This window comes from Lupinus angustifolius, chromosome LG17 (assembly GCF_001865875.1).
Source record: "Lupinus angustifolius cultivar Tanjil chromosome LG17, LupAngTanjil_v1.0, whole genome shotgun sequence".
Taxonomy (NCBI): domain Eukaryota; kingdom Viridiplantae; phylum Streptophyta; class Magnoliopsida; order Fabales; family Fabaceae; genus Lupinus; species Lupinus angustifolius.
In genome coordinates, this window is record NC_032025.1 from 17951334 (window position 1) to 18023422 (window position 72089).

The 72089-nt window shown below is 32.4% G+C and overlaps 6 protein-coding genes and 1 non-coding gene across 7 annotated transcripts in view; 5 read left to right on the forward strand and 2 right to left on the reverse strand.

Annotated features, from left to right (window-relative positions):
• The window catches only part of LOC109331948, a 4001-nt gene extending 746 nt beyond the window's left edge, over nt 1–3255 (forward strand). Inside the window, exons 2-4 of the mRNA XM_019566763.1 lie at nt 655–984; nt 1331–1622; nt 3043–3255. Coding sequence (XP_019422308.1) covers nt 655–984; nt 1331–1622; nt 3043–3077 — 657 coding nt within the window. The 3' untranslated portion in view covers nt 3078–3255. The remainder of the gene's footprint in view (nt 1–654; nt 985–1330; nt 1623–3042) is intronic.
• On the forward strand, nt 13092–20328 carry LOC109330619 (protein NRT1/ PTR FAMILY 2.13-like). Its single transcript, XM_019564870.1, has 4 exons — nt 13092–13323; nt 13879–14096; nt 17970–18544; nt 19322–20328. Exons 1-4 carry the CDS (start codon nt 13152–13154, stop codon nt 20193–20195), a joined length of 1839 nt encoding a protein of 612 aa, XP_019420415.1. The 5' UTR covers nt 13092–13151; the 3' UTR covers nt 20196–20328.
• Nucleotides 22604–22676, forward strand: TRNAA-AGC. Its single transcript has one exon. It is a non-coding gene; the product is annotated as a tRNA-Ala (tRNA).
• LOC109331833 lies at nt 22826–29057 on the forward strand. The gene is made up of 12 exons (XM_019566576.1): nt 22826–22996; nt 23144–23449; nt 23766–23843; nt 23956–24521; nt 25411–26052; nt 26205–26359; nt 26766–26983; nt 27081–27214; nt 27352–27653; nt 28075–28178; nt 28491–28758; nt 28923–29057. Exons 2-11 carry the CDS (start codon nt 23161–23163, stop codon nt 28559–28561), a joined length of 2559 nt encoding a protein of 852 aa, XP_019422121.1. The 5' UTR covers nt 22826–22996; nt 23144–23160; the 3' UTR covers nt 28562–28758; nt 28923–29057.
• On the forward strand, nt 37948–43578 carry LOC109331388 (probable serine/threonine-protein kinase PIX7). The gene is made up of 6 exons (XM_019565836.1): nt 37948–38504; nt 39284–39621; nt 39712–39847; nt 41838–41974; nt 42054–42177; nt 42790–43578. Exons 1-6 carry the CDS (start codon nt 38303–38305, stop codon nt 43308–43310), a joined length of 1458 nt encoding a protein of 485 aa, XP_019421381.1. The 5' UTR covers nt 37948–38302; the 3' UTR covers nt 43311–43578.
• LOC109331391 (mitochondrial outer membrane protein porin of 36 kDa-like) lies at nt 44500–47166 on the reverse strand. The gene is made up of 6 exons (XM_019565838.1): nt 47026–47166; nt 46872–46939; nt 46104–46214; nt 45458–45544; nt 45122–45330; nt 44500–45029 (listed from the first exon to the last, which is right to left on the reverse strand). Exons 1-6 carry the CDS (start codon nt 47072–47074, stop codon nt 44723–44725), a joined length of 831 nt encoding a protein of 276 aa, XP_019421383.1. The 5' UTR covers nt 47075–47166; the 3' UTR covers nt 44500–44722.
• LOC109331389 (pectate lyase-like) lies at nt 57284–60291 on the reverse strand. Its single transcript, XM_019565837.1, has 4 exons — nt 60000–60291; nt 58807–59458; nt 58115–58357; nt 57284–57707 (listed from the first exon to the last, which is right to left on the reverse strand). Exons 1-4 carry the CDS (start codon nt 60224–60226, stop codon nt 57483–57485), a joined length of 1347 nt encoding a protein of 448 aa, XP_019421382.1. The 5' UTR covers nt 60227–60291; the 3' UTR covers nt 57284–57482.

The window sequence follows — 72089 nt, forward strand, 5'->3', positions numbered from 1 at the left end:
ATTTGGGAATTGACTAAGTCAAAAGAAGTATAGTTGAGATCAAATCCATTTGCAAGAGTGTAACAACGTGTCTCTAACCTTAACTAAGTGATTTTAGATTGCGTAAAGTATGCGATTTAATTTTTTTTTATACATTTTAGTGCAAAACAGGATATATTTTTGTTATAAAACTAGTAATAAATTTTACTGTGAATTGTTTTCTTTTTGGTATGAGTTTCTTTTTCAATATGCTCCATCACATTATTATTTAAAATTTTAAATATACTTTCATTTTATCAAATTATGGTTATTGAAAAAGTATTACCAAACATTTGTCATTATCTTTGAAGTGATATTTACATAAAAGAATGAGCGATTTTGTTGAAAATACGCGCTATTTAAACCTTGCAAAAAACTGATTAGTTTTAATAGATTTTGGTGTAAAATACAATCTATTTGTGTTTGATTAAAATTAACAATCAATTTTATTTTATTTTTGACAAAATTGATTATTTTGAGATTCTGATTATTGAAAAAATCTTCTTCAAACATATGTCCATTTCTTATAAGTGACTACTTTTATGAATGAGTCTAAAGCTAAGAAACATGATTACTGTAGATTATGAAAGAGTTTGAGTGTTCTCCTCTATCTATTTCATCCTTTATTTCCTTCAGGTGCTTCAAACTCTACCAAGTAGGCTTGATTCTTCGTTGGAGTGGGAACCGGTTAGGGACGGTGCACAGGTGAGGCTAAAGACTCGATATGGGAACTTTTTGAGAGGTAATGGAGGCTTGCCACCTTGGAGGAACTCGGTGACACATGATGTTCCGCATAGGACTTCACAAGATTGGGTCCTGTGGGATGTTGATGTTGTAGAGATTCATGTTGATGTTTCTGCTGATGTAAAGAAGCCTGCTGCTCTTCCTCATTCCGATTCATTGGACTCTGAACCTTATACCCCTTCGGCTGTTTCCATCAATTCTAATACTTTTTCCAGACAAGAGGTATGGATTTGTGGTATAGATTTAATGTCACATCTCATGAGTTGGTAGAATCAGAGTGTAAGTGTGCAGAAAAGAGTAAGAGCTGTTGTAATCAAATGATGTGATCTGTGTATAAGTATTTATATGCAACATTGTGGATGTTAGTTTATGCCATCAAAAGTGACATTAAGTTGGTTCTTAGATGATGAAACTGATGGTGTTTAATTGCCAGTTAAAGACTAATTTAATAAGTGACCTCATATTACATGTATATGTTTTTCAGAGGATAAAACTTGTCATTTACTTGCTTGCTTATGGTGAAATTTTGTATTGTTTTGTGATGGTTTATATCTGATCGAGTTTGCAGTCGACAAATTCAAGTGTATGCACGCCTCCAAAGATGGAGGGGAGAACGATATACTACCATGTAGCTGAGGATAATGGGGAAGTTGATGATGAGAATGTACAGGGTTATTCTTTGATTTTCAAAGGGAATGGGGTCGAGGAATTGACTCGTAAGTTTGAGGAAGAGACAGGGATAAAGGATGTTATTGTGTGTACTCGTAGTCCTTTGAATGGAAAGCTTTATCCTCTTCGCTTGCAGCTTCCTCCAAACAATGTGATGATGCAGGTTGTCTTGGTTCTTCCCTCATCAAAAGGTGAGTTTTCTCACTTCTTGAAAACTCTTATTGCGGGTGCTGAATTTAGTAATTTACTTGCATCACATGCTGATTCTACACAATATGTTGAAGTAAACTGTTAGCAGGTGGTAAATAACAGATTTTGTTGGGGAATGTATAAAAATAAAACCCCTTGTGTTAATGTAAGGAATGAAGAATAGCAATTTTTGACATTCTTAGATTTTTTGCACTTGCTGTGTCATGAGTAGGTTATATCAGCTTCTAGTCTGGGGTAAAGTTTTGAAAATTTGTTCAATTAAAACCTGAATATGTGGCAACTATTTTGTCTAAGGTGCAGAGTTAGTTGTGTTTGTCCCTCTCTATAGTCTATATATGTGTGAGACATTGATTAAGGAAATATGGTATTAAGATTAAGCTACAGCTCTAGCTCAGTTGTTCATTTCCTCTTTTTTTTGTACTATCAAAGGTATCCCCTCACCCTTTTTGGGTAAGGAACTAATCTCTTTTGGGGTTCATGGCTGTCCCTCCCAATAAGTGTCGCTTCCAGGAATCGAACCCTTGACCTTTTGGTCATCCTGGGGATCTAGCGGAGCCTTACACCACTAGACCAACACCTTGTTAATATTTCCTCTCCTTTGTTCCTTCCTACTAATTTTTGTTGCCATAAAAGATAGTGAATCCTAAATATAGATTCTAGATGATCTTTTATATCAAGCTGTTATTCAGTTTCTATTTGTCGCATTGCTTTCTCCATAAAAGAATCACTTCATATACCATTTATATTTGGATATAAAATTAGACCAATTCAGATATGTTATTCAAATGCCATAATTATTAGGCAACATCGAACATAAAACTTGAAAGGAAAAACTATGTACTACTGTATTACATCTTTAACTTCTCAAGCAAACTTAAAGCACATCCAACCACGTTCTTCAACTTGGGTTCTTAAAATAAGTACCCTGTTCATGGTTCTTCACGGTTGCATTACCCCTGTTCATGGTTCTTAACGGTTGCATTACCCCTGTTCATGGTTCTTCATGGTTGCATTACCCCTGTTTATGGTTCGTCACCGTTCCTCAGGCATGAGTTTAGACAGAAGTTTCTTAGTTCTTAAAATTTTTTGCCGAGAAAAAGTGTGTAAGATATAAGAATGAGGTAGGTTGTGGGGTCTAATTAGGAAACTTTTGGGAGTTGCTAAATGTTAGTTGTCTCCCTTGAATTAGGGAAGAGTGAAAATTTGTAAAAAAAAATTGTGTGGGACACATTTAAGAAATCACAGTGTGGTACTTTATAAAGAAATTGTAGGGTGGTTCATGGTTGTGGGTGAAGAAATCTTTGCAATCTTGTGATAGTGCTTTAATAATTTTATTTCACTAGGTTAGAGTTTTCTTCAATGTTGTCTTGTTCTAACATTTGGTTCTTCTTCATGTTTCAGTGGCCAATGACTTCGAGGAAGAAGGTTTACTATGAGAAGCTAGATTATTGAAATGCATGGTCTATGTATATAGTGATCAGAGCTTATTCAAAATCTATATATGTGAAGGCATTCAACAATATTTTGCTAAACTTCACCTTGCTTCTGGTCCATTGCATTTGTGGAGATTATTGGAAGATTGTTTTGATAATTAAAAGATTATATATTTGATTAGGATTAAATATATGACTATAAGTTATATGATATATTTATCATTCTGAATCTATTCCTTAAAGTTAAGGATTTGTGTTATATGTTATTGTGTTATAAATAGAAAATGTTGAGTCCATGATCTTACTCTTCTGAATTGGTACATCAGGCTTCAACATACTCTTCAGGAGGCAATGCTTACACTGACTTCTTAAATAAGTGTAAGAAAAAAACTAATGTATTTTGAGTAATTTATGTTAAGGTTCCATCTCAAAACCAATTGGCAATGAGAGGAGTAGCCCAACAGGTATTTAAACCATTATCGAGACAATGAGGTAGACGATGTGAGACTTACTTTCCAACAATTTACTTGTAGGTCGGGGTAGGATCCAATATGTCGAAGGTGCACGAAGGAAGCTTTAGATGCTACGTGGCTTGTTGTGGAGCGACAAATTGGTCAACTGTTGACTATGATTGCACCGTAAGAGGAACGATAGCCGCACGAGATTAATATGCAGGATTGGGACTAAGATCCGGTTCTACGGGATCATATGAACACAAGAAGATAAAATTAGTTTCATAACACTTCAAAATTATTTTTTAGAAGAGATTATATTTTAGGAATTATTTTTGAAGAATAAATCTCATATTGGGATAAAAATATTTAATTTACTTCAAAAATTACGAGAGTAACCCTTTTTGGGGAATAATTCATTTGTGACTATAAAATCCCATAAATTTTCATAATACCAATAAACGGATAAAAATAACTTTTTGACTCTATAAAATCATTATAATTATCAGAATGCTCTCTTTATTATTATTTTTGTTTGTAAATTTTTTATTCTTATTATTTTTGTTTTTATTATGAAATTGGGTAGGAAAAATTTGGGCGTTCGCATAAATATATTAACTATTAATGATTGTTCATCAATTATCGATGATAAACAAGCAAAATCTTAGCACATTATTGTTTAAAGCCCTCATACACACCTTCTTCACCTTATGCATGCGACTTATGTTATTTTACACGTTTTTTTCCCAAGAACAGTGCATGCTCTTGCTTTCTTGGCTTGCGTATTTTGAATTATATTTAAATTATTTGATTACCCAAGACTATGTTACAGATAGTTGGTAGTTAGTGATAGTTAATTAGTTTTATAATTGTTTCTATTCATTTCTTTGGTTACAAGCTTTCTTTTATTTAGTATAAAAAGGTCATTGTTGGCTTCAAAGGTATTACTTTCAAAATCACAATATGGTACGAGAGTTGTAGAATTGGGAGCTCAGTTGTGCAATCTCTTTCTTCTTCAAATTACTCTCTCACCACAAAAGTTATTAATAAAGCTTCTCAGCATTTCTTATTGTTTGAGAATTCCAATCAACATTGTTTTTTTCAATATTGTTCTTTTCTTCCTCTTAAAAGTTATTTATTTTTCTCTCCAAGAATCTTTAATATGTGAGACAACGATTCAGAAATTCAAGTAATCTTGTCCCTCAAAAGTGAGTCTCAAAATCCTTCCAATTTATATTATTTGCACACTTGAGAAAATCCATGAGCCATCTTTGTGTCTTTCTCTTTGGATGAGAGAAATTATCTTTCATAAAATAGATCTATGAATAGGGCCCTTTTATCTAAAAACAAATATATGTTTGTTGAAGGATCCATTGACATTCCAAACCCAAATGATATTAGTTATGATATATAGGAAAAGTGCAACATTATGATAGTTTCTTGGATTACAATATCATTTTCCACACAAATTGTATAGAGTATCGTATACATTATAATGCTTAAGATTTGTGGCAGGATGATTCTCCAATGGATATTACTTTAGTATTTTTGATCTCTTACAAGAAATTCGCCAACTAAGGTGAGGTGATAAAGATATCACAAGTTACTTCACTATTTTGAAAACTTTATGGGAGTAATTATTGTCTATTAGCCTCCTGAAAATATGAAACTCAATGCAAATGTGGTTTGATTCAAACCATGAGGAACTACAAAGAATCAAAATATGTAATTAGTTTCTTGAAGGGTTTAAGTGATCAATATCAAACAACAGGGTCTCGCATCTTGTTAATGGAACCATTGCCTTCAACAAACAAGGTTTTCTCCCTTATGGCACAAGATGAGAGGCAATTCAATGGATGTAACTTCACAAAATTGAACGTTTTGTTCAATACCAAAGAACAAAGTCAAACAACTAGATTCACACCAATTAGAGGAAATATCAATAATAAAGGAAGAGGAAGATTCATTGCCATAGGTGGTTTTGGAACTTCAAGGAACAATTCAACAAAGATTTGCATATATTGTGGAAGGGAAAGAAACATCATTGAGACGTGCTACTTTAAGCATGAATTCCCCCACATGATGGCAAATCTAAATCTGATGTTGAAACTATGAATAACATTAATGTATAAGGATGTTAGTGCAGCAGAAGCGATCATTGCACATCGTTGACTACAAGCAATCAAATAAATGCATAGAATAAATAGAAGAGAAGAAACAAAAGAATTTGTTAACGGGGTTCAACCAATTTTGCCTACATCCCTGGGAGTGCTGAGCGGCTACTAAGATATTACTAGAGAATAAGGATTACAAACCCTAGCACATCTATGGGCCCACTTGCCCATGAGATGTTTCTATTTGGTGCACATTATAACAATAGACTTGAGTCCAATATATAACATTGGTTACTCTACTCTATTCAATACTAGACAATGTGAGACTAATACAATAACATATTTCAAGCATTCCCAACAATCTCCACCTTGTTGAAATAGACGAATATCTCGCTCCTTAGGAAACCTACACAAGAATCTTCACCTTAGCGAATATATGACTCCACATTGTTTAATGTCTAATTCTCTTTAACTGTTCCCATACAACATAGACCTTATGAGTATCCTTGACAATGTTACCAAGAGCATAGCTCTCCAAACTTGTAGTGTAGTTTCACGTACCGCCATCAAATGGAACACGCCGCCTAACCACCTATTGCTAGGAAGTCTTTCGATATGTTGGAACATCTACACAAAAGTTAGCAACAATCGTCATCTTCAATACTCAGTCAAACTGAACCTTGGAGCTTCCTTGGAAAGCCTCAACCGCTACCACCATTGTCTACTCTGATAATCCTAGTTCAAAAGAACTATCATACTCCACCATAAGCACTATACCCACAACACACCTTGCATCAATTCTAACTAATGTCCGTGTCACATCCTTGCATCCAAGTCAATTCTCATGTCACACCCCTACATCTCTACCAATGCTCGTGTTACAACTTGCATCAAAGTCAATGCCCATTTAACACCCTACATCAAAGCCAGTCAATGTCTCTGTGCTTTTGTGGATCTACTAACAATTAACATCCTTCACTATGACATCCCAGACACGCCATTAGGATATTTGACTTCTTCTCTGAAATGAGAACATTCTCTCAACATCTAGAGAGATATTGTCAGCACCTATCTCTGGGGCAAACTCAACACATGAGTCCTTATCTCCACCTTGATCCTAATCCAGTACATGAATTTCTGGGATTCTGGATCAACACATACATCATTCCCACCATAGTCACGCCATATGTCCTTCTCTTTCAACTCATTTGATTTATCCTCATGCAGTACCTTTGACAGACCTTGTCCAACCATCATGCCTTCACCCTCTTTAGCCATTATCTGATGTATGGGTTAATAGCCATCTACCAATTGGCTCTGATACCAATTGTTGGTGCAGCGGAAGCGATCGTTGCGCAGTGTTGGCCACAAGAAATCAAATAAATGCATAAAATAAATAGAAGCCTACGTCCCCAGGAGCGTTGAGCGGCTACCAAGATATTATTAGAGAATAAAGATTACAAACCTAGCACACCTGTCCATGAGGTGTTTCTATTTGGTGCTTATATCTGGTACACATTATAATAAGGGACTTGAGTCCAATATATGACATTGGTTACTCTATTCAATACTAAACAATATGGGATTAATACAATAACATATTTCAAGCATTCCCAACAAAGGATCTATCGCATATCTACAATACATTAATTCGAGAAGAAGTGACAACCACAAGCAAGCTAGTTATCAATTAAGTCCTGAGCAGTATGCACAACTCACTTACTTCAACATGTTGAGATTCAATCAACCAAACACAACACCAATCAAATGAGTATTACATCAAATAGTGACCCTACTAAGGTAATTAGTGCTGACAATGAGCCTCCTCATGCCAATGTGTCACGTAAAACATCCCTTTTAGATTTTGGACACTTGAGCCATTGACTATGTAAGTCCAAACCTTTCTAACTTTGCCAATTATGGATCCATTAAACCCATCACCATAAGACTTCCAAAATGGATCAACTAATATTGCAAGATATTCAGGCGCTATCATTCTTTCGATAAACTGATCCTTTATAATAATGCCTTATTTGTGCCAAATTTTTGATACGATTTCCTTTGTCTATAGTGAATTAGAGGAGAAAATATACATGATACAACAAGAAGGTTTCAGTGCAGTTGGATAGAGTCAATTAGTTTGCAAGTTGTAGAAGTCTCGATATGAGTTGAAGGCTTGAAGCATTCTCCTAGATAGTGGCTCAAGTGGTTTGACACTTATTTGTTGAAGTTTGGTTACACGCGACGTGAGTATGATTGATGTGTTTATGTGAGAAACCTTATTCATAGCTCTTTTACTTTTCTACTACTTTATTTTGATGATATCTTGATTGTTGCTAGTCATTTGAGTGATATCAATGAGTTGAAAGTTATGATAGGCAAGGAATTTGACATGAAAGATTTAGGGGCTTCTAGAAAGATTCATAGGTACAGAGGAGCTAGAAAACTATGGCTCTCCCAGTAATGTTATGTAGAAAATATCTTAGACATATTTGATGTGGGCAATGTTAAAGTAGTGAGCACCCTATTGTCAAATCACTTCAAATATTTTCCTAGATCAATGTCCAAAGACAAATGAAGAGAATAAGTATATGTCAAAGGTTTCATATGCCAATACAATAGGTTGCTTGATGTATGCCATGATTTGCACTAGACCAGACTTGGCACAAGCAGTTAGCTAAGTGTATAAGTACATGTCGAACTGAGGAAACAACATTGGAAAGCAATTAAATGGATTTTTAGATATTTGAAGGGGACTACAGGCCTCGATATCATATTTGGCAGCCAACAAAGTAAGTCTTCACTTATTGGTTATGTTGATTCGGACTATGCACAAGACTTGGATGATAGAAGATCCACAACAGAGTTTGTCTTCACCCTTGCAGGTGAGACAAATATGTGAAGATCATCGGTTCAGTTTGTTGTTGCTATGTCCACAACTGAAGCGGAATAATTGCAACTTGTGAAGCTTCTAAGGAAGTAGTATGGCTTATGGAATTGGTAAATGAATTAGACAATGAGCAAGGTGGAGTTGCATTGTGATAGTCAAAGTGCTATCATGTTGGCAAAGAACAAAATGTATCATATTAGGATCAAGCATATTGATATGAGATTTTACAAGATCAGAGAGTTGGTCGCTTGTGAGACGATACTATTGCAAAGGTTCACACATAAGAAAATGCAGCTTATATGTTAACCAAGTCGGTTATCATAGACAAGTTCAGATGTTATCTTAGCTTGCTAAACATTCACTAATACTGGAATATGGAGCGCCCCAACTCAATTGTGGAAGATGGAGATTGATGATATTACCAAGTAGAGATTGTTGTGCAATGACTCATATTTTAATGGATCACACATTTTCTCCTAATAACAACAATACAAGTTATGGGCTTCGACTGACATAAAGGGATTGGGATAGAGTGTTATATAATTTTGTGTTATGTAAACCTAATGTATGAGAAGAATAATAGTCACAAACACAAACCTTTATTCTCTAATACATATTGGTAGTCTCTTAATACTCCCAGAGATGTATGCATAATTGGATGAACCTTGTTACTAAATTCTGTGTTATTTTCTCTTATCCCTATTCTCTTTTACTAATTGATTGTTCGTTTGTTCTCAACAAATTTAAACACGCTTACCTTTTACATAACAAATAATCATTGTAAATTTAATTTTCATGATTAAAACATGTGTAAAATATGATAGTTAGATATAGTTAAGTCTCTTGTATTTTTTTATGTAGTAAGGTAATTAATTTCTTTTAGTCAATTTATTCAACTTCAATATTAGTCAATGAAGATACACATTCTTTTCATACTCATTGATTTAAAATATAGTATGAAAGCAATATAATTATCCATTCATCTTCTTCTATCTCCATCAACCTTTCTTCTTCTACTTGTTTGAAGACCACACAAAAGGATGACAATACACTAGGCAAGAATTCATCAATTAACACTGTGTTAGGAGAATCAAAGGGACCTCTTTTGCCTCAAGGGACTCCTTTGGTTTTTGATGTATATCATGGATATCATCCTCAAGTTCCACTGTAATCAACTTCTTCCCTTCAATTTCAAGTGTAGCAAGAATCTCACATGACGTTATGTTATCACAAGTTTGATATTATCTCTTTCTCTCGATTCTTCTTGATATTTTTTTACGTAAATATTACTCATATTTTTTACATTTTTCTCTTGTTATTTTTAAGCAAATATTGCTCATAAGTCATAATTCATCATATTTTTTATTGTTATTCCTGAACAAGTATTGTCCATATTTCATCGTATTCGATTTTTCTCTCATTCTCTAGCCATGAAATCAATGTAGTATTCTTTAGCAATAATATCATTTGATCTTCTTTCCACTGTGTTGGTTCTTCATGAACAACATCATTATTTTTAATTCATTTTATTCTAAGAATTCATTTTTTTCTTCTATTAATTCTCTTAGCACACACAACCTTACTAATTTCATGTGCTATATTTTGAAGATTTCTTCAATCTCTTTAAATTTCTTCAAGAGACCTCTTTTACCTAAATTAGTTTAAACTCACTTACCTTTTACATAACAAGTAATCATTGTAAACTCAATTTCCATGATTAAAACATATGTAAAATAGACTAATTAGTTAGGAGTTAGATAGAGTTAAATCTTTTGTATTTTCTACACAATAGATTGGTTAATTTCTTTGTAATTCATTCATACAAATTCAATATCATTATAACTCAATTCATTTAATCAATGAATCTTTTGCTTCTTGATTTGTAATAGAATACACATAAAAAGGTAGTATAACAAGGGAGTGTCTAACACCTCATTTTTAGAACTAAGACTTGACAATTCGTTAAAGAAATTGTAGTAAATTTGAAGATAAAATAAATATACGAAATATTCAAATAACTTACTTGGAAAATAAAAGGTCCACTAAGAAGCCTCAACATCCAAAACTATATCTAGATAAGTGCTCACTGCTCTACTTACAAAATGAAAAGGACAGCACACAATTATGATAGAGAAAAATATGTATATGATTACCATGTAAAAAGAATTATACTATTATTGTATCATCTATTATTCATTTTCAATCATCATTTATTTCACAAATTTTTTTATTAAAATGAAAGGTACATAAATGCACTAATATATATTTTTACACTATCAATATATAGATATTACACTCATTGTGATGTATTTTCATGGGGGCTCATGCATGAATTGGTAGGACTGAACATATTACACGTCCCAACTCTATTTCTACTTTTGGATGTATTTAGTGTTTACTGGTAACAGACTATATATAGTGCCTGAAAAATCAGACTAGGCTATTCAATCATTCTTTGTTTCTATGCATATAAATAAGAATTAATTTTAGACGGTGGGGCAATACATATTTATATAACATTACAAAATAGTTTTTATAAAAAAAAGTATATATTAATTACTAATTTAAATAGTAGAGTTAACTATTGAATCATTCTCTCTTTCAACGCATATACATAGAGATAATTTTAGGCGGTGGGACAATACATTTTTTTAAAAATAAAGTAATTTTTTTCATAAAAATATTGGTTACTAACCAACTCTTACAAAACAATTACATCAGTACTCAAAATAAAACAAAACACCTCAACGGACTCCTAATAACAACACTAGTTTGGAGAAAAATATGAAAGAGAAAATTGAAAGAAAGATTAGGAGCAAAAAGAAAAGGATAATAAATAGTTGAATTTTAGAATTGTTTGGTAGTAGAAAATAAGAAAGAAAAGAGAAAAATATAAATTCTTCTTATATATACAATTATATTATTTTAAATAATTATATATTAACTTTTTTTTCTAAGTTTTAATTATAAAAATTATACTTGGTTTTAAAATATGTAAATAAGTTAATACTTACTTAAACTTTTTGAAAGTAAAATAGTTTAAACATGCAAAACCACATAGTTTAAATCATGTATTTTGGATATGTATGTAAATAGTGTGGAGTTTTGGGGGTAACTCGGTTATTTTTGAAAATTTTATTCAAGCAATTTACTTTCTTCTCCTATTTGAAGAGAAGAAATTTGAAGTATGACCCACCATATTTATTTCTTTCTAGTCTATTTCATTCAACAAAATTTGTAAATTACCCACACTTTCTCACTTCTCTCATTCTCACCTCAACCAGATAAGGCATAAGAGTTTATTAGGATGAGATTATTTTAAGGGAAGTAAATCCTATATCCCAAAATAATGTGTATCATTTATTTGTAATTTGGTGTAATTTATCAAAAAAATATTTAATTATTAAATTTTTAAGTTTCACATGAATGATAGAATGTTTCATTAAAGAAAATGAAATTTTAGTGGGGGCAATTGGCCACACTATGTTAGCTGTGGGTCATCACTACATTTGATGAATTTGTACCCATCTAAAAAATATTTGGTTAATGTTAAACTCAAATTATTAACTACCAAATCTATTTATTATGTTATTAATGCATTATTACTATAAAATTTGTTATACAATAATTACTTCATATAATTTTTAATGTGTTAACTATTTTAGAGATGACAAAAAGAGTTGTTCACAAACACATGCAAAATTTAATGGAGAAAATTGTATGCACTGAGTCCATTTTAAGACAAACTAACAAATATGCAAATGACATTTGGATATTGGTATATAATAAACAAATTCATATAACAAATTCATATAACAAAAATAAATTAAATAAAGTAGTTGAAAATAAATTTTTTTAAAATGATATTTTATAGTAAATTGAACAAATTATATTACATCATAATTTTTAGGCATAAAATCACATTAAAATATAATTTGTTTAAATGTTTTTCTTTTTTTCTTACATTTAGTCCTTGGTCACTCACATTGCTTAATAGAAATGTATAGGTTTGCCAGCCAAACAGACTAAATTTATACAACATTACAAAAAATTACAGGCTATATATAGAAGGGTATTGCGTGTTTTATCATCACTAAGTATCATTATATCAATTCATCTAATATCTTTTATAAACAAATTTCACAAGAAAATTGATTAAAAAATAATTAATTGTTTGAATTTAATAAAAGATATACAAATAATTATAATTTTTTATGTATGAGAAATTATTTCTATTTTTAAGATCAAAATTATTAATATTATATGTAATGGAAACTAGGAAACTCATAATGAATTGTATTCATCTTGGTTTGATCAAATGCTGGAAACAAATATTATGAATAAGTGTTTTTCACCATTCATGTACCAATCTAATTAAAAATTGATATTTAATTAAAATAGAAACTAATTTTCTTATATAAGTTTATAAAAAATTGGTTTGAGACATAAAAATATGAATTTTTTAGAATATATGATTTTTATTCTTAAAGATGAATAGAGATCACTTATAACAGTTTTAGTATCATGTACAAAGAATGCATACATAATGGAGAACACTTTAGTTTAGATAGCTACAAGGGTGGTCATACTATTCACCCACAAGGTAAGTGATTTTGACAAAATGTTGGTTTCAGAGGACAAACAGAGAACTAAGCAATCTGGCTCTGGATTTGATTCTCCATCTTCTTCTTCTTCTTGTTGGTGGCAAAGAAGTTCCATTTCTGTAAAGGAACCACACCATGAAAGACTTAAGATAAAGCCTGGAGGATGGAAGGCCATGCCTTATATTTTAGGTATACTTCTCTTTTCTCTCACTCTCTTATCTCATTAGATTGCCATCAAAAAATGCATACTATAAGACAAGGTTTAGACAAGGTTCATTTGTGAGTTGAGTATCGGAGGAGGAGGGGGAGGAAATGAATGGGAAGGTTTCAGAGCCACGAAATATACTTGTGAAATGATTGTGAAACCTTTTATTTCTCTTCCTAAACTTAAACACGCCCTAAAAGAATATGAAGTGAGATCGCAGTGATATTTGTGTAATCTCAAGAAATCAAATTACATCATAACTAATTAACACATATTTCTCTTTTCTCTCACTCTTTTCTCATTAGATTGACAACAAACAATGGATACTATATGACAAAGGGTTCGTTTGTGAGTTGAGTATGAGAGAGGAAGATATGGAATGAGAAGACTTCAGAGCCATGAAATATATTTATAAAATGACTTTGAAACCTTTCAATTCTCTTCTTTTCCTTCCAAAACTTAACTCGTAAATTTTGGTGATCTAAAGACATCAAATTGCCTCATGACTAATTAACACATAATTTTGGTTAATATTGCAGGGAATGAAACGTTTGAAAGGTTGGCAGTTTTTGGGTTATTTGCAAATTTTATTGTGTATTTGACAAGTGAACTTCACTTGAACCATGTTTATGCTTCAAACATTATGAACATATGGTTTGGGATTACCAACTTTGTCCCTTTAATTGGTGCCTTCATTTCTGATGCCTATGTTGGTCGCTTCAGGACTATAGCTTTTGCTTCCTTTGCTACGCTTCTGGTATCTACTTATCTCTCTCATCTTCACTCAATTTTACAACTTAAAATCTTAATTTTCTCATAATTTGCTGGACATAAAAGTTAACCACTTAGTTTAAAATCTGATAATGTAAAATTATAAAATTTATTTTAAATTTTTAATTAATAATAAAACAATATTTTTTTCATTTCTTTTCTTTATTTAGGAATATTCTTGTGCTTTAAAGTATAATATCATATTTGTCTTGCCACTTTCTACCCAACTAAATAAAAGATGGTCTTTCTCTTGTCATTATGTTTGGTTTACCAAAAGAAAAGTTAAGGTAAGAAAGATTGAGGAAATAAAAGTTAAGAGAATAAAATGAGTAAAAAATATAGTAATTTTTAAGTTGTTTGATATGGTAGAAAATGAAAAGGGAAATGGAGAGAAAAAACATAATTATAATTAATAATGAAAATGATATTGATAGAAATATAAAGACATGAGTCTCACTATGTTATTGTTTTACTTTCTTAACTTGAGTAATAAAATTGTAATTTGATGAAAAAAAACAAATTAATTATTTTAATAAAGTTGTAATTTGATTTAACCTATATATGCTTTTAAAAGAAAGATAAACAAAAAAGAATGATTTTTGAATTACATGATATGAAATATAAAAAAATGTGTATTATTGAATTGAAAATTGGTCAACAACAAAAAAAACAAATCTTATTAATATTAAGAGTAATTGTTTTTCTATCTGTTTTTTCTCCGTATATGAGAAAAAAGGATTTTGTGGGTCTTATTATCTTATTTTTCTCATTCATTTGATTTCTTTCCAACCAAATGGTAGAAAATAAGTTTAACTTTTATTTTTCTCTCCTTATTTTTTCTTTTCATTTTCTTTGTTTTTTTCTAATACCAAACATTACAAAAATATATTATTTTCTCTTTTTCTTCATTCTCTTTCTCATCTCTTTGTCTCTTCTTATTTTATTATGTACAACCAAACAAAGCATAATTATTGTTTTAAGGTAACAAAAATAGATTAAGACAATAACTAAATATGTTCATTACAAATGTAAAATAATATATTTTGACCAAAATATCAATAATATTTCATATTCAATGTTATCACTTTCTATTTAACAAGAGGCAAAAAAAATAATGTTTTTGATCATAAAATGAAACTTTTTAAAGTGAAAATTAAATTATGAAAAGGGATTATTAGTCAGTGTAATTACTTGGAGAACCTTATACAAAAATTTGGCTATGAACCAAATTAACTTGGGGTATTTAAAGTTGAAGACTTCAGTAAAGATTTTATAATGATGATCAACTTCAAAAATCAAATTAAATGATGGTCAAGACCAAAATTACTATTTTAATCCAAATTTTAATGTATATTTAGGATAAAATGTGTGGGAATCAATTGATTGTGAGGAACATTAGGTAAGTTGCCTATTTTTAGGTTGAAAAAGCTGAGGAATTATAATAAAAAAAACTTGAGAGACATGAAATATAATCTTTATTTATTATTAATTTCTATTAAAACTTAATCCACAAACAGATAAAAAATTATCATCTAACCTTCTCACATTTAATTTTTGCAAAGTGTGGCAAACAAAATCACAGTTTTGTTTAATAGAGTGAGCAAGATTAATCACAATAACTATGTCTATTTATTTTCATATTTACAATTTCCTATTTTTAAACAAAATGATATTCATTGTTGAACCAGCAAGTGTCACTTTCTGAATCGAATTTTTGATGTTTTGGTTATCCTGGAGATGTAATGAAACCTTATACCACTATAATAATACATTATTGATAATTGAAAAAATATTTAATACCACAAAATGATTACATTTGCAGCTATGGGCATTTTTGTCATACTAAAAAAGAGTTAGGCATATATTAATTGATCATTTGTCAGTTATCTTAAATTATATTTATTGCTCCATATTTAGTGCCCGAAGTTAGTAACCCCATATATTAATGATTATTTAATGTTGGTCTCTTGATTTATATATACTCAGGATACTACTTATCATTTATTTGTATTATTTTATTTAAAGAGTTAACAATTATAAAATATGACTTATAGATATTGAAATAATAATATATAAAACTCATACAATATTAACATATGTATTTTTTTTCCTCTTTTAAATATGATATATATTTAACAAAAAGAATGACAATGATACGGACTTATATCTAACCACATTCATGTCAAATACTACATGAACTTAAATATAGATGTACGAATTGCATTTTATCTGTTTCTTAATTGAGAAAAATATATATGTATTAATGATATATGAGTTTTATATATTGTCATTGTTTCATCGACAATTTATATTTAATTATTATTGATTTTTCAAAAAAGTAATTCAAATAAATAATAGATATAAAATGTTTTTATATAACTATAAATCTTTATACTGATTTTACACTTTTTTTACTATGCCTCTATTTTATTACATAGTATTAATGCTCATAAATGTGGTGGATAGTAGGTGAAGAAATTTAAGTGTTATAGTAGGGGAGTGATAGGGGTAATTAGCTGACATCATACATTAGTATATTCTTTTTTGGTGGGATAAGTTTGTATATTCGAAAGCAAGTAATATATATACATTGATAGTGTAAGTATTTTTTATATATTCAGTAAAATCCTACCATTGATATGTTAACTAGTATTAACTTTCAAACAAAAATATTATAAATTAATGATAGATGATATGACGACAACTTTACACTATCAATTATAGATTTTAAACTCTATTTGAAAATGTTTGATGGACTCTTTTGAATTACAACTTTGAAGTTTAAGGCACACAAACAACGTTGGCACGTTGTATTATTATAAAATTAAAATAAAGACTCTGGCATTATGTGTATACATCATGTTTCATGTTTTTTTGTCCAATACACACAAAAGATTTTCTTTTGAAGTGCAATATAGAAAAGTTACTTTAAAGAGATAGTGGACCTTTAAAGGAAGGGGAAAAGCAAAAAAGAGATAATGGACTTGAGAAGAATGAAATTGAACCGGTGGAATAAATAACAGTTTTCCCCTCTTTTTTATCATCAACTAATTTCCATCTCTATATATATATTTTAGTGTTTTTACATTCTATATTATCCACGATTTCTATTCAACTCTTATTATGAAGAGAGTATTTAACTTTTACATAATACAAATGAAGGGAGTATATTATGTGGTCTATATATAAATATTTATATATATTTTTACTATCGAGGGTATATTTTGTCTTATGATAAGGAACTAATCCTTCTTTTGGATGTATGACTACCATTCTCAATAAATGTCAATCATAAAAATTGAAACTTTGACTTTTTGGTTATCCTAAAAATCTAACATGATCTTATATCATTCACCATAACAATTGATAGATAGGACATATATATTACATTCTTAAAAAAAAGCTATCACAATATAATATTTATATTCTTTTTGTGTAAAGACGTATATACATTTCTATACTATCTGTCATTCATTTGAAATATTTTTTTATGAAGAATCAATAATAATTAAATATAAATAATAAATAATGTGATGACAATATATAAACCTCTATCATAGGATACATTTTTTCCTCATTCCAATATAGCACCGGTATCATTTATTACCTCAACTTAAATGATCACATTATGGGACATATATCATAGTATCAGTTATTTTATTTGTAAATAACATATATATTCTTATCTCTATTTCTATATCTTTTGTACCTGCATATTACAAAAATAACAAAAGAAAAATATCATATATATTGTCCTTTGTTGTCAGAAAAGTATTATCCCTAGAATATTTTCCTTTTAATTAGAATTTCATGCATATAATTTTAACTTGGGTTTTTTGCATTGAACATTGTAAAATAGGGAATGATAGTGGTGACATTAACATCATGGTTACCAAAGTTGCACCCTCCACCATGCACTCCTGAGCAACTAGCATTGGGTCAATGCATTGAAGCAAACAATTCTCAAATTGGTGTTCTATTTTTAGGACTTGGGTTTCTAACCATAGGCTCTGCTGGTGTAAGACCATGTAGTATACCATTTGGTGTTGACCAATTTGATACAACCACTGAAGAAGGAAAGAAAGGGATTAATAGCTTCTTTAATTGGTACTATACAACATTTACTTTGGTATTGTTGATCACTCAAACATTGGTGGTGTATATTCAAGACTCTTTGAGCTGGAAACTTGGTTTGGCAATACCAACTTTGTGCATGTTCTGTTCCATAATCTTGTTTTTTGTTGGAAAAGGAGTTTATGTTCATGTGAAAGCAGAAGGAAGCATTTTTTCAGGTATTGCACAAGTTCTAGTGGCTGCCTGTAAAAAGAGAAAAGTCAAGCTTCCAAGTGAGGAGAGGGTAGATGATGTTTTCTATGATCCTCCACTGACTGGGACTTCTGTTTTATCAAAGCTCCCTGTAACCAAACAATTCAGGTAAGCATACTTCTCTCATAAATCCACCCAGTGTTTTAAATTGCAATCACAGTTGCATTTAATGCGATTGCGGCAGTTGCGATGTGAATTATTTTGTGAGTAAAAAAATATTTTTGATATCGATGCGGTTGCGATACGGCCTGATGCGGAGTTGCGTTGCGGCAACATCATTGTGATTCGGAGTCACGTCACAATTGCGACGGTCACCGCAACCATAATATTGCGGCCGCATCACGTGTTGCTATCCACAATTTGAAACACTAAATCCACCCCTAGTTACAAATAATGTTTAAAGCTTGAAACTAACAAGTAAAAATTGAAAGATTGTTTGTATCATAGTCTATGATGTGTGGTTCTCTTTGGTACGGGTGCGAGTACTTAGTATGTAGTATGTTACCTGTCAACTGCCGCTATGCTAGGGGGTATATTTAGTAGGGTTTTTATAGCTCTGTGTAAAGTCGTTTTTAGTGTTGCTTCTTGTAGGTTGGAATAAACTTTTGTTTGATCATAGGAGAAATACTCAATGACAAAATTATTTCTTGCTTGTTGTAACTCATTCATGTAAGTGAGTGTACATTACTAATTATTCTTCTTTTCTTTTACTTAAACTGTATGTATAAATATTCAGTTTGTTCCTTAAAGAGAACCAGTTCGTAAAAGAACCATGAATCGGGACAAGAGAACCAATTCGCGATTCTCTACCAAAACAAGAGAATTATGTCTTAATGTTAGAATAAGTATAAGCTCACAAGTTTACTTTTTTATCTTAATCAATAGGTCATTAGACAAAGCTGCTATAATAATGGAGGGGGAGCTAAACCCAGATGGTAGCAGAGTAAATCAATGGACACTAGCTAGCATTCAACAAGTAGAAGAGGTTAAATGCTTAGCAAGAATTTTCCCAATTTGGGCTGCAAGTATACTTAGTCTAATTTCCATGGCACAACAACAAACATACACTGTATTACAAGCTATGAAAATGGATAGACACCTTGGACACAAATTCCAAATCCCACCTGGTTCACTTACAGTCATATCATTAATTACCATAGCTCTATGGATTCCATTCTATGACAGGTTCTTGGTGCCAATACTTAGAAAAAAGACTAAGAATGAAGCAGGCATTAGTCTCCTTCTCCGAATCGGAATCGGCATGGTGTTCTCTATTCTTTCCATGGTTGTGGCTGGCTTTGTTGAGAAATTTAGAAGAGACTCAGCAAATTCAAATCCAAATCCAAACCCACTTGGAATTGCACCAATGTCAGTGCTATGGCTTGCACCACAATTGATACTTATGGGACTATGTGAGGCATTCACTATGGTGGGACAAATAGAGTTCTTTAATAGGCAATTTCCTGAACACATGAGAAGCATTGGTAACTCATTGTTTTCATGTTCTTTTGCTGGAGCTTCATATGCAAGTAGCATAATAGTGAGCACAGTTCATCATACAACTAAAACACATAGTCACCAAGATTGGTTGACAAATGATATAAATGCTGGGAGGGTGGATTATTTTTACTACCTTATAGGAGGGATAGCTGCCCTAAACTTTATTTATTTTATTTATGTTTCTAGAAGATATCAGTATAGGGGGGTTGTGGAATTCCAAGTCCAAGATAAACAACCTCATAATGTGGAGCTAGGATAGGATATGGCTTATAGGGATGTATCTAGTGAGAAAAAAATACAGATATAGGATGGTGAGAGTAATAATTCTCAACTCTTGGATTAAAATCGAGTTATATGAAAACTTTGAATGAATAAATTGAAAAGAGCCTCATTTATCCTTTAATTGTTCTTCATTTATGTGGAAGAGAAGGTTTATAAGGATCTGTCTGCAAATTGGTTTTTGGAAGACAACGGAAGATGACTCTCAAACTTTTTCGTCTCATCTGTTGCCTTCCAAAAACTAACTTGCAAACAGACTTTTATAAGAGTTTTACTACACTCTTGTTTTGCTATAATGCAAAGACTAAGGACCACTATGTCATTTGTTGTCCGACCAATACTAACTTTATATAGGTAATAAAATTAATGACTGGTTGCTCCAAATATACACTACCAAGTTAGCATTTCAAAGAAAATTGTTACCATATAAGTTTTTGGAGTTTAAAATACCCACCAATATTGATACCTATTTTGTTGAGTTTATTAAGTGTGAAGTCCCAGATTCAATATGTGGGAATGAGTGAAAGAGTTTATAAGAAGTAAAGATCCATGGAACTAATGCCTTAAGGTGTTAATTCAAGACGAAGTGTCTCACTTATGACTTTTTACTCTTCCCATTACATACTCATGTAACAATGAAACTTCCCGATGGTTGGAGGTTCCCAGGTCGCAGTCTGATCCAACTATTTGGTGGCAATAACAATCTTTAGAGGGGAGGACTAACTTTGTGGCCAATTATATCTTTGGATGACCATGATGTGCATTCATTTAATTTCTTATTTTGAACTACATTTTGTGTCATGTTATTATTGATCACGGTCATAAATGACATGATATTTTAAGATTAACTAATAGTTTATTATTTCCTATAAGAGTATAATAGTAATATCAATAATGTTGGGTATAATCTATATTGAATTTGTGAATCACAATGACAGAGATCTTTATTGAAGAAAAACAAGTATAATGGTGGATAACAGTTTAACTAATTTTGGAGTTTGGGTTATGAAGATTTGATTATGGAGATTTGGTTGAATAATATTATTACATTTTATCCAAATCATTCACTATTAACCCCAATCACTTTAAACATGCTAAAATATCGACACTCTATAAGGTTTTGGGTCAATTATTCATTAATATAATCTTGGACAAGCGAGTCTAAAGTTCTTTATTATATGTGAATATAAAATCATAAGGTGAAATCATGTCTTCACCTTCTCCCTCATGCACCACTTATGTTTATAAATTAATATAGTGTTAAAACGCATAAGAGTCAAATACTTATTGAAATCTATGAAGTTTTAGGTATCAACTGTTTTCGAATAAAAAACAACTTAGATAAGTAAGGATCATTTTGTTAACTTGAAGACTTGTATTTGTGAGTGTAGTTCCTAATAATTTTACTTTTGAATAACTTTTATCTATGATGCTTTCATTCCACTTTTGTGTTTTGCCCTTTTTATAGAATTTTTGATGTGATCATTTAAACATGATTTCATTAGCTTATAAAATTCAGTGTTTAAAATTTATGTATTTTTAATATAATTTTTTTTACACGGTCAATATGTGATTAAACATTCACTATACTAATTTTATTCAAGAGTTAGTTATAAAAAACACCTTGAGTGATATATAATACGCTAGCAATGTATAAACTGTTTTATCTATTGTTTATAAATTGGTTTAATGGCTTTTATATAAGATAGTTAGTGGGAAGAACATATCACATGCATTCTTAAATTCATGAAGTGCAAACTTTGAAAATTGATTGGATCCTAAGAGTTAAGTGGAAATTATGATGGGAAACATTAGAATTAATAATATGGAATAAACTTAAAATTTGAAGATTCAACTTAGGATCTCAACCACATAATAAAGGTGAATTAAATTATTATTTTTTATCAGCAATGAATCTTTATTAATCAAGAGAAAATAAAATTATGTGAACAAGTAGTACTTCTATCCACATAATTCCTAAATTAACAAAAAGAAAGACAATTTGAAGAGTGTCTCACCCAATCAACAAAATAATAAGCTAAAAAAGCAAATCGAGTATTGAGAAGACTCCAAGAATTTAGAAAGATAAGCTTTATCACTTCATCTAGGGAAAACCTTATATTATCAAAAATGATTTTATTCTTAATATGTCAAAACTGTTAATCCTAAAACACATGTATAAGATTAGGAATAATTAAAAGATTACATGTTACACAAACCAACTTAGAGTTGAAGTACTTATTTGAGAAGGAATAACATTGTAATTTGAGTTTAGTTAAACATGAAAATGAAAAATAAAAAAACATAACTTTTAATGTGATTTAATAAACTATCTAGTAATTGCCCATCCTCTTTGAAATTAGTGCTAATGGGAAGTACAGACGTGACGGGGATGTAGCTCAGATGGTAGAGCGCTCGCTTAGCATGCGAGAGGTACGGGGATCGATACCCCGCATCTCCATTTCTTTTTATTTTTTTGTATTCTTTTTTCTGATTTGAAGTGTAAAAAAGGGTAAAAAGTAATTATTATTATTAATAAAATGATTAGGTTAGTAATTAACGCCCTATTCACGATTCCACCCTCCCCACTCACAAATGATAAGGCTCAGTGTTGTTGACCTCTCTCTGTAAAACACTTGAATAAAACGCTGCGTTTTATTTCATTACTTTGAACAATCCACTGTTGTAGTAGATCGCTGTTCTCTCTCTCTCATTGAAGTAGCTGCAACTATAACTACTAACTCTTCTTCTTCTTCTTCTCGATCCTTCTTCAATCACCAAGTAACCGTTTCTCTTCTCTTTTATTTCAATTTTGATTAAATGTTACTTAAACCCATATTATTTGACAATGCTATATGTTACCTTACTTTTTCGATTGGTTCTTAACTTGTTATGAAATATATAATAACTGTTTCAATTTAAATGCAGTCTAATTTCCTGCCATCATGAATTTCTTGATGCGCTCTACTTCTACTGCACACACCTTTTCCGAACGGACATCATCATTACCATCCTCGTCATCATCATCATTGTCATCTGTTCCACCAATTCCCGAACCTCGCCGAACTACGTCCGGATCATCATTGGAGACTGTTATGTCCGAGGAGGCGTATGGACAGTATTCCACAATTGGACAGTTTGCTGGGAATGGTGCCATCAATGGTCACGGCGCGCCGGTTCTATCTAATCACTTGGATGTTTCTGAAGAAGAAGGATGGATTACTATTCCATACAGTATGTCTTAGACAATGCTCCGACTTATTCGTATTGACACGACAGATTAACAATTGTGTTGGTTTTTTTATTAGTAATTATTAGGGTATCATGACATACTAGGGACAGGAGAAAATTTATAACCTCGGCATGGTTTTGGTTAGCATTTAGTTTAATGTGGTAGAGCTAATAGAACACTTTATTTCATGTATATGTCATGTTATGGTGTGAATGTGATCACCCAACTACTAGTGGGATTAAGGCTTGGTCATTGTATGGATGTGATAGTCATGCATCTATAATGTAATACATCTAATTCTCGATTTTATTTTTATAGAGGAACTTCCTGAAAACTGGAATCATGTGTCAGATATACAGTCCCTGCGCCCTCTAGATCGTTCCTTTCTATTTCCTGGTGAGATTCTTTCGTTCTTTAAGTACATGAATCTCTCAGTGTCGGAATGCATGATTTGGTCTTCCAGCTCCTACGGAAAATTGATTCGATCTAATTTACACATGTAATTCAGGTGAACAAGTTCATATCCTGGCCTGCTTGTCGGCATGTAAGCAAGATACAGAGATCATGACTCCTTTTAAAGTTGCTGCTGCGGTGAGTACGAATGACAAAGGTCACAGCCCTCGGAAAGAAAATGGAAACATTGAAAATAGAAATAGCTCAGTATCGGGAGAAGGGCAATTAAGCATCAGTAGTCAAGAGCCAACAGAGGAGAACCTGGTAGAGGCAAAGACGGATCATCCAGCTGATGTTTCTGATGGTGAATCCATTCTGAGGATGGAGGTTCACAAGAGACAAACTGCATCCTTGTTGCAAAAATTTGAGAATTCTCATTTCTTTATTAGAATTTCTGAGTCTGATGAGCCACTTTGGTCCAAACGAGGTTCTTCAGAAAAGTTTTCCAACTCCTCTGAAACAAACGGTGAAAAGGCCTCAACAGTTGGGTTTGAAGAAACTGAAAAAAACATACCTTCTATCAGTGTAGTTATTGATAGAGGAAATTTTGATGCAACTATTTCTGGAGGAGCAGCGAGAAATTCCATCAAGTCTTGTGCTCTACCTAATGGAGATATAGTGGTATTTTCCATAAAACTTTGGAAACTATGATCATCCATTTTCTTGATCTAAAGTTGGGACGGAGAGATGGATAATTTTTTAAATGAATTCTATAGATTAAGTTCCTCTAGCAAGTGGAGTGCCATTCTTCAGTTAAATGTGGGACTGATCCTTCTAAGTTTTGTTCTCCCCCTTTGATTAAACACACACACATATGCAGTTTAGCCATCTTTTACTTACAATATATCTCATTTTTACCTTAAGGATACAATCTATTCGGATATATAGTTTCTTATAACTTCTATTAGGCTAGAAATAGCTTTTAGAGAACCAAGACATGGAACTGAATTCCATTGTATATCCTTCTTATATAACTCAAGGTTAGAATCTTTTACACTCCATATGTATAAAGTCTTATTGTATCCCCAATATAAGATTGTGCTGTGAGTTTATTATATGCTTAGTTTTGGTTCATCTGCTTACTGCATAATCAACCTTTACAATCTTTTTAGTTTCTCCTTGACTCTGGAACATTTTGAGTGCAAAACTATTGTATGGTACTTGGACTGTTGGACCATTGTATGTTATAATTGTTGGGATTTCTAGAACGTATCTTCATGATAGAGAAGTTGTTGCTTTACACTGCTCTTTCACTTGCTAGCACCTTGGTCTGTTATTTTCATTAAATTTATTTATGTATTTGAAATTTATGTTAGTGGCATTTCCTTGCCTCTTTAATGCTCGAGTAAATCTTATGTGAAATCCTAGTGAATCAGGATTTTTTTTTATATAACATGAATCCCCATGCATTTTTGGTATTCATTATGCAAAATGTTTATATAATCATGCGTGGATAATCTCATTTACTCATTCGTGATCTGATTCTGTTTTCCTGTTTGGAAATATCCAGGTTCTTTTACAGGTGAATGTTGGTGTTCATTATCTTAGAGACCCTTGTATAGAAATTCTTCAATATGAAAAGTATCCAGAGAAATTACTGTCTTCTGAGAACCAAGACTATTCAGTTTATAAAAATAACGATCCCAGCAGAGAATTGTTGAAATGGATACTTCCATTAGATAACAACACTCTCCTCCCTCCTTCTCCTCGATCATTAACACCACCAACTCCAAATTTGCCTTCAAATTCAGGAACTAGTAGCACCTCTCAAAAACCCAATCTTTCAGCTTCATCTGGTTCTCAGCTATTCTCATTTGGCAACTTCAGAAGTTACTCCATGTCATCATTACCCCAAACTACTAGCACACCAGCTGGTCCTGTTAAAGCAGCTAGTTCTAAGCCAAACTTTGAAATTGATGATTGGGATCAGATCTCATCTCAGAAGTTTTTAAGGAAAAAATCTGGGAGTGAACTGTTATCTTTTCGAGGTGTCTCATTGGAGAGAGAAAGGTTTTCTGTTTGTTGTGGATTAGAAGGTATCCATACACCTGGAAGAAGGTGGAGAAGGAAAGTCAAAATAATACAACCCGTAGAGATTCATTCTTTTGCTGCTGACTGCAATTCAGAGGATCTTCTGTGTGTTCAGATAAAGGTGTGGACTATGATACCACTGTACCAAATTATTCGACATATTTAACTTTTTTTTCTTCTATCGAATATTATACTTTTAAATTTTGAGACCATATAGTGCTATTAGTTTTGAAATTCTGTTTATTTATTAATATTTCTTAAGTTCTTCTCCAGAATGTTGCTCCTTCACATGCTCCAGATGTTGTGATCTTTATAGATGCCATTACAATTGTTTTTGACGAGGCTACGAAAAGTGGAACACTGTCATCATTGCCAATTGCATGTATTGAAGCCGGAAATGACCATTCTTTACCAAATTTAGCCCTCAGGTTTATTCTTAATAATAGTCTTGATGTTGTTTATATTAATACTTATCTGATTTCATTATGCTTGTTCTCAGGGACCCAAACTTCACAAAAGAGGGGGAAATACTTATAATATGTGTTGTGTGGGTTCAGTGTGCAGTAGAGAGAACCAAAATTAACTAAAGCAGAAAAGACATTAAATTTTCTTTCATTCCATATATAGTATGCATAAAATAATAAAAACGTACCTTCTGGAATGTCATACTATCTTTTTTGGTACCGAAAAATATTATCAACTCATAGATGGTGTGGCAATTGTGTTTCTGGAATGAGTTTGTATCTTGCTATATTTAATATGGATGGTGAAATTCAGAATTGTGTTTATGTAGTTAGTTCTTTTCTTCATCTTATCAGAAGTTTCTAATTGTAGGAGAGGTGAAGAGCATTCTTTTATCCTTAAACCTACAACTTCTATGTATAAGGATCTAAAGGTTGAGGAAGAAAGAAGTTCTCAATTGTCAAAGTTTCAATTTGGAAACTCAGCATCAAAATTAAATCTTTCCTCTAAGAGTGCTGATAAAGGGGAGAATGCTTTAGGTGGTGGTGATCAGTATGCAATTATGGTATCATGTCGATGCAATTATACAGGTAGACTTTTCACAACTTTGGGCTTTTTTTTTATGTTATCTAATAAATGTTAAGGTGCTAATGAGTTGTTTTGGCCATGGCTTTGTGCTCAATATAGCATCAAGATTATTCTTTAAGCAACCAACTAGTTGGCAACCACGTACATCAAGGGATATTTTAATAACTGTTGCGTCTGAGATGTCAGGAGAGTCTCCTCGACCTTATCAAAGAAATTCCGCACTTCCTATGCAGGTCTAAATATGTTTTCTTTTAACTATTTATTGACTATCACTACTTGGTTCTGCATAGGAGCTTTATTTTTAATTTGCATTCATTATTTTCCTACTGAAATCACAATTAGATTGACCTAGTAGCTTCATTTTTACCAGGTTTTAACTCTTCGAGCTTCAAATTTGACATCTGAAGATCTAACTTTGACAGTCCTTGCTCCGGCTTCATTTACTTCACCCCCTTCGGTTGTCTCTTTGAATTCACCCACAACTATGATGAGTCCATTTATTGGTTTCACTGACTTTTTGGGAAGGGCTAATGGTGATCGACATATTGGTGCCACCCAGCCGCAGAGCTTCATTTCTCATCTAAAACAAAACGAGAAACAAAGTGATGATGTCATTCCTAGTTCTGGCCTGAGTTGTTCACATCTTTGGCTGCAGAGTAGAGTTCCACTTGGGTAATATATCACATGTCATTTTTTATTTGGCTTAAATACATTTTTCATCCCTGAACTCGTGCTGATGTGCAAACTTCGTCCCCGAATATATTTTGGGCAGTATTGGTCCTCAAACCTTTTTGGTAACTCAACGCTAGCCTGTCTCTCGAGTTTTTGTGCAAAAACTAATGAAGGCAGTGACATGGCCATACTGGTTGTTAGCCTCATATGCTTTTTTCCATTAGTTTTTGAATGTAAACTTGGTAGGGGGATTAATGTGGTATAACACAATGCTTGAGGAACAAAACCGCCAGAAAAAGTCGATGGATGAACTTCACATAAGAGAAAAATTGGGGATGAAAAGTGTGTTTAAGCCTCTTTTATTGTAAACTTTGTTTAAACTGACACTGATTAATTTAAAACCATATATGGATCACATCAGATGCGTACCGTCTCAATCCACAGCCACCATTAAACTTGAGCTACTTCCATTGACTGATGGCATAATTACACTTGACTCTTTGCAAATTGATGTCAAAGAAAAAGGTATGGTTCGCCACACTTTGGATGATGTTTTTTCGTCTTAACTGCGTGCTTGAGCTTCAATTTAATTCTTGTGTTCTCCCATCATCGATCGGCAAGGACTAAAACGATCAACTGACTAAAAACTTAAAAAACAATTTGGGGGACTGAAATCAAAATTACTTATATTTTCAGCGACTAAAGACATATTTAAGCCTTTTGACAATAACCACCAAGTATTTACATGTGATTTCCCACAAGCGTTTGTTTTACTTTTAGCACTCTTCCATTCCTCATGCAAAATGTTATGTATGATAATGTTTATGGTCTGAACAGGTGTTACATATATCCCTGAGCGCTCACTAAAGATAAATGCAACTTCCAGCATTTCGAAAGGGATTATTTAGAATGGAGTTATGGTTATGGTTGGTTTCATTTCATTAACATATTTATTCAAAGCAGTGGAAGAAGCAAAGGTGGAGGATGATTTGTTTTCTTGTATTTTAAAAAAATTGTGCACAAAAGTTATGTTATTATGGTAGTGTAGCATTGTGATGGAGTTGGCATGTCAATTTGTTTTTTAAAAAACTTACTTCACGTCTTAGTCATCAATTCTACGAAAATCTAATAGTTTAGATCTACTTGCTAATTTAAAACATTACATTTCCCGAGAATTGATGACTCAGATGTGGAGTAAGTTGAAATACTTGGAGTAAGTGAATCTTCTCCCTTTAGAAATATAGAGCTTCACTTTTGTATTGGAAGCAGGGATCTTAAGGTGAGATGATTGTTTGTTACATTACCCTTTAAGGGGAATGGTGTAATATTATTATAGATAAATCTATTTTTTTTATCTATAGCAATGAATACTTGTATTAATGGAATGCTACCTAGTTTTTTTTTTGACAAAATAGTACATATTGTTTGATTTTAGTTCGTCTAATTTGAAGTTATTCCACTCACGTTTTTTTATTATTGTCAATCTTGTGCTGCCTAAGAAACTGTTTTTGCACACTTGGAATTACCGATCCATCCATCCATCAACCTGGGTTTTGTATCACAACAAGAAATCTAATATTCCCTCCCTAGTTCACAACCTCATGCGTGTTTAATGATATCAACTATTTTATTTTATATTTGTAGTGTGTACCTTAATTTGTGTTGATCTGCTTTGATAGCCAATAATTTGTATCTTGTATTGATGTGTTGTAAGAAAAAATATTTTAACTAACATATTAAAAGATGTTTGTAGGAAAGCTCTTACTGTTTTACAAATGGTTATCACAAGCTCATCATAACTCAAATGAAGAAGATTTTTACAATACAGAAGATAATATATTATTTCTACTAGCAACTAGTGTTGTATTGATTGTTGGCCATAGCTTGAAATATTTGTGCAAAGAACCATGTCGAACTAGTGCACTAACGGGACATGAATGGTTCATGAATATTATTCGGTCATGGCATCTGTTGTTATGAAAATTTTAGAATGGAAAACATGTTTTTAACAGCCTTTTGTGATATATTAGTTGAACATGGATTAAGGCATACTAATAACATGGGGGTGTTTGAAATGGTTGACATGTTTATGCTTATTTTTGTACATGGAGTAGGCAATAGAATTATACAAGAAAGATTTTAACACTCAAGTGAAACTATTAGTAGATGTTTCCACAAATTTTTAGTGGTTTGTTTGAAGTTATCCATGGAACTGATCAAGCCACAAGATCATGATTTCAATAATGTTCATTCAAAGATTAAATATAACCCAAAGTATTTGCATTTCAAAAATTACAATGGAGCAATTGATGGAACTCATATTCCTTGTGTAGTGCCTCAAACTGAGCATGCAAAATATATAGGCAGAAAGGGGTACATGAGTCAACACCCCCTGGTTTTCCAACACTCCCTGGATACTTGGGGCCATATAAATGTGAGCGATATCATCTTCCTGAATTCACGCGAGCTACTGGATTTAATAATCAGAATGAAGTCTTTAACTATCATCACTCTAGCTTAAGGAACACCATAGAAAGAACATTCGGTGTTTGGAATAATAGATTTATAATTTTGCATCGCATGCTCAAATTTAAATTTTCTACTCACGTCCAACTATTGATGATATAACATCTCAGATCCTGAGTTTAAGATTGTGGATGATCACGATAGTGATATACCAAATATTAATAATGATGCTACCAATAGTGATGATGATCTTGCTGAACACATGGATAATCTATCTTCTAAGCACACATGTCTATAGGAAGCGGATTCTACACTGGGAATCTCCGCTCAACAACAAATGTGTCACTTGTTGAAAGGGTTTTCCTAGTGTGCAAGTTATTTTATTTTAGAGTGATGATTGATGAACAACTTATTTAATTAGTGACTTTATTTATTTACTCCTTTATCGGGTTCCTTTAACCATACCATAAAGGTTGATCTCATTTTATTAAGTTAACCATATCATTTCTTACGAAAGGCTGGTATCAAAGAATAATAAAATGAGTAAAAGAATAAATAAATGTTAGTTGCGGAAAAGTAAATGACAAAAAATAAATGTTAGTTGCAGGAAATAAATGACAGAAAGTAAAAGTTAGCAGTTAGATTTATTATTCATCACTCTTTTATTGTTTAAGTAACAATCCATTGATTGGATTGCACTTATTGCATATTATTCTTATGTACAAAGTTACAAACAATGAATTTGTTTGAACTTATATTTTTAGGAATTTTTTATCAACAAATAAAATTTATAAGTTAACACTTTACTATCTTACACTTGCATCTCTTTCAAGATTCAATTGTAGTATAGTATATGATTATGTCGAACCACAAAGAATTGCCTAACAGAAATATACTCATACTTTGTATCTTTTATCAAAAGTAAGAAAGTAACATAAAACTGTTTTGGTGATTTCATCAAATAAGAAACAAGAATAAGTAAAGAAACTAACTATTTCAAAATTTAAGAGGAGAAGATTGGTTTGGAATATGAAATTATTTCTAGACTCAAATGATTTTTGAAAACATTATAACAAGTTATGTGTTATACTTTTTGATTAATTCCAAACATCATTTCTAAATCCCTCATCTAGTGTCCTAGTATAATAAGATGATTTTCAAACCTTGCATAATATACTAAACAATAGTTAACTGCCACTCGTTGGAGCAGATTATCACACACTACTTCAGGCTCGTTAACATTGTTTAGCCTTGAATACAAGTTGCTTAAAATAGATGCTTTGAATTGGCAAGTGAACTAAGACTTTTTAGTTCACTTGTCAACAAGAAGAAGCATTTTTAGATCTTTAAATCAAGTTTTAGGTGATCAGACTAAAATTGCATTAAGAACTTCTTAAAGAATCAAAACTTAACCAAAAGTAATAACTTGAATGTATTGACATCAAAATATGATAAAAATGAAGAAAAGAAATAACATTACACCATAATCCAAATCAATGTGTAGGAGCATGAGCCATCTATCCAATGATGAGATACTTTTGGACCCAAATGAGATTACAAAATTAACTTTTGCATCACATTTTCCAACTCTATTCTCTCTGAATTTCTATGAACTAAACACCTAAAAACAGCCTAAGAATAGCCTAAAATGAGAGAGAACCAAAAATGAGAAGAAAAGTGGTATGTACAATGATTTAAAAGTGAAGAAATGGGTGTGCCTTTTATAGGCAATGGGAGGGTTGCATGTCCACCTTTCTAGCTTTGGTTGATTGATTGCTTGGCTGAGAAGCTAGCTTTGGTTGATTGCTTAGCTTGTGACATCATTCATAACATAGTCATTCTTCTAGGCCAAGCAACCATTTTTCTGATGGGCCAGTCGTCAGGCTGACCTGGTCCACGCTCAGTTGCCTACTTGAACAGTCTGGCTAACTTGGTGCACGCTCAACTGCCTGCTTGAACAACCTGTCTAACCTTGTGCATGCTCGGTTTCCTGCTTGAGCAGCCTGCCTGACCTGATGCATGCTCAACTGCCTGTATGAGCAGCCTAGTTGACCTGGTGATTGCTCAATTGCCTGCTTGAGCAGCCTAGCTGACCTGGTGTATGCTCAACTGTCTGCTTGACCTAGCTTGGTGTTTGGTGCTTGACTGGACAACTTTTTGCTTGGCTAGACAACTTTGTGAGCATCTTTCTTTGACTTTAATTTCTTCCAACCAAGACTAAGTTGCTTAGTCATGCTTAAGTTTAAGCATACACCTAACCATGCTTAGTTTTAAGCACACATGTGTCATGTACTTTGGCTTGATTTCTTCAAGGTGAAGCAAGCTTTCTTTCTTCAAGCCTAAGCATTCTTTTTGGTCCAATTTCCTACGAAACTTAAAGAAAACTTGGACAAGAGATCATCAAAAAATCATATTATTCAAAACACACAAAATTTATCTAAAAAGTGTTGAATTAAGTTGAATTTCACATTTTTGCTTAGGATAAGTGTCATGAAAAGGGTATGAAAATTAGTTATTTTTGGCACTTATCAGTGTCTTGTTCGACATTCAATTAGGGATGAGATTATTAAAAAATTTGTATAAAACTTGACATTTGTGTATTATTTATTTTGTGAGATGTGTAATTCAAGTTTAACAACTTCTATTTATTTATGTGTGAAGTTCTTTTTTAATATTAATATTGGTTTTTATATTGTATTTTATTTTAATATATTTTTTTAGCCTTTGTTATGCAATATTAAAAAAATTTAAAAAAAAATATAGTAAAAATATATGATAGTAAATATTAAAAAATGTATATTTAAATAGTATAAAAAACAACCAAAATAATCATAACATAAACAAATAACCTCATACCCTTTTCTATAATTTACTATGTAAAAAATAATTTTCTACCTTATCCAAACAAAACAAATTAGTTTATATTCAGTTTTCAGTTAAGATACTCAATCATAAACAAATCATATTCTTAATAGATTATAATGTCATAGTTTAATATCACAGTTTATAAACTGAATATCACAGTTTATAAACTGAAACTAAAGGCTTAATCTATACTAAATGCATGCTTAATATATCGGGCTAGTTACTGATTGGATACAATGTGTTTATGTTAAAAATGTGTAACAATGTGAAGTAATAGGAAAATGGGTGTCATACTTTAGTACTAGCAGAACAGTTAATCATGTTAACCTTCGATGTGTGAAACTCCTACTCAATAACTATTAAAGATCTTGATTTGAAAAAACTAATAAATTTGAAATTATTTATGTAACCAATTTCTCAATTAGAAGATTTATATTGTACTAATCGCTATTGGTTTAATACCAATAATGGAAGCTATATTAGATACACATGTGAATACACGTATCTAATATGCTGACAGTCTTCTTTAAACCGGCACCACTAATTATACTTAAATAGTGATTTTTTACCAAATAATATGTAATGTGGTCATTTTAAAATGAGCTTTATTAGTCTATCTATGAGATTGAAGTACTGATTCATCAACCAATCAAGTAATAGATATTTATTATTGTAATATTTATACATTATTAATGTAAAGATTTATACACAATATATAAAATTCACACGGTATGAGTCTGTACATTTTTTTTCTCCCCTTCCATTACATACTATATATCTTCTCTTATCAACCTGCTAGCGCTTTAACCGTACTAAAATAAAACCAAAGTGCTTAATAATTTAATCCTTTATGGAAAAATTGTAGGTTGAAATAAAAAACAAACATTCCAAATAGGGACAAAATTTGTGAACGTGACCAATAATGAGTTACTCCGATATTATAAAGCTTGGTTGGATTCTCAAGTAGACCGTCACAGTTGTTGTCGTGGTTGATAAAATAATAATGCTAATAATAACAATTATATATACAAATGAAGAACAATATAGAAAACCATGGATAAAATTAGGGGTGAGCATGGGACGGGTTGGGATGGGTTAAGCATGTCTCTCACCCGTTGTTAAATATTAATTAAGTCAATTTTTGAATCCGAACTCGTCCCTAATTAGGATTAGACGCGTGAGGGACGAGTCCAAAATAAGACGGAGACGAGTCTGAGTTTGAAAATGACAAAATGATAAACGTAGATTTTTTTCTCAAATATGTAAGCATGCACAATCAAAATTATCACAATATGTATATAACCTCAATTACAACATACATCTCACATACATGAGTATATAAACTACAAACCGTAAATTGCATTCTTCAAACTAAAAATTATTACAAACATGAGTCATTTACTCTCGTTGCAGTAGTCTTTCACTATTCAGAAGAATTAAACAATGAGAAAATGGGTAAGGGCGATATTAAATATATGACCGGGTTGCCCAATATTGTAATAATCTTTGATCAACAGGAAGAATATACTACTCTTCGAGGATGTATCACTTTGGGAATTCCAATGATTTGTTTAAGCGATACATCCGGATCTCGCAGATATTTCAATTCCAGCTAACCGATTATACAGAGAAAAGAACAAAAGAAAGTGAGAAACAAAAAGAGGACAAAAACAAACGCCAAGGAATAAGGATCATATGATTAGTGGTGTGAATATGGTGTGTGAGCTTGTAGGTATTTGAGTTACATGGGCTAAACATAATGAGTATTGATATGTACTTATTCAACTATTCTTGATATATAACTATAAGGGACGGGTCGGGTGACTCAAACATAGACTCGAATCCTTCTTCTTCTTTTTTCCTTTTTTGACGACTGATCTGTCCTTTTTATTTATTTGGACGGGTCAGACCCGTCTCTAAGTCATTGGGTAGAGACGGGTCTACGGGTCGGGTCTTGCTCACCCCTAAATAAAACTATTAAATTGATTTTCTAAATTATTTTTTGTTTTTGATTTATTCCTATTACTTTCTTTTTGTTCATTAAACCTTATGAAGGACTGATTTAAAAATAAGGTTAAGCCCCAAAGTTAACTTATAAGGAATATTTGAAAGACATATATCTTGTTTCACTTTTTATACCACTCTATGTATAATAATTTTTGATTGGTTAGAAAAAATTATAAGTTAAAATCGTAATTATTTAATATATTTTTTTATCAATCATATCTTCTGGTACATGAAGTGGCACAACACAGTGTGACAACATATGTGGACCCAAAAATATATGCACTAATAATACATGAGCTTTATACACTATTTCTATATCATACATCATTTATATTAAATCATCATTGACTTTTGAACAAAAAGTAATAAAATAAATGATGGATAATGTACTAATCATGTATAAATCTTTACACTAACACTGAATAAATTTTATATTATATTTGAAAATCTATATGATCGATTTAAAAATCAGAAAAAATGTATACACTAAAAATGTATGAGATTTTTATAATGTCATTGTCTCATGAACTATTCATTTTCATCATCATTAACTTTTAAATAAAAATAATACAAATGAATGATGTACTAACTATATATAAATCTTTATAGTACATAAATATTATACTCTTAAAAAAAATATTATGTTCTTAAAACTAAAAACATATCACTCTCAATGTTGTTTTTTTATATATAAAACTTAAACGGGCTAAAAATAGAAAATTTTAATATAAATAAGTTATATATTAAATTAAAATAACTACCTCTATGATAGGCATATATTTTTATCACTCGGGATCCACTTACTCCAAGTGTAAGTTTTTTAAATTTATTCTTTATCCTAGCCATCAATTCTAGAGAAATTCAATAGTTTAAATTAATAAGTAAATCTAAACCATTAAATTTTCCTAAAATTAATAATCAGGATAAGTACTCTTTCTTGAAGTAAGTTGATACCTCCCGTATTTTTATATCTTTGTGGAGAGAGTGCATTTCCAAGAATTTGAACTTACATATTCACCTAATTATGAAATCCTTTTATTATAGACTAGAATGATGGCTTTGAGATGTTCGAGGTATTACCCGTGTGAGAATAATTCGAGAAACTCTCATTGATACCAACACAATCTCTACCGTTATTTTCACCCAAGTTAATGGCCAAATAAATAATAATCAAATCTCACCATTCTCCCTCCCCTTCAATCCTAGGATGGCAAAAAAACCCATACCCATAGATACCCGTGGGTAAAACCTGTACGGGTACGGGTACGGGTCACAAACAGGTATCCGCGGGTATTATAAACGGATTTTTAAAAATACCCGTTGTACATACAGGCGGGTACGAGTATTATGGTACCCGTACCCGCAGGTACCCGTTATTTATATAATTAATATATTATATTTAATTAAAATAAAAAATACATTATTTTAACATTTATTACACTATGTATATTTTTTATCTTTACTTTGTTTACGTATTTTATTGAGTTTGGTGGTAAAACACTCTACAAATATTATTATATGTGTAAAAACACACATGTTTTACAAAAAAAATATATACTTTATATATATATATAGTATATATACTAGATAACATCCACATTTAAGCAGTGGATCAAAGTTTACTTCCATGAGAAGTGAAGGAATTTTACAGATATTAATTCTCTATTTGGTTAATCAACATTAAACACTCTCTTAAAATGTATATAACTTCATGTATTTCATTGGTTACAAAATATATTTAGTTACTTTTTATTTTTCTAACCAATTAAAAATAAATGTACATAAAATGATACAAACTTTAAAATAGAATGCCTAACTCCAACCATGAGACCCTATTTATATCCAATCAATAAGTTTTTATTGAAAAATTAAGTACATCAGTCCTAAATATATCTAATACACACCTCTTTCCAATTCAAACTTTCTATTCAATTCATCGTTAATAACTTAATATTTCTCCATTTTGAAAAAGTAAAAATATTATGTTTGAGTTTAAATTCCAAAGTTGCAGCTTTGGGAGAATTACATTCAAATTAATAACCTAAAATGTTAGTCTAAAATCACTTTTGTAAAACGTGATTAAGTAATTATTTTTATCTAGCCTACTAACATAGAAGAGTTATTATTGGGAAGTATAACCTTTTCCAAATAAAATATTTATTTATTACCTATACTTCTATACTATTAATTAATAATAAAGGGAAAACACAAAATAACTATTCATCATAGTGTAATTTGTATTTTCCTATTTTGCCCTCAATATCTTTTTATTTCTACCAAAGAAACCATATAATATTATATTTTTATTATCTTCTTATTTTAAAAGTGTATTTAAAAAAATGAATATTAGACCAATTGAATAAATTCAACCGTAAATTAGCGCAAAAAATTATATTTGATTCAATAAAATACAACTATACATTACAAACGATAGGAAAGCGGATTGACAGACACAACAGTGCATGTCAACACGCTAGTCCTCATAAAATCAAAATACTCCAAAAAGTGGTTTCATAAATATTTAGAAAGAGAGAGGATCCATAATTTTAATGTTCTAAAGAGTTTATTTTTTATTTAACTTAAAATATTAACTATGTAATTATTTAATTGAGAATAAAGTATTTCCTCATAGTATGATATAACTATTATTATTTAGGTAGTAAAAATATGACATAGGATATATATACTGTTTTATTTAATTTTAAAAATATTTTATAGAAAATGATTAAACATACATATGTCATCGTTTGTTTTAATGACGGAAGAAGATAACTAAATTCTTACATGATAAAATACTTTATTCTATATTTAATTTACCAACCAACAAAATATTAGTGAAGTGATATAAGATGAATACAACTACAAAGTTGAGAATTAGATTCAGAAAAAATATATTTAATTTACCCCATGTTTTGAGAAAGTTTCCAAATTTCCATTAATCAGATGATAGGAGGGACACAAACACAGAAGACACAAACAACATCTCTCACATTTCTCTGTCTTTTCTTCAGCATAGCTTTCTGTCTTCTTCTTTTGGTTCACATTTACTCTCTTCTTCAATCTAGGGTTCCTTCAACTCATTTTCTCTTTCTGGGTTTTGATCTACGTCCTCTGATGTAACCCCTTTCTTTTTTTATCTCTTTAAATTTTTGGGGTTTGTTCAGTTTCTTCTGTTAAGGTGTTTTGAGTAGTAAAGTTGTGATTTTTACTTGTCATCTGATTCTAGTGTTGTATATGATTTTGGGATGTTTTGCATTGTGGGGTGTGTTTGGAATTGGGTTTTGATGATTTCTCTTTAGGGCTTCATAGATATGGCTAAGGTATTGGAGTCTTTGGATGTGTCTAAATCAAAGGAGAATAAGAAGAAGAAAAAGAAAAATGAGGTTTTGGAAGAAGAAGAAGAAGAAGAAGAAAAGAGTGTAAGGTGTTGGCTTAGGTTCAGGTTCTTTGGTAGCTGCATTTCTTCAAAATCCAAAGTTGATAGCTCAGTTAGTGGTACCAGTACTAATTATGGTAACAACATTTTCTCTTTAGAACAATTGTAGTTCTTATTATATAATCCACGCCACGTTTTTTCGTGATTTGTTTTGATCATATAAAGTTGAACATGTTGTATAGATTCATTACTTGTTATTAAGTTAAGAAATTTGAGTTTCTCATAGTTCCTGCTTATTCAAAACTTTTATGTACGAAAAAGCACTTGGAACGTTGGTGTGTTAAAATACAGATGGTGCTTTGTTTAAGATTTTGTGTGAACTACGAAGGCATAACCGTCCTCCATGAAGTACACACACTTCAAAGTAGTTGCCCTTCTCATGTCGCATTTGTGTCTGAGACGTATCTGTATCAGACGCTTCATGGACATTTCTAATTGTATTCTACAACTTATTAAATTTACATTTTGTTTTTATACCGTTATAATAGATGGACATGTCACGACAATTAGATGAGCATTAGTAGTTTATTCTGTATACAATGACTCGTGTAACGTTCGAAACATCATTCCTCTATTTTCATTTAAGATTTATGCTTTTATGTTGGCCTTATATTAATTTTATTTCATGTATCGTAGTCTTGCCGTGTCATATAATTTTCAAAATTTGGCGTATCCTCGTGTCTGTGTCGCATCTATTTGTGTTACGTGTCGTATCCATGCTTCGTAAATCATGGCCCATTCTCTTGTGCCATCCCCTTCCCCTAGGCATGATTGGCTGGGAGTTATTTCACTTCATGTTGCTATTTATTGCTTGTTCTAATTAATTTTTTATTTGCTGATCATTACTTCTCATTAGCTGAAAGTAAATCAACTATTGATACAAGTAGAGACCAACCGGCAGTTGCTGTAGTCTCTTCTACAACCACCAGTAATACCGAAAGCAATGCATCCACTTTGAAACTTGAAGATGAGCTTAAAGTTGCTTCAAGGCTTCGAAAATTCTCTTTCAATGATCTTAAGCTAGCAACAAGAAATTTTCGGCCTGAGAGTCTTCTTGGTGAAGGCGGGTTTGGTTGCGTGTTCAAGGGATGGATCGAAGAAAATGGAACTGGACCGGTGAAACCTGGCACAGGGCTTACTGTTGCTGTGAAAACCCTCAATCACGATGGGCTTCAGGGTCATAAAGAATGGCTGGTTTGTAATTTTACCGATATAATCTTTTCTATGCTGAAACCTATAGATTTTTTTATTCACTTTTAGTTTCTTGTTTGATTTGTGTGACAGGCCGAAGTAAATTTTCTTGGTGATCTAGTTCATCCAAACCTTGTTAAACTTATAGGTTACTGCATTGAGGATGATCAAAGGTTGCTAGTGTATGACTTCATGCCTCGTGGAAGTCTGGAAAATCACTTGTTTAGGAGTAAGTTACTATTTTCGGACTTATTCGTTTCTAATTATCTTTTCTAATAATAATTACTACACTTTTTGGCCTAATTAAGAATGACATGTTTAGAATTAGAACTAATGTAACAAGGATTTCAAATCACGATTCAGATGGTGAATCTCTAGGCCAAATTTTGAATTGTGAACTGTATTGAAACATAAGATTCATGAACACGACAAAAAATAACAATATATATATTTGAATGTTATATTACATGTATGCTCAATATATGAATAAAAGTGAAATTCATAAATCATGGAGTGTCGGCCGTTACAATATTCAATTTAAAATTCATGGAAAGATGAAAACTGAATGAGAAAGAATAAAAGAGAATAGAAGGAGAAGCATACTTTTATAATTTACTTGCAGCCAGTATGTAGTTTAAATAGAAAAGTTAAAAGCATCAATATGCTGTGTAGATTTCTATGATGCCTAATTTCCTATCAATTTTAGTACAATTCATTTTCTTTCAATGTTTGGGTTATCTCGTTTTAATAGGAATTAATATTTTACCGTTTATGATTAGAATCATTAGATATATCAATTTTCAAAGTCATATCTGACTAAAGTACATACAAAACGCAATGCGTCATTCATTAAACACTGAAATCATTTACACATTAGATAAGACAAAATGCACAGTTCAAAAGTTTGGCCTAGTAAATTAATAAAAGGAAAAAAAATGAAGAGGCAGTTTCGCTATGAGTCATGGGAAACCCATTTCGGAACGTTAAACTCGCTTGGGTATATCCGTATATGAAGAAACGTGAATCGCTTTCTGCTGTCCATTCATGATACAATGCCTATTGAGCGATTACAGCGATTCAAGGGGCGATTCTGGTCACCCTCCTATTCTAGCTACTGATGTGTATTGTTTCTCTGTAGACTTGCGTGATTTCATACGAGTCAGATCGTGAATCAGCAATTTCGATAACCATCTATACCAATATAATCATGTTTATCAAAATCGTACTATTTAGATAAGACACATAAGAGATGACACAAAGTCTGAGGAGAAATGGTATTCATCAATAGCTAGAATCGGAGGGTGGCCAAGTTTGCTACTTGAATTGTGGGAATCGGTTGATGCAATGTCAAATTGTGAATCACCAGCAGAGATCAAATCGAGCTACTGGATTTCTGCGAGTTCTCAATCGGCTCTGTGCTCTGAAACGGGTCTGGCACAACCAAGATTGAAGTTCCCCTTTATTTTCATTTTACTTAGTCAAACCATACATTTCATCTTTTCTTATGCGTTCAGTTTCATTTTAAATATACATTGTACTTCGCTTCATTTAACAGCAATGTCTTTAAGTCTGATATGACTTTGAAAATTCAAAAAATCTGATTCTAAATGGTAAAATGTTAAATTCCTATTAAAGTGAGATAGGCTAAATGTTAAAAGAGGTTGAATTTCATTAAAATTGGTAGACATTAGTGAAATCTACATATAGAACGGATCAATGGTTCTATTTTCTCTATTTAAACCATAGATTGGCTGTGCAAGTCACTAGTCATTGTACCAACTCACAAAAAATCTCGTCTCCTTCTATTGTTCATATTCAGATGCTGAACATTTATACGTAATATAACATTCAAATGACTTACTCTAACTTATTTTTTTATTTTGTTTATGAATCTTATGATTCCTTACAATTATTACTCAAATTTTGCCTAAAGATTCATGATTTGAATTGTGATTTGACAACCTTTTCTATAACCATGATTTCATCAATAACTACCTGTTCTTTAACACCACGCTTTCATCAATAACTACTTTGTCTGTAACCATGTTTTCATCAATAACTACCTTGTGTTTACTGGGTATCTCACATGTTTTTTTTGTTGGGTTAACTTTCTCTAAAATGTGTCGAGTATCTATTGGAACCTGAAACTTCTGCTTTATACCATTTGTTTGGATTATATCTACTTTTATGTTCTCATGTAATAATGATATCTTATGTAGGATCCCTGCCTCTTCCATGGTCCATTAGGATGAAAATTGCACTAAGTGCTGCACAGGGTCTTGCTTTTCTTCACGAGGAAGCTGAACGACCCGTAATATATAGGGATTTCAAAACATCCAATATACTGTTGGATGCAGTAAGTGCCAAAAGTTCCAATAAGATTACATTTTCCTATTTCCTTTCATTTCAATATTCCTAACAACATAAGGATTCAGGACTACAATGCCAAGCTCTCAGACTTTGGACTCGCAAAAGATGGTCCAGAAGGTGATAAAACCCATGTGTCTACTCGAGTGATGGGAACCTATGGTTATGCAGCACCAGAATATGTCATGACGGGTAAGTTTAGCTGAATATGCCATGTCCAAATCTGCGACTTTTCTTTGTTTTTTTTCAGCGAATTAATGCATGCTAATCCTTCCATGTTTTTATTTGACTATTTTTTCGGTCCGTTTTATTTCTGAATTAATTTGTTCTGATCCTCCCTAGACCCCACTAAGTGGGAGCTTCGTGCATTGGACCTCCATTTTCATTTATTCTGACCTTGATGATTATTATAGCTCTAAACTTGCTGAGCAAAAATATTTTGTAACAATGTTCTTGACCTTTATTCTACAATGTTAATTGTTTTCTTCTTATGGACAGATTAAGGATTGAAATCCTAATTTACTTGGAGTTGTCTGCAATTTGTTTTGTGATGACCAATTGTGTCTATGGATTTAGAATTGGCAATTGTTGCATTCTCAAAATGTTTATAACTTACAAACCTGTACTTCTATTGTATTCTGCCAGAGTTTAGTTCAGATTATCAATATCTGAACAATCATCCCAAAACTTAAGCTTCAAAAGTATGCTTATTTCCTACCAAAACAACTTTAGTATTGTGATTATATTTTGCCAAATGCGTAATCCGACATTTGTGTCAACTAATCCGATCTGTTTTTGTGGCAGGACATCTTACATCAAGGAGTGACGTGTACAGTTTCGGAGTTGTACTGCTTGAGATGTTGACTGGTAGAAGATCAATGGACAAAAACCGGCCCAACGGTGAACATAACCTTGTGGAATGGGCTAGACCACATCTAGGAGAGAGAAGAAGGTTCTACCGGTTGATTGACCCTCGCTTGGAAGGTCATTTTTCGATTAAAGGAGCTCAGAAAGCTGCTCATCTCGCTGCCCACTGCCTTAGTAGAGATCCGAAAGCCAGACCATTAATGAGTGAAGTCGTAGAAGCTTTGAAGCCTCTACCAAACCTTAAGGACATGGCTAGCTCATCATATTATTTCCAGACAATGCAAGCCGACCGATGTGGCGCAAGCCCGAATACTAGAAACGGGCAAACACAAGGCGGTGCATTGCTCACCCGGAATGGCCAGCAGCAGAGGAGCCTTTCATTATCAAATGGTACTCATGCATCTCCATATCATCACCAGTATCCTCAACAATCACCAAAACCCAATGCGAAGGCATAGATACAGTTGATGGATTTTCATTTTCCTTATGACCCTTTTTTTCTTTTCATCATTTCTTATTTCCTAAGTATAGATGTAATTTCTGTTAAGCCATTTGTTGATGAGCAACTTGAGAGCAAGAGATGGTTGCTGTTTTATGTGATGATGTATGTGTTGAGTGTTGATCCCTTTCTTAGAAGGGAAAAATATAAGGGCAGGTTAAGCTTTTCTGGCTACTATAAAAAAGTTCTGATTAAATTAACTGGCTTATTAGCTTTTAGGTTTCAGTACTTAGCTTTATAAGCATTCAATGCCTAGATGTATGTGTTAAGTGTTGATTCCTTTCTTAGAAGGGAAAAATGTAAAGGGCAGATGAAGCTTATCAAGCTACTATGCATCAGTTTTGATTAAATCAGCTGGCTTTTTAGCTTTTAGTTCTTCAGTTCTTATTTACAAGCTTTTGGTTAGCTTATTAGCCAGTTGTGTCAAAATTATGTCTCTGTCAGATTGTCAAAGTTTTCATGTTGTTTGGAACAATGTTGTGAATGGTGGCTGAAAACAATGAGGGAGACATGTTTATACTTTATTATTTGTATTTTCATTGCTATGAAGTTAGAATCTGTTTAGGTCCTTGAACATGTTTTTAAAAGAGTAAATACTCATTTTAGTCCCTCACGTTTTTCAATCTGACTAGTTTGGTCCATCAAATCGAAAAACCCAAAATGGTCCTTAAAATTGTTAAATATGGGTCAAATTAGTTATTTTTAGGTTAAATTAGTCTATATCATATGTTTTAAAATATTTTAAAAAAGACTAAATAGACCTACATTTGAAATATTTAGATACCATTTTGGATTTTTGAATTTTTAAAAGACCAAACTGATAAAATCGAAAAACATAAGAGACTAAAATGAGGTATTAACTCTATTAAATAACATTGAAGATTAGTAACTATTACTAGTTTATAGTGAAATTCACAATTCGAGTTGAGTTTATTAGGCTTCATCAATTTACTTGAACTCCAGAGATTTCATAACCTTGTATGTATGTTTATCTTTACCACTGAATATTATCTCTCTGGTTTCATCATGACTATGTTTTAGTCACTGGTTTCATTAGGCAGTGGATGCTTTTTACAAACTTAGCAAATACCAGAGCACAAATTCAAGCCTAGATCTCTAAATCAGAGCTTAGAAATGCAGCCAATATGTTTGCACAACCATCAATCACCTTATATGCTCAAAAAACTTACTCAAATGTGTTTGTTGAACAAAAGACAAGATAAAAATTTGTTTGTGCTTCTTATTTTACAAGTTAAGCCCACCAAGATACAAATGAAATTAATAGCTCCAAAATGAAGCACAAGGTTCATTGGGGCAGTGAAGCTCAACCACTAAACTTAACTGCTTCCACCCATAAAATCAACAAGTTTTCTAAGGCTTGAGGGCGAGAGCAAGACCAACCTTTGCACTCTTCTCAATGGCTCTGGTATCAACCTCGCCAACAAGAGAGAAACGGGTTCTTGGATTCCAATCATGCTGGATCAGAGCACTTGCCTTTCCGAAGTTGTTGACCCGAGCTTTCACCAAGGTTATGGGGTCAATTGCATGCTGGGTGCCAATGGTGAGTATATTCTCATTGCTGGAAAAGCTGTGAGAAAGCTCCGCACCGACAGCAGTACTAGTCAGCGGGTTCACAATGTGGTAATACGAGGCATTAAGGGTGTCAAACTTATCATTTCTACAATCACCAACAAAAAAGGCACACAAATAAATCAGAAGAACAATTCAAGTTGCATAAGAAAATAGATAACCCTCTTCGGAATTTCTTACAGAGTTAGAGATGTGATAAGGTCAGAATGAGTGAAGTTCAGCCCTGCATTGGTTTTGGTAAAGTTGCCAGAGGCAGTATCAAATGAAAGGTCTGTACCAATAGAGACCAAATTGTTTCCAATCACACCGGAGAAGTTAACAATGGGACTTGCTGTCAACCCAATGCTGGTGCTGATTCCGGCATACTCATGCTGGTACTGGAGTTCCACCTATTAAACACGACACAGACACAGAAAGAACGTCCATCATTCAGGACAATTTGAAGTGTTACTAATGGCAATAGATGAATAAAAACAATAATTTAAAAGATAGGACAAACGAAAAATGCTTATTTACCTTGCCTGACTTTTGATCAGGAAAAATGAAACTAAAAATTGTTTTCAGTCCAGGTGCAGGTTCATCCACAGTAACAGTTGTAAGTAGCTGCAAAGTATTCAGCCAGATACACAAAAATTAACATGGACTTTCGTTTACAATAGTCAATTTCATAAAAAAAATGCTAATATTCCTAATACAAATAAAGGCTTGATTGTTGTTGTTGTTGTTGTTGCTGTTGTATATGCCTGATAACAATACTGTACAAGAGGATTACATAACAGAAATGGTTAAGCACAGTCACACAGAATACATATCAACATAACAAAATTTCAAAACTTCTATTAAAAACTACCAAAAAATGGGGTTAATATCTATGCATTGTTTGCAAGAAGAAAAAATGCAAAGCAAAAATGTCAAATGAAGAGAAAAGTGAAGAAAAGTGTTGGAGGCTCAGTGCAGCACAGTGGAGAAAAAGGAAACAGGGAACAACAATAATTCCACCGAACTCAACTCCCAACCTTAGTTTTCTGCTTCAATGTTGAAACATATCATGAAGTTTCTAATGTCGAAACATATCATGAAGTTTCTAATGTCGAAAAATTGTTCGACATCATTGAGAAAAAAGATCAAGAAAGAATCTTTTACACACTAAAATTGAACTTACGTTAGAGTTAGTGTCGACTTTGACATCAGTTGTGATGTTCTTGTTCTTCAGCTTAGTACTAACATCAGCCAGATATACCTCACCCTTCCTCACTCCACTTGATGTGATTTCCTGAAAACAAACAATCATACCGAACCTCTTACAACCAAAATTCGAGTACAACTACATAGATTTAACGACACCATAATGTTTTGATCTATAAAGTCTAAATCTTTCCTAATTGTTTTATTGTAAGGAAATGATAAAAGTATTTAATTTAATTATTGAGTAAAAGATGTATGCAATGACATAGATGTATCATTCTCTTCAGACACACAAAAAAAGTAATCCAAATGAACGATGTACGATGTATTATTGACTGTGTATAAATCTTTACCGTAATCGTATATAGATATTATACTCGTTGTTCTTTAATTTGTGATTATCAGGTTATGGATTAATGACATATATATAACGTCTGTTGACAAATTCTGAATCAATAACATTGTTTAAGGTATCATTGATATTAATTGTCGACAAAATCACCAACAAGGTGGTAGTCTAGTAGTCAAGGTTTCGATTACCAGAAGCAACACTTGTGAGGAGGGACAACCACCCACCCACGAAAGCTATTAATTTCTTATGCAAAAGAACGAGGATACATACTCTTAGTAGTACAAAAAAATTGTCGACAAAATCAGTTATATTTTTTGTAATCGTAAAGAGACAAACAAAAAACCCTAAAGATGAAAATAGCGGTATAAAAAGGGAGAATAAAAAGAAAGATACGAGTCCAGTGGAAGTGTGAGTGGTAATAGTGAACTTGTGGTCATTCTGATAATCCTTGAAGAGAAGATCTGAAATTAAAAATTGATGAGAGTGAATGAATCAGATAAATAAATTACAAAACAAAATTAGATAAATAAATAAATAAATAAAATACCTCTAGTTCTCTTTCCAATATCAGAGTAGAGACCTGGCCCTTTCACCATGATTGATTCAAAGATTGAATGAATTGAGAGATGAGAAAGTGAAGAGAGACAATCACAAAACAAGACTATACTTTTGGTCTAATTATTATTAATATATATCACAACCTTCATTCCTGGCCCTTCATTTACAACATCACCGCGAAGGAATCGTTGGCATATTCCAACTCCTCATTTAATATTTATCCCATTAATCAACATAATAATACACCGACCGTATAAAGATTTAAATATAGTTAGTGTAGTATCATTCATTTAGATTAACTTTTGGAACATAAATAATAATTAAAAATAAATAATATAATAATAGTGTATAAAACTCACATACTATTAACACATACATATTTTTCCTCTAATAAATCAAATCAAATATGTGTCCATTTGGTGGCAACGTGTAAACCAGAGAGAGTAACAAGTACTCATTTACTTCATCGTATTAACAAATTTAAATGATTTCAGATATAAAAATTTAAACATCAATTAATTATTTTGATTTAATAAAAATATACAATAACACATCATTATACATATTATGGTAATATGAAAATTTGTTTCGATTAAAAATTAGCAAGTTCCTTGTTCGCATTATGAATTATTTATCCAACATAATTAAGAACACATATTGCACGTGTATTTACTTATTAAGAATATACATGTTACTTGTGCATTCATATAGTTAAAAACATGTATGTTATTTGTGCATTCGTATTGTTAATAACACATGTGACAGTACATTCACAAGGTAAATATCAATGGTGAATGATACAATGAAACTGTATAAATCTTGTAGACTGTCAGTGCATACATCTTTTTCTCTATTTACATTGCTAAGAAAACATATGTTGATCGTGCATTCACATAGTTAAAAATACACATGATAGTTACATTTGTATTGTTAAAAACACATATATTACATATGTATTTGCATGTTCAAACACACAAGAAAAATAAATGATAATTTTGAATTTTCTAATGAAAATAAGAAACCGAAACATAATACTATGTGAATTTTTTTATAATAAATATTTTAAAAATTATAGAAAATGAAATGATTTTTTTGAATTCGAATTTGATTTTTCCACTGAAAATAGCGAAATCAAATAGTGATACTATATGAGTTTTTTTATTAAAAAAATATTTAAAAGTTATAAAAAAGTTTAGATTTTTTTAATTATAATAGAAAAAATTAAAATTCAAATAAATTGAATTGTGATATCAAAATTTAGTGAAAAAAGTATCACAAAACTTTTATGGCTGAAAAATATAGTAATTCTTAGAGTAATAGTAAACGTTAAATAATATAGATAGATTAATGCAAACAATGACTAGGGTGAAACAATTAGTTTTTTCAATTTTAAATTAAACAACTACATAAAGGAAAGTGAAGTGATTATATTAAGGTTTTGTTACAAAAAGTGAGATCATAAAATTTATATGTTTACTCATCCGACTACTCACCCACCAAGATTTATATGAAGTTACATACTTACACTCCTATGTGAGAGATGAAGAGGTAGGGGAAAGACGAATAAGTAATAGTAGAAATGAAATGGAAAAGAGAAAGAAATAGTTTGGATGTGAAAAAAAGATTACAATCTCCTCTAATGTTCAATCATTATTACTTTTTAATATAACAAAATATAAATGTCAATCTCTAATTAGTATTAAATTATTAAAATATAAAATGTATAACAAGTAATGATATAGTGTAAGAAAATACATAATAGTAGTATAAAACATTTTAGGAGGGAAAAAAGTAAGGAAAATATGATATACGACTATAAGGAGTTTTTTATTATGTAGTTAATAAATGAAACTGAAAATATATAAATGGAGTTATATTTGATTATATTTAAAATAAAAGTGTGGATGTTATTTTTGTTTATAATAAATATTAGAGAAAGACTCTTTTTTTATGTTTATTGCATTCGGCCTCTTGACTTCCATAACAAAGAGGAGGTAATGAAAATGATATGATTTCATAATAATCTCCCTAAAATTTAGAATCCCATCACGTTGTTGCGAACAAAAATGCAGAAAATAATTTTATGCTCAAATTAGATAATTTTGATATTTGAATGAGATTCTAGAGGTTTGAAAGTTAATTATAAATCAATTAAGTTAGTAATACTTCATCCACTCATATTAAGATGATATTCGCATTAATAACATAAAATAATTTACACATACTCTTGTATATATATTTACTACTTTTTATTATCTATTAAAGAGCTAAAATTGTATTTTTATTTTTATCTCTCACAAAAATTTATATTTCTCATGTTCCTATTATTTATTATCTATTTTTATTGTCTCTATTTACACATTCTCTTGTCTCTATTTTTATTATCTCTTATGTTATGAGTAAAAAAAAATTGTTCATTGTGGTGACTTTTTTAAATAAAGATTAAGAAGGAAGAAAGAATGTTAATCACATTCTCTCATTCTTACTTGAGATATGGAAGTAATAGTCCTATGTCCTCTTCTGTATATCAAATCAAAGAAAGAGAAAACACATTATTGATCATATGTGCAGTTCCAATCGTTAAATATTCTTATTAAATTATTAAAATAAAATAAAAGTTCAATATTTATTATCATCCGCCTATTCTTTCCAGCTCAGAGGGATGTAAATAAAGGTCTTATGCTCACTAATGCATCTCAACTAGTGATGTTATTAAAAACCGTTCAGAGTATTGATATAGTAATACAGTGGTTCAACCTCAGTAATTACACCGCATGCCGACTAAATCAGATATACTTACTTATATTTATATATATAAACCTATAACAAAAAAATTCCAAACAGGTAAATACTCAAATTTATAATTCATATTCATAATATACTCAAAATTTACATAAACAAAGAACTTTAAGTCTTTAATAAATAAAAAGTCTAAATTATAAAACACATATCAATTCAAAAGTATCACTTAACAACCGCAAAATATAAATAAATGACACAAGTTCACAACTCACTCTACAAAACAAATAAGTTTGGAGTTTTAACATTTAACCAATGACTCAAAATTGTCTCATATCGATATTATATTTTTGCACCAAATTCTATATTCAGACAGTACTCCCAGATTACACAAATGTCATTGAGATTACACACGAATGTTAGGAACTACAAAACAAATAAGTTTGAAGTTTTAACATTTAACCAAAGAGTCAAAATTGTCTCATATCGATATTATATTTTTGCACCAAATCCTATCTCCAGACAGTACTCCAAGATTACACAAATGTCATTGAGATTACACACGAATGTTACGAACCAAAAAGTATAATCTAAGTATGCATTGGAAACATATGCCTAGTGTTAAAGAAGAGTTGGAAAGATGAGTCACCTTGTAATGAGTTTTGAAGTTTTTTTTCAAAAAAAAAAAATTTGTGTATAAATGGCCGGTTTAGTCAAATACCGGCCGGTTCACCAGTTTTAACCAGTTTTTGACCGGTTTTGATACTTGGTCGGTTCAACATCTGTACCATATCAGTTAGAAGACCCAGTTCATCGGTTTTTTGGTTGAACCAACTGGTACGGTACAGTTTTTTACATCATTAATCTCAACGTAAAGAAATTTAAAATATAATCTTTGATGTTATAGTCCTTTTAATTATTATTATAATAATAATAATTTTCATTTAATATTTAATTAACTATTATTTTTGTTATTTTTTATAAAAAATAATTAATTTGATATTTATTTACTTAATAGTTTATAATTACTATATAACTTCTGACATGAAGGATTTCATGGAAAACTTCAACAATCAAGAACATGGTGGTGCTTTCTTTTTCATCTTAATGATATTCATTAGTGTTATCTTGCTTCTAATAGGTGACAATGCTACATGTGGTAAGACTATCTTGATTTCTTTGATTGCTCCAGCGTTGTTCTTCAGCATCCAATGTTTCTTTTCAACATATTGCCCTAAATTCTTCATTATCACCTTCTTCATCGACCTTCAAATTCAGATCAAATGAGTTTGTTTTTGGTCTAGCATTCTTTTCAAGCGCATAAGCTAACTTCTTCATATCCTTAAGCTCTTCAAGAATGGAGTACCATGACCAATTTATCCTATACAAGATTATATCATTTTCTTATTCTTCATAATTTATCCCTCTTTCTTATTCATTATAGAAACATCTCATTAGGATCAAGATTCTGATTCATTCTCTCTCTCTTTAATCATCAATGGTTGGTTCGCTTCTATCCATGATGATTAAGTTCAAATATAACTTCTGACATGAATGATTAAGCATTAGATGAGTAGCTTCTGTCCATAGTGGTTAAGCAAAGATATAGCTTCTGCTATAGATGATTAAGTGTTTGATGATATAGCTTCTGCCATGAGTGGCTAAGCGTTGTTATTACTTCAAATCAATTCCAAGCTGGAGAGTAAAAAATTTCACTCACTAGCTTGAGGGGATATTAAAGATATATGATAGGTTATTTTGGAAGATGATATGTTATTTTAGAAGATGGAGAAAGAAGAGGATGAAATGGACGAAATAGAGGCGCGAAAGCCATGAATGCGATAATTATCGCTCTAATACCATGTTAATCTTTTGTATGGTATCTAATTAATATTTTGTTAGCTTCCACATTTATGCTTCTATGAAGAACTTCCATCTCAGCTTACTACAAAGAGCAAGAATGGAGAGTGTCTACCAGAGTTACAACAGTCTCATCACCATTTTCTTTGATCATCTAGAGTCTCTGGTTGAGGCACCTGATGATTGTGTCGTTTCTATATCAAGCGTTCTTCCATTCCAAGATTCCCAAGAAAATTCATGCCAACAGCTTTGTATGGACCTTTGTGTTGTATACTAATCAAAGAGGCATGTTCGTTTCATTTCTTGCAAAGTGATAAAAGATTAGTGCATATCTTCTTCTCAAAAGTTTCTACTATCTTCTTGCTTTCAATTCTGTAACAAGTAACAACACTCAGAAGCAAAGAAGGGTGAGAAAAGTTTCATTCAATTATGTTTATCAAACAGGTAATGTTGGTATATGAATATTAAGCAATATGCGAGTTTCTCTTTGAGATCTTTCAAAGTTCTTGAGATTCTTGATCACTTCACATCTTTTTCTTCTTATTCTTCATCAACTACCCCCAATTATTTCTTTTCTTTATTACTCTAGTTTCTTTACGTCCCTCTCTCATTAAACACACAACATTAATGTGTAATTTTAACTCATTGAAGCAACAATAAGGATCAAGATTAAGGTCTATCTCATTTATCTCTTTCATCCATTATGATTGGTTTATTTTTGTCAAAAATATGATGAAGCGTTGGATGAAATTGCTTCTGTCAAATGGTGGTTACATGTTACTATTGCTTCACGTTCAGATTTCAAGACTGAGAGACAAATATTCGCTCACCAGCAAGAGGAGGTATTAGAGTATGTGTGGTATTCAACACAATCATTTCAAACTTGGAATGCTTGACACATTCTAGCTTGAGGGGGGATGTTAAAGTTGTTAGTTGATTTGGGTTTGTTAGTTGTAATATTATTTTCGTTAATTGATTAAGAGTTTAATTAATCGATTAACTAGTTAGTATATAAAGAGTGATTCTTGTATTCCTTGTAATTCAATTTATTCATTTTCAGTAATGAGAAATATCCATTCTTTAAGCTTTCTTTCTCATTCTTTTTTCTCATCTTTCTTGTTTCATCAAGAAGATTCAAGCATGTCTCCTACCATTTTAACATAGATGGACCAAAAGCGCATAAATAAAGACGCACAAACAACATTAACATAATTAGACAAACCAACCATGATGTGCCACATGTATGTGGTTGCGACTAGTTGAGTTGGCATCCCGATGCATACGAAAAGAAATGAAATACAAGCCATTCGAACAATGCCACATACACGTATGCTCTAGCAATGCAAGCAAGCAATTGATGACACAACATATTTGTTCTTCTTGAACATGTTGTTTAGTTGGGTCCGATAGAGTGCAACATCCTGATTTATGATAACGACTATGTTTCTTGTATTTCTATTCACTGGACGAGAAATTAGTTTCCATTTCCTTGTTTTTCAAGAAAGTCGTCCTCTTACCTGACTTTGATTACTCGTTAATAATCTTCTTAAACTCTAGACCGTTGTCAATATTCTTTGCTTGAAGTAGCATGTATCTGTTGTGTGCCTCTCTCCCTACAGAAGGTGCATACCTTATTGTTATTTTGCCCACCATATCCCTTGCCAATGATGTCTGTTGTTGTGTTATTATACGATTCACTCCCATCCCTGCCTTTATTTTCGAACTTACTCCTATTGAAGTTCTTGTTGGGTTGTGTTCTATAGCTTTGCCTTGAATTGAAGTTATTGATAGCAGGCTTGTTGTCACCATAGATTGTTCTCTTTAATTGTCTTTCTTGTTGAAGAACCAAGAAAAAGACCTTGTTTATATGTGGTAGGGATTCCATGAGAAAAATTTAGGACTTAATTGTGTTGTATTGATTTGTTAATCCATTTGAGAAAACAAATAACATATTTTATTTCTCTATATTTATGGAATGCCTTCCAGAACTCACAACTACATTTGTTGTGGCAAGTGCATGTGGGAAATGATATCAAGGAGTCAAGCTCTTCCCACAGTGTTTTTATGATAGTGAAGAACCCTAGGATGCGTTTATCTTCCTGTTTGATAGAGTGCATTTCTTAGAGCAAAGCAGAAGTTCTAAAATGGCCACCTTTGAGAATCTCTCATTCAAATATTCCCATATTTCTTGTGTGTTATCTATATAGATTGTACTTTGAGAAATGTGTTTTGAAAGGGATCTTGTGATCCAAGAAATTACCATGGTGTTTCACCTTTCCCATAAGTGGTAGTTGTTTCCATCAAGGACAAATGACACCAGCACAATCCCTAAGTTTTCTCTTGGATGAAGGTAGTGTGGACTTGTTGGATTTTGTGATTGGTCGGTTTATAGTTGGTAGACTTGTTGTACTTCATCATATTCTATAGTGTCCATGGCTGAAGAAATATTGTATCAAGGCAATCAAAGAAGACAAGAAGAAGATGATGGATTTGCAGCAGAGCTCTCATTTTGAGAGCTTGATATCATATTAGAATTTGAATTCATATTGATATGAAAAAAATATAAATTTTAGCACTGATGGTGTGAAATAAGAATTACAAGATATGTATACATATGAGCTTACTTGAAGCCTAAGAAAACACTTTATTAACAATATCCTATATCAACTAACTAACTAACCAACTTAACAAATTTTCTCATTTATCACATGTGAAATTAAGATGCCTGACTAAAAACCCATCCTTCTAGAAGTACCATGAAATTGACCCAACCTAAGTACAACTGATGCACCAATTTTGGTCTTGGTGTACCAAGAATGATCAGGCCATTGCACCAAAAGATGCAAGCCTGATGTGCCATAATGTGGCCACAACTGATGCAATGCATGGTGCGCATGCTACTTTTGCTTGGTGTGCCATGCTTGGTGCGCCTGATGCGCCAACCAAGAAACTTAGCTCGTTCGTAATGCTTAACTTGGCTCGGTCAGAAATCTTGCATGCCTCAATCACAACCTATACTCTGTCACGGTCAGACTACAAACTTGGTTTGGCCATGACTCGAGTAGTGGCACGATCATGATGCCCGATTGCCTCGTTCACAACCCATACTCTGGCACGGTCACACTACAAACTTGGCTTGGCCATGACCCAAGTAGTGGTATGGTTATGATGCCCAGCTGCCTTGTGTTGGAATTTCTGACAATTTATGGGTCACAAATATAATTCTGTATTTGTGTTATGGCCATTATGTAATTAACCAAAATAAAAATGATCTTCAGTAATTAATTTGGTGGCTAATGACATATGTATCATGAAATAATAATAAGTGTAGATACCTTCAGGCAATTTTTGATTTGATGAAGGGACTGAATCAGAATTATTGCAACTAAAGTAGTAACCACTATGGGGTTACTTTTATGGGTTATGGTCCCCATTTGTAGAGCAACAGGTTTTCAAGTGTAAAGGTGGAGGAGAATAAGGTAGGATGAAAATAGTGTTATCCAGAATAGGATAACACTATCCACTCATCCATAAGGGCTTATAAGGCATAAGGATAAGCCTCCTCCAACTAACCTCAACACAACACTTTTTCAAGAAACTAAGGTATTCTCTCATTCCCCTCTAGAGAGAACTAAAGGAAAACCATTCGGCGTTCTATCATCTGGAAGATCATCGCACCCTCATACCTTCGAGATTCCGAAAATGGCTCAACAAGGTATGTTCTTCATCTTCACCATGAATTCAATTGGGATTCTTCGGTCTTGACCATGGTTGTTCCATTCGGGTTTATGTATGAGCATAAACATTCGGCTTTCGGAACAAAAGCCATGGTCATAAGGACTTCCGTGTTTACTCTATGGATTTCGAATGGAGAGTAATTTCTCCAACACCTCAGTCACGACCTATATCGTGGCATAGTGAGATTATGTACTTGGCTACATATGGCGTGTACACTTGAGCATATTAATGGCTTGATCAATCATGATATTTCATTAGTTTCTCTTGTGTGTTCAAGAGCGTTTCGAAAGATGGCACTATTCTTGCTGTTAAAAGAGCCATGATGTCTCTATCTCCCAACATATATGTAGGAAATTCCAAAGAGTTTCACACTAGGCTTGATTTACTCTCAAAGTTGAACCATGCTCACTTGCTTAACCTACCAGCCTATTGTGAGGAAGGTGGAGAAATACTTCTTGTTTATGAGTAAATGGCTCATGGAACCTTGCATCAATACCTACATGGAAAATTAATGTGCTAGAAACTGAGGATTATATGTTTGAGTTTAGAGAACCCTATTGGATAACTTTTAAGTGTTACTTCATCTTAAAGGAGAAAGTCATCAAGCTCAAAAGTTGAAGTTGATGGTAAAAATAATGTTGCAACATGAGAAGGGAGGAATTTTGGATCATCTGTTGGAGTTAGTGGTGGTGATGTTTTGAGAAGCCTTCAAGAAGATATAGGTTATGCTTCTCCTATAGAGACGTTATTCTTACATCACAATTTCTAATCAAAACAAACCTCAAATTCTAATTAAGTAGGTTGGATGGTGGTAGTGACTTTGTGTTTGAGAAGAAGATATTATTGTTTTGTTATTGTGTTTTAGTAATGGAGAAGAGATAAATTAAAGAGTAACATGATATTTATATAAATCTTGGAGCGTTTTTCTAGAGTTAATGATAAAGGAGATAGATGACACAATCTAGTCATTTTCTACCATTAATTTTTAAATATGATTGAAATGATATTGTTTCATTGAGTCGGTAAATATTTTTTGGTATATAAAATTCACATATATCCACATGTGTAAATAGTGTGTCATGCCACTCATTATGATACTATTAATAGACCTAGATTGGCCAATAGACTATCATGTGTCACAGTTTTAATAGGTGAGACTCAAATGATAATCTAAATTTACTAGGGAATAATTTGGTACTATTAATTGGTAGAATTTATTCATTTTTAAATTAAGAGAAACTTTTAACAATCGATAGGATTTATTCATTTAAATCAACAAAAATATCTTAATAACTAGTAGGATTTATTCATTTAAACCAATAAATAAATTATTTAAATAAATAAATAACTCTTGATAACTTATATAATTTATTGATGTTATTCATTAAAATCAGATGATAACTCTTAATAACCAATATGATTTATTAAAAAATTAACATTTTATCCTTTTCACTTTGGGTTGGATAAAATTAAATGTTCATCTTCACTATAACGAGTCTAGTAACCCAAAAAATGTGTAAAATTATATTGACCATGTAACAAAATTTTTTTATTAGTTTTCTTTTGGTGTTCTAACGTTATATGTAACCCTTGTTTTGAAATGCAATTACTTTTGAACTTTTGGCATGTTGAGCTTATTAGTCAAAAAAAAATTAATTTTACTTTGTTTTTCAAATAACCTTATTTCAGTTTCATAAATATTGTATTGAGTTTTGGTTGGAAAACTGAGGTGCTACACTAAGATATAAATATCATTACATCTGTTATTTATTTATTAGTTCGTGATACTCGTATTCGTTACTAGAGAGGAAACTGATTCGTTTCTTTAGCATTCACTTAAGTTTTCATGGAGGATTCCTCTCTTGTGAACAAGAGTTTAGAACACTTGAAAGTATGGCACACCACAACACTAAAAGTCCCAACAATAGTTATATCATTAATTCATAATAAATTTATTTTGATTTCAAGTTATCAATAATGGGGATATGATGATTAGAAACATTGGTCCTAAACATGTACTAACTTTTTTTTTGTTGAACCCCAAATTCATTTGCCTCTCTTGATCTTTTTTATACTTTGTCAAAAGCCACATAGGTCCATTATGGGGTACTAACAAGGACTACCAACCCTACATGCAAGTTTGCCAGAATAACGTGTAAGCCTTCCAACATAAGTACCAGGCTTAGCTTTGATCATGTCCATTCTTGAAAATGGCCTATCTTTCAACTCAGGACCTGACTGTGTGAAATATGCTCCATTCATCAGTTCATCATTTATTGATCTCCATTGCCAGTTTTTCCACACACTTTCTGTTACGTATTCCCTCTTTGTTACCTATTTCAACATCACCAAACACAACACATTGTGTTTATTATTCCATATATATAAATGATGCTTATTTAAATTGAGGACCACATCACCTGATGGGTCGCAATATTGTGATTACAGTGGTCGCTGCAATCACATAACATAACAATTATGGTGTGACTCTGAATCACAATGATGCGGCCGTATCAGGCCGCAACGCAGTTATATTAGATCGCATTTGTACAACATCAGGCCATATCGGATTCAAAAATATTTGTTTAATCACAAAATAATTCACACTGTAACAGCCGTAATCAGCATCGCAATAACGACAATCACAATCACAATAACTACAACCGTTACTATAATCGCAACCGCGACCACGATAATTAATATTGGGATTGTATATAGAGAGATAAAAGAATGCATTTTACCTGTTTAGCATTAATGTTGTCAGGGCCAATAAATCGGTTACCCTCACTAATAATGGTGGGGTTTTGGCTACCACCAATGGCATACATTTCCCAATGAGTGTAGTCATTGTTAACCACATGGATAAAACCAAATCTGCATCTTGGCATTCTTTGTACTAATCTCTTCCCAAAGTGATTAAATGCTACAGTGATTTGCATTATCTTATCACCACTGTACCCATCACTGGCTCCAAATAGCATCACCTTTATAAACCATACATCAAAATCAGAAATACCATAATATTATTTCAAGGGCAAAACTCTCTAACAAACACAAATGTATTCCTAGAGGACTCTAACATGAAATCTATACTTTTAAGCTAGAAAAACTCCACACTAGTTTATCTCATAGTCATTCTCTTTAGTATGGGTGCGATTCAGTAGGTTTTCTATAGTTCTTTACATACTCATTTCTAGTGTTGCTTGTTGTAGGTTTGAATCAATTTTTGTTTCAATACTCAATGGATAAAATTCTTTCTTATTTATTATAACTCATTCATGTAAGTGAGTGCACATTATCAAATATTCCTTTTTTTATACTTAAACCATAGGTAAAGATCGGTTCATTCCTTAAAGAAAACTGATTCACAAAAAATCACGAATTGATAAGAGAGAACTGACTGTTATCTAATGATAATGTGAAAGGAAAGTACCTCATTGTGGTCAGTGAAATGGTTGTTGGAGATGGTAATGGCAGTGGATCCCATGATGGCATCAATGAGTCCATCATAACAATTTTTCATTGAAACATGATCAATCCAAACATTACTTGCTCCAAATATTGAAATACCATCACCATCACTTTGAGTCCTAAAACCATAATGATCCTCAGAATCTCTAATCATTCCACCACCATGAACCTGAATGTTATAAATCTTAACCCCATGTATGATCACATTCTTAATATATTGTATAGTAATGCCAGCACCATTAGCAATGTGAACATCAGCACCTCTTCCATCTATGGTTTTATTACTAGACATTATAAGCTCTTGTTTGAGGAATATCATCATGTTATGAGAAAAAATGATCCACAAGGGTCCATTTCTTGTAACTGCATGGCGTAAAGTACCAGGTTTTGGATTAACCATGTCATTATCTGAAGGGTCAGTTACAATATAGAATGGACCACCTTTGCCACCTCTTGTGTTTCTTCCAAAGCCTTGAACACAATCAGCTAGCTTTTGGCGATTGTTGGCCCAATTTGGGTCACATCTCCAGCACCTATCAATTGGGTTAGTGGCCATGCATGGTCCCTTGTTTCTTCCCCCCAAGTTCCTTCTTACACCCTTTCCAACTATGAGTCTGTTTGCCATAATTAATCACAAATCTTTTAATCAAAATTATATAATAGACCATTATTTCATCTATATGTAAGAGTAATATAATAGACCATTATTTCATGTAATCACAATGATGTGGTGGGCCACAACGCAACCGTATCAGGCCACAACGCAAACCGCATTAGGCCGCAAGGCAACAATATTGAGCCGCAATGCAACTGCATTGGTCGCATCAGATCGCATTGGTATCAAAAATATTTTTTTACTCACAAAATAATTCACAGCACAATGCCATAATCCGCATCGCAATGACCGCAATCACAATAAACACAATTGTGACCGTGATCGCGACCACAACGACAATTTAAAACACTGTGTAAGACTGAAGGGCCTGTTTACAAGTTGATTCTTATAAGGGAAGAAAATGAAAGGAAAGGCTTGAGACCCATATTACAAATGTGTTTCATGGCTCTCTAGTCTTTCCTTTCCCCCTATTACTCTCCGGAAACCGACTCACAAACATGTTTATAAGAAATAAGAAGTTGATTGTTGAAAAGGCTCACTCGCTAACACTAGATGAGAGGTTGCCAGAGACAGCATAAGGATCTGATGAATAAGCTGCTTTGTTATCTTGTTCGGCAATCCTTGCCCTTCCCTTCCAATATTCATCAAACTCTACAACATGATTATTCCAATACTCGTCACTCTCTAACAAATTGGCATGCAGGGTGGATGCCAATATGACTATTGAGAAACAAAGAAAAAGCAAGCAAATATTGAATTGGCCCATATTTTGGCTAGGCTTAATTAACCCGGCCAAAATATAGAGCAAAATAATAAATGAAAACAAAGAACTGCACCCCAAGTACGTTCTTAATAGAACATTGATATTTATATGTAATAAAAACCCAAATTTGTATCAAGTTGGAGAAACAAACGGCTGGAACAACGGGTTAATGGTCAATGACCAGTTTTAAGGTAAAAACTAACTTGCATTGTGAGTGAATAACATTTTACTTCCAATGTTCTATTAATAGGAAACATTGTAAATTTCTTTTTATTATGTCCATTAAAGAAATGAGTGATCTTTGTTATCTTCTAAAAAAAGACAATGGATGTTGCATCTATCAATATTTTAACTGAGAATTCTAAAATAGAATATTTAACTTGTAAAGAAATATATTTAGTATTTTGAAAGTTCAAACACTACAGTTTCTAGAACAGATTATGGGAATGCTTTTATAAAATGTACATTATTTATTAAATAGGTAGATAAACATGTTTTTGGATTAATTAAAGCTTCTCAGGTTTCAGCACCTTCATATGTTCATGTACCTGAATTGTTAGATTTATGAGGATTGAATGTGTATAAGGAGTTACAAATTTTACTAACGTAATCAATTTAGCAAAGAGAAACATAATGCATGGATGAATAATTTAAGTATTTTTTTTAGTGTATCACTTATCATTCATATTTAATCACTATTACTTTTTAAATATGAGTAATATATGTAATACGAATGAATAATGAATGATATATTAACTGTATATAAACTTTTGCCCACGTTAAAGATAGTATATAAATATTACATCTATTGGCACATTTACTAATAACTATTGTTTGGTATGTAGCTGGTAGGAGGTTACAGTTCTAATCTCCCTCTTGTATTTAGACAATAATCGAACTTGGACGGACTTTGGTGGGTATCTAAAAAGATACACTCACACATAAGTAAAAACATATAGAGAGAATATACGGTGGATGCTTTAATTATGATGAGTTGTCATGTCATGCTTTTGTCCAGATTGAAGAGGGCTGCTTCATCGTATGGACGACTTTATTAACTTTGTGTTCTGACTAACATAGTAATTTATCCCGGAACATAGCAGAACACGTCATTTGAGTATTATGGGCTATGTTATGACTTGTTATTGTTGTCCTTTCGTATGGATAGGTCAACCATCCAGGCATGACTAACTACCATGTTGGCTAAATCTTATATGTCCAATGATGGACCGATATCTCATAGGTCGGTCGGTCAATGTTAACCGATTCTGATACTATGATGAAACAATAACTGAAAAGTTTTAAAAAGTAATTTAATTTGGATAATAGTTGCATCATTATTTTTGTTTGCCCTTTTTCTATATTTATATAAAACAATGTTATCACATTCCTAGTCCTTCCTCACACCTTATGTTTCAAGAAAAATTTGAAGAATTTATATAGTACCTTTCATCGAAAAAACAATCTAATTTATTTTATATCTTCTGTTGAATCAGATTCTAGATACAAAAATGTTATATTTTTATTACTATTACATGGCAAAAAACTTTTATGCTAACTTTTAGCAACAATCATTTTCTTTATTATTGAAAACTAATTTAATTATTAATTCATTATTATTGCTATGAAGAGATATTCTTTATCATTTTCTTTTTGAATTAGACATTTTGTTTTTAGATTTTCTTTTAGTAATTTGTACTAATGATTTTCCCTATTAAATTTTATGGTAAATTTAATTAAAATGTGGATATTTTTTTTCGTTATTTGTCAATTTGATTAATGATTGACTTTTCTAGATGTTCTTTGGTGTTCAAAGAGGATGGTGAGTATCAGATGTCTGGTAGAATAGAGGAGATCAGAAGTCTTGGTCGGAATATCGTCTGGACCCGTCGGGGGAGGATCCTGAGAAGGTTCTCCAACGATATAGTTAGTAAAGAGTTTTAGAGAGAGAATGAGAGTAAATAAGAGAGAAGTTAGAGCAAATGATAATAAGTGTAGCAATAAATGAGGGAATGAGAATTAATTATACTCCCTTTGTGGGACTCCTTATTTATAGAGTCTAGAGGTCGTCGACATGACACCCAACTATTGGTCAGAACCTAGCGGGTACAACGGGATATGATGGATTGTCCTTACTTTGTTTGTAGGTCTGTGTCTGTCGAATTGTCGGGGGACAAGTAGGATGTATAGGTGACGTGACAAGTGGAATGTTAGTCAGCATTTAAGGTGTTTGTGGCGCATTAATAGCGGAGTCAGAGGCATTAAAGACGTGTCAGGAGCATTTTTGACGCTACTGGCGAGCCCAATCCGCCACGGGTGGGTGAATGATGGTAGGCCTAAACATATATGTGTACCCGGGACGGGCTAGGAACCATCCAGATTTATCCAGGATGGAACAGTTGCCCCTAGTCTATTAGGTCGGTCGAGAGCGGACCAAGCTACTAGACTCAGGATGTTCCGATTATGTTGGATAAGGGTGGGCTCTAGGTGTAGGTCATGATGGCTATCTGTCCTCGTCGGACACGTGGAGGGATGCTTGGTGTTCTGTCTAAGAGCTTGGAATAACCAATCGATGCGTCTGTTCGTTTCAGGTCTGCCGTCTAGGATTCTATGCCACTGTTGGATCGCTCTTGAGTGATTTTGGACGGGTAGATGCGTTTTTGGGTTGGGCCTCTGGGGAGATATGGGCTTGGGTCCTTCCCTATAAATAAGGGTTGTCCTCCTCTATGCTCTCTATTTTGTTTGTTCGCATTTTCTCTTTCCGAATCTCTGACCATTTTTTAATCCGAACGAGCTTTCTTTTCTTCTAGAAGTTTTCTCTCTTTCCAAAGCTTTCTTCCTTCAACTGGTAATTCCCTTTCTTCTTCTTTACTTTTTTAATTATGTCCGGCGGAGGTTCCAGTTCTGACGAGCTAGAGATCTTGTCTAAACCCCCGCTAATTTTTATTACCCATGTTTCCTATCACCGAAGGCGTCGATCTATACAGGGGCGGCCTCGACAGCTGTCTCTTCCCGCCCTTTTGTGTGACCTGAGAGGGGAAATGGCAGGGATGAGGTTGTTGTCCTGGACGGGGCAGCCTTTTGTGAGAAGTGGGTCCGGTCTTGGATGGCATATCTAGTTCGGAGTCTAACACTTCTTCTGGTGACAGGTTATACATGGGGAGGAACTTTGTTGATCGTGTCGATCAATACACCCTTCCGTCGGAGATGATGGGTCCAGAATCTCCTTATTGGTGGGTGGATTGGGAGGTTGTTGTCAGTGTCCATTTTTATTCTACAGACAAGCATCCTAATGTGGATGTGTTAGCCTATCTAACTAAAGACATCGTATGGTGCAACCCATCTAAAAAGGAACGAGTTTGTCAAGATATATTTATGGAAAGCAACGAACGATGTAGCTTATATATGTATGAATACGTCTGTCACCGAATCAGGGTGAGGGTGCCCTTTGATGGATGTCATGTCGAAGTGTTGTAGCACCTCCAAGTAACCCCTTTTCCACTCCATCCTAACTCTTGAGGGTTCATCCGAGCCTTCAAGATATTATGTGAGGTTACAGAACGTCCATGTACACTCCGCATATTCTTTTGGATGTTCTGGGTGGGGCATAGCACCAACATATATGAGAATGATGTGGGTCGGCGCGGGTGGACATCACTCCACTCCAAAAACGGGTGTGCTCTCTTCCAGCCTTTCGAGGGGTCTATGAAAGGTTGGAAAACTGGGTTTTTCTGGGTAACAGTCTAGGGTGATCATCATACCTAGGTGTATGGGCCTGATGGTCTGCCCCGATTCCCATTTGCCTGGAACGCGGGGATACACCAAAGGTCGGCCAAATCCTTTAGTTTTTCGTATGACCAGCTGAATCCTCGAGAAAGGGAGGTGGCGGATGAGATGCTATCCTGGATAGAGGAAGGCCAGGTCATAGTGTGCTATAAGTTGGTCCTAGGGAATCACATTTTTTAGGCGGAAGTCGGTGAACATCTGGGTATTTATGTTTTGTTTTAGCAGTTTTTACATGATCTAACGTGTTCCTTTCTTTTTTCCAGCAGCTGATATGGGTGATCAATCTAACCGATCAGGGCTCTTGAGAGGGGCTGCCTTGAAGAGGAAAAGTTTGGAGGTCACAAAAAAGGTGAGATTTGATTCGCATGTTCGCCCGAAACTGATCCAGGGGGAGGGCTCATCTAGTGGATCGGCGGACATCCTGCCTATCCGTCTTGAGCCTTCAATTACTACCGAACCTGTCCTAGCGGTCGTCCATCTAGTTAATCTAACTATGGATGAATTTATGTTTGTTGGGGTTCCTGCTCCCCATGCTGAAGACCCTAACAAAGGGAAGACCCATACCAATGGTAAATGAAAGACTTCCACCAAGCCCTATTTCTTGTATCGGGTCCCCAAGGCGGTCGAAACTGTACTGGTTATCTCGGTGGTGCTGGAGACCATAGACTCCATGCTTGTGGCCGAATTGCTGAGGAAAGTTTGGGAGGTTGGGGTTCTGGTTGCTTCTGTGGCTAAGTACTTCGAGGGTGAGGGAGTATTAGCCACTCGGGTTGGGGAGGATGCCTTAGCCAACCTCCAAGAACGACATTTGACTAACCTTCATGAATTGGAGAAGAAGTACACTAAAGCCCTGAGGGTTCAAGAAGAGCAGAACCTGACCGCTGGTGAGCAGCTATTGACAATGTCACTCCAGCTTTAGGATGCTCGGGAGGCGGCCTTGCATGCCCAGATGGAAATGGGGACTCCCAACGGGAGATATGTGCTTTGGGTGATCGCATCGGTCGGGCTGAAGAGGATAGGCGTAAACTTGGGGTCAAGTTGAGGTTGTCGGAGGAGCGGGTGGAGACGACCAGGGCTGATATCGCTCAGTTGACCGGGGAGTTGGCTCAGCTGAAGGCATCTTACCAGGACTTAGAGGACGATGTTGTTGTGGTGGCTAATGCGGGGTGAGACAATGCCTTCGCTCAAGTTCGGTTGGTTCTCCCTGATGCTGATTGGTCTTGGACTAGGAGATATGCTAGGGTCACTCTCGATAGGGAGCTGGTTGCTGATGATGAGGTGGGCCCGTGTGAAGCTTCAAGTTCCGGGTAGAAATGGTGGGGGAGGGGTTATAATTTATATTTTCATGTTTATGTAATTGGTTAGATTTAATCTGACATTTAATGAATGGAAACTACCTCGTTTTCTTTTTATCTTGTCTTATTAATTCGTACCTTGCTTTACTTTCGGCTGATGTATAACAAGTTATTTGTGTAATTGAAAATGATTGTCCAGGTATCCATAACTAAATTTGAACAATGATGTTGGATAAGTATTAAGGTAATGACTGGCTGGGATGTCCATGATTGAACCTGAGTGGAAATGTCAGATAATCATAAGTAATGACTAGTCGAATAAACCTTAATAATTCCATGTAACGATCGTCCGGACCTCCATCAACGAATTTGAACCATAACGTAGATAATCTTTAATGAACAAAGTTGTATACTTAAATTGGCTGAGTTGTTTTGGATAAGATCAGTCAACCGCCATCGATGGGGGAATGGCTCTCATCTTTGAGGGGTGTATTATGGGCGACCAAAGGGACTTGATCCTTGTTTGGGTTTTGGGATTGAACCATCGCCAAAGGAGACTAGTCCACGCCTTTGTGGGGTGTATGATTGGCGACCAATGGGACTTGGTCATCGCTTGGGTTTTGGGATTAAACCTTTCCAGATGTTGGCTGACGTGATAGCAGATAAGGGCTCATCTTCGATCCATTTAGTGAAGTAATCTACTATAGCTATCAGGAACTTAACTTGTTGTGTCATTTATTTTATATTTTGCATTTGTTAACTGATACTTTTGGATTGATATATGTTTTGCAATTTAGACTTTGAATTTGTTAAAGACTTAAAACCGTTTGTTTTTGTGAATTTTGAGTAGATTATGAATATGAATTATAAATTATAAATTTGAGTATCTACCTATTTGAATTTTTTTGTTATAGGTTTATATATATATATATATATATCTATATATATCTATATATATATATATATATATATAAATATAAGCATGTATGTCTAGTTTAACTGACATGCTGTTTAATTATTAAACCACCGGTTGAACCACTGTAGCACTATACCCTAGTACTCTGGCCGGTTTGATAACCGGTACAGTTTTAACAACACTCCTTCTAATAAGAACAACCTTACATTTATTATTATTTGTATTTATTTTTTCATGTGAATCAACCTGATTGTCTACTCATGTTGACCTTTAGTTGGTAAACATGGATTTTAGTCATTTTTGTTTAAGTATCATATTATTCACTCTCACATTTAAATCATGTATCGCATTTGAGAGTTTATTATTCATAACTTATTGATTGATCATAAATTCCTTAATGAGAGGATTAATATGGGGAAGTTATGCTCGATAAAACTCGTTTATGGGTTTCATATTACCTTGTCCTTCTTGATATTACTGATTTAAACTGAGCCTTTATCTCTATTATTGAAGTCAGAGAAGTTGTTGCATGACATCTGCAAGCTCCTTTTCACCTTGGCATTCTAACCATGAGTGTCCCTAAGCGTTGCATGCTTCACATGTAGTGTAAGGCATATTTATGACATGGATACTACTCTTTTTAACCATTTCAAGTTGTTTTCTCATAGATTTCGGCTTGAATTTTTCTACGTGGGACTTGAGAATTTTTTAGATTTCACACCCAAAAGTTCTCACTAATGGTTTTCAACAAATCATGTTCCAATATCAGGTTCACACGATCCACTTCAAAATTTCCAGCTGAAGCACTCTTTGATAAGACTCCTTTATCGTTAGCCCATTTATGGTGGTTTGATGCAAAGTTCTTGATTATCCTATTAACATCATTTAGACCCTTGTTCATTAGTGTTCCATCAACTAGTCAAGTGGTTTCTTTGAGGAAAAATTCATCCCATTGTAAAATGTATGGACTATTAACCACCTTTGAAGTCCATGGCATAGACAACATTCTAGTTAGGGCCGGAAACGAGCTGAACCGATTTGAACCAGATCTCACATCGGTCAGCTCGATAAGGATTGGCTTAGCTCGAAACTCGACTTGAGTTCAATACGAGTTATTTTTTTAGCTCGAGTTCGGCTCGGTTAAAGTTCGTGAACTGTTCGGTTCAGTTCGAATGGTTCATATGGACAACTCAAATAATAAATTAAATTTTGAAAAATACTTTAAAAGGTTATATATATAAATATAATCTTTTATTTATATATATATATATATATATATATAATAATAAATATAAAAAATAATGTAAGAACCATAATAAATATAAAAATTAGTTTTTATATATATATAAAATCTATCGAGGCAGCTCGTGAACCTAACGAGTCGAGCTATATCCAACTCAAGTTTGACTCATTTATTTAACGAGCTCAATTTTCAGCTCAAGTTCAGCTCAATTGGTTCGTGAACCAAGTTTATCAAACTAAATAAGGAATCGAGTTTCAATTGAATACAGAGTTGATTCGTTCATTCTCAGCATTAATTCTAATAACTTCTTAATTTTCTCCCAAACCTCCCGATAGACATCCTATCTTTTTGGGTGAAATTCTTAATATGGCTTATGTAATGGGTAAAGTAGTAAGAAACAAAGCAAGATTACTTGCTCAATGGGTAATGGGTATCCATCTTATCTTATACTTTATCTTATATTTTCTCTTTCTTGTCTTATCTATTTGTCTTTTATTTTATTTATCTTTTATTTATTCTAGATTTAATATTTAATTTCTTCAATTAATTATTTAAATATAATCAAGAAATATTACTAATCTCTTTGTGATTGATCTTTTCATTATTTGATGACAAAATCGTACACTTATAGTATTGTGTACATCAAGTTTTTCTGAATTCTTAGATTGATTAATTTTAACACGACTTTATTATAATTGAATTGCTATCAAAAACGAATTTATTGATTTTCTCCCAATTAGTTGGATGATCATACAATCATACTCAGCAAAACAGGGAGAAAGTCTTCTTAACTTAATATTTTCTTTCTAATTTGTTATCCTTTTCTATTTTATACCTTAACTGTAGAGAATAACTAGGAACAATGCTATAGTTTAAGTGCGGGGAATGTTAAGAATTTTTTTTTTAACCTTTTCTATTTTATACCTTAACTGTGGAAAAAATTTATCACTGAAATAGAAAAAATTGACTACTTGACCTAAGTAATAATTATGAATGTCTTTGATTGAATTTAGAATTTTGAAGTTACTATTTGGCTAGGAGCTTATTCTTAAAAAATTGTGAATTGATTGAGAATGGCATTTGAAAACTAATAATTAGCTTGTATCTTGTGTTTTCAGTCTTGTCTTTGATTTGGACCAATAAATGTGAAATTTTGAGCCTAGACCAATAAATTATGAATTAAATACTCTTTTTGATGAATGATGTTTTTCTTAAATTTTGTATCGTAGAACTTGACATTGACCATTTTAAGATTGACCATTATTTATATGCATGAATATGACTCTGTCTGATGATTATCTTTCTAGCCTTGTACATTTTTCATGAACACTTTCCTAGTTGTCCAATTTGATCTTATTAAAAAAAATATAATTTTCATGGTACCCCACAAATTAAAATGTTATATATTTGTTAGTACTATTTGATTATTAATGGTGCAATCCATAAATTATGTATTTGAAAGTCATAAACACTTCAAGTGTGATGTGAGAAGATTCACCATTTATCAATGACTTGGTTTAACTCATAGGATTGAAAGTCATTAATTTGTTTTAAACATTGTTTTCTCATGAAGGTTAATATTAATTATTTTAATAGAAATTTATTTGAGTTCATTAATGGATGGTTTCTTTGATCTATCTAGTTTCTTTGTTAGACTGAGTTATTGCTGGAGGATAAATAATGTTTAAGTGTGAGAATATTTGATATATGTGAAAATAAATCATATTTAATCCTTATTTTACATCAAATTCATATCTAGATTTTAAGTTTAATTAATCTTTATTGCAATATTACTTTGTTCTGATTAAGTGTGCGGTATATGCTATTTTGTATATATTTAATGAGAAGAGTTTCAAATAAAGATCAATATAGTAAAATATATAATTTGATGATGGTAACCTATTTCCTATATTATATTGGATTTAATCTGATATGGTTTAATAAATTACATTGATAAAGATAAATCAAATATTTAACTACACATGGATTATATTGAAAAATAGAAATTATATTCATATTTTTCATCACTTATAAATATAGCAACATGAAGAGATATTTCACAATTCAAAACATCACAATTAAGAAAGACAATTTAGAAACAGAGATCGTGAAGCAAAGACATGGATAGTTTTTTTATTTTGTGTCCTCTTCTTCAAAGTTATTTCTTTGTGTTAAGACTCGTGTAATCTATGACTTGTGTTCTTTTTTACTTATGATGGTTGTAAAATACAAGTAATGAGTTCAGTTGAATCTATAATTTCAGAGCACTAACAATAGAAGATGTCACAACTAAACACACATGTGAAATCCGATCAATTAGATATAATGTCTAACAGATCATATCGACTATAGGGTAGATTCACTTTCTAAATTAATTTGAATAGAAGTGAATAAATCATTTAGATATTTATCTTTTATTTTATCCTAGAAACTTATTTTTTGATGTGGAGAATTAGTCAAAGAGGTAACTCAATTCCAAGAAACTCTCTTATCTTCTACTTTATTTTATATTTTCTTTGTTTCTTGTCTTATATATTTATCTTTTATTTTATATTATATTTATCTTTTATTAATTATATTTAATTTTGAAGTGTTTAAATTAATTAAAAAAATAAATAAGAAGTCTTCACAGTCCCTATGGATCAATCTTTTATTAATTCACAATAAGAATCATACACTTGAAGTATTGCACACTTCTCATAGCATGTTTGACTTATTTTCTATGAGCCTCTTTTCATGGGTTAGACCATCTCCCTGGACTTGATCTAATGTTTTTTATTTATTAATTGCATCATCCAACTTGTCATTCACTTCAACTCTTCATTCTTCTATTATTGGGCATGTTTCCCCTCTTCTTGGGCCCATTTATCAATTCCTCCACAAATCACAAGAAAACTCAGTCTTAATTTGAAAAAAGGGAAATAAATATAAAAATTAAACTAAAAATTTAATTACCAAGAATGTGTTGATCTAGTAGTATAAGGTTCTATTAGATTCTAAGGTTGACTAAATGGTCAAGGGTTTAATTTTTTGGAACAACATTTGTTGGGAGGAACAACCATGAACCCAAAAAAATATTAGTTCCTTACCCAAAAAGGGTTAGGGGATTCCCTTAGTAGTGTTAATAAAAAACTAAAAACCTAATTATGCTACAAAATATATGTAAACATGAAATAAATATGCTACAAGTTCTCACACATCAAATTTCCTTAAACTTAATCCTTGCTACTATTCAAGCAACTTTGGTAAAATTAAAACATTAAATTTGAGTGACAACATTCATAGAAGGACTCATAATTCATATAAGTACCCTCTAACAATCTAACTACAATGACACACAAAATAGGCAATTAAAACAATTTAGTGCAACGCAAATTCACATAAATGATGTCAAAAGTTGATTAAGGGTCATTTTTCTCACATACTCTCGACATGTTTGAGGGTATAGAAATTTCGCTCAAGTTTTCTAGAACATATATAGAGGTATACTTGACTATAAACCAAATTCCTACTAAATTTTATTGAATGTATGCTAGAATCCAAATGGTGTACTTTTGATTGTAATGTGGCCTAGGAAAAGAATGTAAATGTGGGATATAAGAAAGAGGATATTCAATGGGCTATGATAACATATATTCAATTAAAATCATTGCTTTCTGAATTACTTTTCCTCCTTTTCTCTTGTGGTATCAAGTCGCATTTGGTATTGGCGTGATGAACCACCTAAATCATTTCTAATAACACGAGTTAGCAGCTTGGAGGGCTCGATCATTCTTGTTTCAAGCCCATGATATTTGATTTTCATTCAGTTGATATAGACCAATGTCAAAATATCTCTTTTTTTACATTAGGGTGATTAGGACAAGAAGTTTTTGAAGACCTTCTTAGACAAACCCAAATTACTCAGTTGTATGAAATTAACATATTAACACATAAAATGATATAAAATATAATAATATGAATGCATTATTAGATCTAAACAAGTAATTAACATAACAATCATATAAAATAAAACATTGAATGATACAAAAATATATATATATATATATATATTTATTGAATAAAGAACTAATAAGTTTTTTTTGTTCCTATCATCTCTCTTCTTGCACTTTGTGCATTTTTTTTGTTTTTTTTTGTAAGAGAAAAGAACAATTTTCACCTTTTTGTAACTTTCTTGGATTTCCTATTATTACACAACTTTTTCTTTGCTCCAATCACTTATTCAAAGGTACATAAGTACAAATCATTATAATTTGTGGAATGCAAAAGAAATCTTATAACTTAGGCTCAAAGTGGGCAATCAATTGGAAAATTGTATTTATTCATGAATTTAAAAAACATCTTAAGTGCCTTAATAACTTTCGATCTTACAAACTATTCTCATCCGAAAACGATCACAAGTCCACTTATAGAATGTAAAAACTCAGAAAAAATTCACTCGTGAAAAGACTACTTTCAAGATTTGAACTCATTACTTCACAATTATTACAAGATAATCAACTTTACCATTGAGCAATAGCTAATCCTATGAAGTTAGGACTTGGTTATTATTTATATATTACATGTAATAATGCATACTATGTACGTAATTATTGTATGTAAGTTGTATTGTTATATCCTCTGCAA

Coding starts and splice junctions, on each gene's coding strand:
- LOC109331389 (XM_019565837.1), bottom strand. CDS start 60,226: ATGGGCCAATTCAATATTTGCTTGCTTTTTCTTTGTTTCTCAATAGTC. Junction 58,358..58,806: donor ATTTCACTGACCACAATGAG/GTACTTTCCTTT, acceptor TGGTTTATAAAG/GTGATGCTATTTGGAGCCAG. Junction 57,708..58,114: donor ACAACATTAATGCTAAACAG/GTAAAATGCATT, acceptor ATGTTGAAATAG/GTAACAAAGAGGGAATACGT.
- LOC109331833 (XM_019566576.1), top strand. CDS start 23,161: ATGAATTTCTTGATGCGCTCTACTTCTACTGCACACACCTTTTCCGAA. Junction 23,844..23,955: donor TCGTTCCTTTCTATTTCCTG/GTGAGATTCTTT, acceptor CATGTAATTCAG/GTGAACAAGTTCATATCCTG. Junction 28,179..28,490: donor AATTGATGTCAAAGAAAAAG/GTATGGTTCGCC, acceptor TGGTCTGAACAG/GTGTTACATATATCCCTGAG.
- LOC109331391 (XM_019565838.1), bottom strand. CDS start 47,074: ATGGTGAAAGGGCCAGGTCTCTACTCTGATATTGGAAAGAGAACTAGA. Junction 46,940..47,025: donor TATTGGAAAGAGAACTAGAG/GTATTTTATTTA, acceptor TTTTAATTTCAG/ATCTTCTCTTCAAGGATTAT. Junction 46,215..46,871: donor CTCACACTTCCACTGGACTC/GTATCTTTCTTT, acceptor GTTTGTTTTCAG/GAAATCACATCAAGTGGAGT.
- LOC109331388 (XM_019565836.1), top strand. CDS start 38,303: ATGGCTAAGGTATTGGAGTCTTTGGATGTGTCTAAATCAAAGGAGAAT. Junction 39,848..41,837: donor GGAAAATCACTTGTTTAGGA/GTAAGTTACTAT, acceptor TATCTTATGTAG/GATCCCTGCCTCTTCCATGG. Junction 42,178..42,789: donor ACCAGAATATGTCATGACGG/GTAAGTTTAGCT, acceptor TTTTTGTGGCAG/GACATCTTACATCAAGGAGT.
- LOC109330619 (XM_019564870.1), top strand. CDS start 13,152: ATGTTGGTTTCAGAGGACAAACAGAGAACTAAGCAATCTGGCTCTGGA. Junction 13,324..13,878: donor GGCCATGCCTTATATTTTAG/GTATACTTCTCT, acceptor TTAATATTGCAG/GGAATGAAACGTTTGAAAGG. Junction 18,545..19,321: donor CCTGTAACCAAACAATTCAG/GTAAGCATACTT, acceptor CTTAATCAATAG/GTCATTAGACAAAGCTGCTA.